Here is a 71,819-nt window from a genome sequence, read left to right as displayed (position 1 = left end):
CAGGTTTTATTCCCCAGGGGATTCACTCACAGGGCTGAAATCATCTCCTGCAGCTCACACTGGTGTCTTTGAGTATGTACACCCAGGCACAAAGGGTCTGCACTGGGGAAGATCTTTCCACTTGTTCTCTTGGCACTGAGATGTACCCCAGGAAGGAGCATTCAGAAAATTACTTTTTATCTATATGTTTGTTTGGTAGGGCTCCAGCTATGTCAGGCTAGAGCCAGTCTACCCTTACACAAAGGGCAAGAGTCTGACTGCTTTAAAACCAAGGAGGCCCAAGGTGGTCCAAGAGCCAGCATTCAGAAGGGAAGGGTAAATGTAGAGTTACTCTGTGTACTCTATTCTAGCCACTAAATTCTGTACTGTACAGTAAATCTGAGTACACAAAATATATTTATGTGATCCTTCAAATCTTTCTCGGATTTTCTGTCGCAAGGAGAAACACAGCCTGCTGTATTGCAGACCTGCTTTCTAGCAAACTTCCCCCATTTCTTCAAAATTTTCATTGGTAAATTAAGTAGCTGTGCTGCTGGCTGGCTGCCAAGCAGCTCTTTACATTCACAGTTACAAAACAGCATCCTCCTAAAAAGGAGCTGTCACTGACAGCCAAGAAATTACTTTTGTCTAGAAAACAGTACATTTGGCTTTTTGAAGAACCAACCCTTTTGCCCTGGTTTTCCAGGCCAGTGGAGCACAATTCCAGCATTCTCACACACATCTCTGTTGCTAGGTTTTGATTCCCAGCCTTCATCCTTTCAGCATCACATCAAAAATTCTTGGTCCCCATCTTCGGCCAGTTGGTGGGTCTCTCTCTTCCAGGTCCTCCCAGAACTGGAGTTTTACTGGGAGGGAGAAAAGCCACCACAGTTCCTCTCTGTCATTGTACATATTCCTCTGAGACAGACGTGGCCTGGCTGCTACTTCTATGAGCAAGGGGCCAATCCACATGCCTGCTCTCAGCCAGAAAACAGTGAAAAACCTCTCATATGAATTCCTCATACCACATATGACTTACAGCTTGTACAGTAATAAGGAAATATAAGGTTAAGAGCTTAAAAATGCTTCATTTTGCTATTTCCACTTTGCCTTTTCAGGGACAGAAGAACCTTTCAGCTCTTGGTGGATTAATTATTTGTTTGTGATCTCACAGAGAGCTTCAGAGATCGAAGCAGTGTGAGCTGTTCCCATATGGACAAGGCATGCCCTTCCCCATGCCCAGAGATCCTTCAGGAGTGGGGGTGGTAGAGGGACCTGGGAAGATTAAAATCCAAAGGGGATCCCACAAAGACCTTAAAGAAGGATTTGAACACTAGCCTATTTAATCTGTCGTGGAATTTGAAGTGTGAGCTGGACAAGCAAGCGCGGCCAAGTACAGAGCAAGAAGGAGACACAATTTTGGAATAAATCAGCAAAATTTAGTTTTCTCCTCTTTAAAATGTATTTTTATAAACCCATATGACAGATTTTTTGAGGTTAGGTCCACTAAATAGCTACTTTTATTTGCTTTAACTATAACCTGTCTTCACATTTAGGGAATTTCATTTTCCACCAGCAGAGAGATTGACATTTGGAGGGTGTTCCTGCAAAGCTCCTGAGGTCTCTCCCAGACATCCAAGGGCACAACATTAAATCTCACCTGGACAGATGATCTGCAGGGTTTATCCCTGCTCCAGGTATTTGGTGTTCCCTACTCCCAGTAAGTACCAGAGATGTCTCCAGTAAATGGATGGAGTTCACAATAAAACCAAAAAAAAAGCAGAGTCTCCCTATTAAAGACACTTAACAGCCCAAATAAGCTGCCAGGCACTGGTGGTTGCTGAAATCAAAGAGAAGCACTAAGTCTAATGCTGACAGTCTCTCATATCATGAATAGAGACAGACTTCTCTTAAGCACAGATTGAGAACAGGAGCCTTTTGGAAAACCCCAAAATGGGGCTGCTGCTCCCCTTGATCAAACTCAAATTCATCAACAGAACCAGGCACTGGCCTCCTGCTGCTGACATTAGATTTTAGCCTCTTGCTCATTCCAGTGTGGCATCTTGCAGGTACAGAGCTATATGCCTACAGCTGCTCTGTGCAAACAGCCCTCACATCTTGAAAGCAGACTTTCAAAATCTGTAATGAATATGTTTTAACTCAATAACTTAAATTGGCCCTCATCCTTTAGCATCACTCCAGTGTCAGCAGGCTCCTTCCAGTGGAGATCTACCCATAGCAATGCTTTGCTTTATGTATTTCAAGCCATTCTGTTTACAGGGTTATAACAGCACTGGCTTTCCCTAAAACTAATGATTGCTGCTTCTTTTAAAATTTGGAATTTTCATTTAGTTCCTTTTTCAGGAAGCTGGTGAGTATTCCTTCTCCTCACCAGTTCCACGGGAAGGTGAATAGCTCCCTCAAGTGCCCCATTCAGTCCCTCATCTGATGGAAAATCAGAGCTGACACTTCCTTGGGAATCCTTCTCTCTGTTCTGCAATTCAAGCTGCATCTTATACTGCATCAGACAGAATATGAATCAAAACCATAGCCCAGGAGAACAATTACCATCCAAGCTGCAGCCTTTCCTTCTCTCCTGTTTACATGCAATAAAAATAGGGAAAATGCTCATCCAAAAACCTGGAATTTTGAAGAAGGAGAGTTTGTCCCAAGGCAGGCAAAAAAGCCCAAAGCAAACCACTAAGGTATTATTTTAAATACTTTTTTCACTGTAAGTAATTTTTCTGTATCTCATTTTGCGAGCTTTCATCGTGTGAAAGCGGCATGACAGACATCAGTGGTATGCAAATCCCACGGTTTAGGCTGAACATTCTTGGTTCAGTAGGAAATAGTGGTAAAATAGATATGACAAAATATACTAGAAAAAAATTTATTTTTTTAAAACTCTTTGTTTCATTGGGAAAGTATTCTTCATTTCAAGATTAATTTACCAGGATGTCAATAACTTTTTTACACAAAGATTCCTTTCACCCAACAGTGTTATCACTCCCTGATTTACTGCATTTGCTCAGCGTGTGCATGTGAACCTCTCTATGGATCACATTTGGTATAATACCAAGGAAAGGCAGTTGCTGACAAAAATCTGACTCTGATCAGCAGCTCAGTCTTGAATTCAGTCAGGATTTCAGTTGTTTGAACAAGACAAAAAATGCAAAGGAGGCAAGTGTCAAAATTTCCTTCTGGCCTTAGTCAGTTTGAACACTCATATTTGCAAACATATTAAAAATTCATCTGAGCAGCGTTGTGTTCTGGGTCACTCAGCATCATGTCATCTCAGCTCCTGCCTTGGGGTCAGAGTCTCTCTCTTCACAGCTGTCATGGTTTCACCTCAAGGAAGCACCACACAGCTGCTCCCTCACTCACTCCCCCCATGTCAGGTTGGGGGAGAGAGCTGGAAGAGTAAAAGTGAGAAAGCTCATGGGTTGAGATCAAGGCAGTTTCATCACTAAAGCAAGGGCCATGCATGCAAGCGAACCCAAACAAGGAATCCACTCACCACTTCCCAAGGGCTGGCAGGTGTTCGGCCATCTTTAGGAGAGCAGGGCTCCACCATGTGCAATGGTGACTTTGGAAGGCAAGCACCATGATTCTGAATGTCCCCCCTTCCATCTTTCCCCAGCTTTATGTGCTGAGTATGATGGGATCCCTGTGCTCAGGTGGGATCAGCTGTGTCCCCTCCCAGCTCCTCGTGCACCCCAGCCCTGCTGCCAGGCATGCCCCTGGAACAAGGGAAAGCTGAGCCCAGCAGCTGCTCTGTCCAGAGGGCTGCACAGACAGAGAGAACTGGGGGCAGAGGCAGAGCCCCCAGGAAGAGCCAGCTGCCCTCAGACAGGGTCACAGCTTCCCACAATGAGGGACTAGGTGGGCTGGGAAAGCAGGGAAAGGTTCAGCAAAACATTTGGATAATACAAGCTGAATATGATGCAGTTAAACCCAAGGGTCATGCAGCTGTAGTTCCAGCCCTCTCACCTCAATTTTTTCTGCATTATTTTCTTTTTACATCGCAGTGGTTCTCTCTCCCTTTAAATCCTCTGTGATTGAGGAGTGCAGACGGGGTTTTTAAGAGCAGCAGTCTCAAGGGACTTGAAGGAATTTAATTTCTGCTGTCAAAGATGCTGAAAATTTGAGGAAGAAAATTAGCTTTCCTGCCTGCCAGAAATAAAGGAAGCAGAAGCATTTTTGAAGAAAAGGGGACGTGTGTCAAGGGAGAAGCAAGATCTAATGTGTATCTGTTCTGCTAAACCAAGCCAAGTTGAGGACTTCTCATTGCCCACCTTGATTACTTTTTAGATCACTGCCTTTCTATTTTGGGCTGCTCTGACCAGCTTTCTCCAAGATGTATCTGCCCTGGAGGAAAGTAGCCCTAAGAAGGGTCAGTGCAAAACTATCCCTGATTTTAATAATGAGCACAGACATAAACAGGGAGGCCAAGCTCCTCTTCAGCAATGTCCACTCTGGAAAACAAAGACAGTCTAGGATGAAATAAATGCAGTTTCATGAGGAGGTTGCTCAGAATCTCTCAGCCCTGAGCTGCAGGCATCATCTGGAGGATGGAGACAAATCCACCCCTATAGCTAAGAACATGCCATACTTCCCATTAGAAAAGGAGGTAAGGGATGGTTGTCTTATCAGCACCAGCAAGAAAACAGTTCCTCACTGCAGTTAAACATAGAAAAACAAGATTAAAGGAAATTTGGCAAGATCTAACTCACCTCCTCTCTACTTTTTTCTATAGGTCTCTGCAGGAAATACAGCGTCCCAATCAAGCTGTCCTTACCAGGAAAAGCTCTTCCCAGTATCTACTTACAGCCTGAGAGGTTAAGGTATAAGCTTGGTGCTCCTCATCCCATCTACCACAAACATGGAGAACAGATTATTCCTTAACCCTCTTTCTTCACAATCTGTGTTTGCTCTCAGTCACTTCTTCTCTAGCCTAAACAATTCCAGTGTTCTTCTCTCTCTCCTCCCAGGTCAGGTTGGCCAGACCTTAGATCACTCATGTTGGTCTCGTCTTCACTCTCACTGAACTACATCTTTCCAGGTAAGTTGCAAATTGTCTATGTTACTTCACTGAAAATACTGAGTAGAGCAATACTTCTCTTTATTCATCCCTTTAAAATGTATTCCTTTCCCACAATAATACACCTCAGCTGTCTAGCTGTCCTCCTTTTCTGCAGCTGCCATCTGGCCACTGGTTCCCTGGTGTTTGTTACCACTTCTCAGTTGAAACAGCTTGTTTTGCCTCTCAAATTTCACCCTTTAAATTAATTTTGAATTTTTCTCTCATCTTTAAGTGCACATGTGGCCCCTCCCAGCTTTGTGGCATGTATACATTTAATGTGAACATCCTCTCTTCACAAATGCAGCTAAAGTTAGACCCAGGACAGACCAGAGCATGACCTTGCTCCCTCTTCAGCAGGGATACACAGGATACACACCACAACTGTTTGGAGCAGTTACCCACCAGCAAGGGAGGCCAAGTGGGATTTTGGGTGAGACAGCACTTCAGAGCCAAAGATGAGTGACCTGGCTTTAGCTTTGCCTTTATGAAAGGACAATGAAGAGGTTGATAAACAAACAGAGGGTGGCTGGGAGATGCCTTGACTTGTGAAGATGAATTAAAAATTGAAGAAAAGCCATCTGCAATGAAATGTGAAGAGAGCAGAAACAGTTAAAAGAAAGTGGCTGGAAAGAAGGCACCATGTTCCTATTATTGTCCCCCATCACTCTGCAGCCTATGTATCTTTTGTTCCCCCTTCATTCTAGTTGAATTGGAAATAAATGAGCAGGACCTGTGCATTTCCATCTGTGTGCTATGGTTAAGTAATACAGAGCCCTGATTCCAAATAGGACACCCAAGCAACTTCATCACAAAGATATGAAATAAATAAATACGTGATGGTGAGGTCAAGCATGCAAGAAAGATGAGGGAAACACTCCTGACACCACAGCATCTAGCACAAAACTCAAGCACACACTGAGAAGGAGAGGTCATGTTCAAGTGTGGGTCAACTGCTATAGAAATAAGCAATTCAGATCTCAATGGCCCAGTCTGTGCCAAGTCTTAGGTCAGGGGAGTTAAGTAATCATTTTCCCTTGAAACACAGCCTGTGACTTCAAAATGAATAGACAGCACTAGTGTCTAGCAGCTTAACCACTTACAAAAAGCTAGGTGGGAACCAGACATCTTTCTTTTGACCTGAGGATCACACCAGCAGCTACTGTGTAATCTAACAATTAAAAAAAAAAAAAAAAAAGCCAAACTAGGAACCTAGGAACCTTTACCTTAAGGCACACCTGTACATATTTAAGAGAAAGCCTTTTTTAACTTAAATGGGACTTCACAACTAACCTGTTCAAAGTGAGCTTTGAATAAACAGTCTTTCTGATAAAGCAACACACTTCAAGCAGGATCTTTCCACAGCCACACAAGCATCCACACAGCCACTCAGACCCCCTCCCCTCTGGGAGGGGAGAAAGAGCAGGGTGAAGAAAAGCAAAAGATTCCATGAGTCAACACAGAGACAGTTTGATAAGTGCTGCAAAGGCAGGCACTCACCACCTCCCACAAGCAGACTGATGGCCAGTCATGGAACAACAGCCAGCTTGGAAGACAAACCTTGACAGACAGATGTGGGGGGAAAGCCATCAATCGACAAAGCAACACACAGGATGCATGAGGCAAGCTGCCAGAAAGCAGCAGGGAAGGCAAAGGAAAAGGACAAGTAAAGGAGAGTAGTGTGCTTTTAACACACAGAACATCCAGTGGAGCTTCTATAAATTCCTTCTATAAAGGAACTAAGACCAGAAAAAAATAGTATGGGAGGGCTTGGGGTTAGAGAGGTTTTTCCTGGCTTTCTTTTTTAAAGTAGAATAGTATCAAGCTGTCACAGTGTCTGACAGAGAGCTGTGCTGTAGTGGCATTAGTTTCCTTACAAGAACACTAAGAATGAGAGCTGCTTTAAATCCATTTTCTTTGAAATGGATTTGCTCCAAGTGATTTTGTTTCAAGGACCCAGTCTGATTGGAGGTCATGACTGCAATTCTCTTGGAGGAAAGGAAATGTCAGGTGTCAGAGGTAATCATGTGTGGTCTGCAGAAACTGCTCATGGGGCTGCTCCAAACTGCAACAGACCTGTCATGACAATGATGGGCTGAGGTCCTGCCAGGGAGACCAGGAGGGCAAAGGGTACATCAGTCTTGTGACAGTGATGAGGGCACCATTCAGTACCCCACAGTTGCATGTTTCACTACATTTAGCTCCTTTTATTTTTTTTTTCCTTATTTTTATTTCTATTTTATAGTTATTCCTTATAGTTATTTCTATTATTATCGTTTCTATTCCAAGGACACCACGGCAGCTCACTTACCTTTGGGATCACAGTAAATTAAAGGGAATATGAGGAAAATATTAAAAGCAGACATGCTATTTTCCTGAACAAGTTACATTATTAGTTCAGAGAAAATGGATAAGCAGCTAGTAAATACTGAAAATCGCTGCTGAAGTTTGGCAGCCAGGACACAGCTTTAGGCCTTCCATCATCAGCCAGCTTTGCAAGGACCATGAATGTTGCTCACCTGCTGAGCCATAGTGGGTAGACCCAGCCAAGCCAAGCAATCAGGTCACACCCCACACCTGGTGTGACTCCTTTAGTGGAAAGATTTGATGTTGTCTTGCTCAGAAAAAAGTCAAAAGTGTAGAAAAAGAAGATGAGAGCTCTCTTACTGCTAACTCATGGCACTGAGGACCCCCAAATCTATCTTTGTCTTTCACCTATGATGTTATTTTCCAGTGACCTCCATTCTCACTACAGCCTGAACTTCCCAAGTGCTGGGCACACTCAAAGCTACCAACACCTCTGCCAAGCCTCACCTGCTGCAAGCAGCACTTAATGGGGTAACAAAGTTAATAGGAGCAGAGAGAAAGATACAGCATGCAAACACATAAACTGTTCACAAATTCATATGCATTAATCTCAGCACATTTACACATGCACAGACACACATGCACATATATGCACACAGACACACACAGTTATGAAACTGTTGGCATGTTCTCACTCTCAGAATCTGGATGAAGTATAAAAACCCAGTACAAATACAAACAGTAGTTTCACATTATTTGCAGTGAAGTATTTTAATCAGGCTGTACCCACTCAGATCCCTTCTCATTTCCCTCAAATGTTGCAGAAACTGGTCACCACTGCAAAGAAAAGGACAGACTGGTGGAGATTTCAATCAGCAGAAGTTACAGCAGGAGAGAAACTGCAGGCAAACAGGAACACAGATAAGGCCCCACAGTGGTTTTGAACTTGGGCGCAGATGGAGACCAAACAAGATCATTTAAGTGCAGAGCATGACATAAGTCCAGAAGAAAGTGAGAGTAAGGGGGGAAAGAGGCCTGAACACACACACACACACACACACACACACACACAAAAAAAAAAAAAAAAAAAAAAAAAAAAAAAAAAAAAAAAAAAAACCAAAGCAAAAAAAAATCAGTGCAGTGTATTTCCCTTAAGGAAACTATATTATCAAAAATGTTAGAAAGTCCAGCACACAGTGCCTTAGGCTTTCTTCCTGCACTCTGAATTTCTATTTTCCTAGAGCCAAGGAGCCAATTACTGCCTGTGAAACCAAAGACACCGTCCTTAAATAACCTGCCCTGCAGACACATAAGACCACAACTCTTTATGAGGGCAAAACTATCCCCATTGCTGTGTATCTATTGCTTGCATATTTGCTCTGTCTCTTAGACAGCTGTAAAGTTTATTCTATTTTAACACATGAAATTTGGAGTCAGGTAGAAATAAATAAACCAAAAAACCTTTTGTCAGAAATTAATTCTCAGTAAGTTCTGCCCTTTAGATTTTATTCTTGTGGGTAAAATTTTCTACTGGCCTCATATCAGCCACCACATTTGAGCAACTTTACTCTTCTGTGCCCTATTCCTTATGGTAAAAACCACAATTGCCTCAGGATTTCCTGCTCATGAAAGTAAGTTGCTCATCTGTAAATGGAAGAGGGGGAAAATGTCACAAACTAAGCAATAGAACTATGTGCATGGGCCCTTCACCGGGTACTTGCGCTTTAATACATACTTGAAGAAAATCACTACATTTTAGGAGTTGCTTCATTATGATGTACCATATCTTACAAAACTAATGATCCCAATTGACTTTTAAAAATGTTAACTTGGTTTGCAGGGTGCTTCAGTTATTTGCCTGAAATTAAAATAAATGTGCCTGATGTGCTAAAGCTCGCCTTCAGAATTGAAACTTCAGGGTGCAGACACTGCGTTTTGAGTGATTTTTGCCTCATTTGTGTCTACCTCTAACAACACTCCAAACCCCAAATCACTGCTGACTAGGAGAGTGTATTTATGAGGTATCATTGTTACTCATCCAGATCAAACACCTTTCTGAGGTATCCCCTACTATGTCAGCATTTCATCTGACCCTTGAAGACAAGCCCTGTGATGCAGAACAGCAGTAACTGAATTGCAGGGATATTTACAGTTCACATTAAGTTTTGCAGTCAGTAGTCACCAAGGCTGCCAATGTCTATCCAGACAGGCTGGAACAGCCAGGCTTCAAATTAAATCTAGTGATGAACTCTTCCTTCCTCAGGTGTTTGGTACTCCAACTGCCAGGCAGCTTGCTGGGAAGAAGAGAACAGATGATGTCTCCTCCTCCTCCTCAGCCCCAGCTTCTGTTCACTAGGGAGGTCAAGCTGCACCTTTTTCTCTTCCCTATCTGCCCTCACAAGATGAAAACTGTATGACATATCTTTCTCCAGCCAGTACAGATATTTTGTTACACTGCAGCTTCCCTCAGCTGGGGTACAGCAGTTGAAGACACCACCTGCAGTGATAGCCTCTGTTAGGCAAAGAGGTTCATCAGGCAGACTGAAATCAGGATTTAGAAGCAAGCCTTGGTAGACTGAGGCACAGGTTCTTCACTACAAAATAGCAGTAATTCACTGCCTTCTGCCTGCAGCCCCAACAGCTCAAGCCTGAGCTGCTTCTTCATGCACATCTGACATTGACTTTCTCCTTTGCTTCTATCAGCTTGACATTTCAATTTAGGTATTTACCTTTCAATAGTGTAGTCCTAGCTTGCAATTATGCCTCCATTAAATCCAGGGCTGCTCTTTACTCTGCAAATGGTAAAGAGTAAACTTCAAGCTAGCTACTTGAAGTTTAGCAGTTTCACTTTCATGAAATCAGATTTTTCCTCCTTGCTGCAGGGAGGCTTTTTCAAGGTGTTAATATAAAGGCCTTCCCCCACATCAGATGCATTAGACCCATTAGTAGTTTGAAACACAGCTTTATTCCCAATTCCTCCTGAGCTTCATTTTTTTATACTTTTCTTCCCAGCTGTTCCACATTGGAATCTAGCATAAGAATATTTTTACCCAGCTTTGACTACATCCCCCAACAGTATCTATATTATCACTACTTAAAATCCTACTGTTTTTCCATGAAGGTCAACTATTTCACCAAAGTATCACAGCAGAAATCACAATACTACATAAAACAGAAATTGGTAGACACCATATTAAAAAAGTCTATTTAATATTTTAGGGGGTAATTTAATACTTAATATTTTGGAAGTAAGTTTGACCCTTAGCTTTCACCAGAGCTGTCTTCAAGCACATTGGCCACAAAAGTGCCCTGAGTCCAACACTTGGGGTTGCTGTGGAACATGAGACAGCTAATTTCTGAATTTCAAAACTGTGGTGCTACATTACTCTTACAAAAAGACATTTGCTTTCATGGTATTTCAAAAATAGTTACAAAAGTCTGTACTGGTAACAACTGTATCAAAAGACAGCAAATAATTAATATAAACTACTGTCATTAAAATTCCTGCTTCTCTGAAGCTCTCATCTCTAAGTTGTTTACACATTTTTCATGTTTTGATTACGTTGTTAGGAGTTTTGCTTCTGGCTGTACAGACTAATTTCAGTAAGTCTCCATTCCTACACACCTTTTGATTATCAACATTGCAGTACAGTGTGGGTAAGGAAGTTGTCTGTAAGGCTTTAAATAGATTCTGATACATCAGCTTTGGGCCTGTAAATTATCAACTACACAGCAAATAAACTAACATTCCTTGGTTGCAACACGTTTGATTTAGGCAAACCAGTCTGCAGAATGTTTAAAACATACACATAATTAAAAGGTCCCATAGCACTCTTATACCTTAATTAAAGCAGTCTCCATACTCTTACTTCAAGATACTTACTGGAAATCAGTCAGTCCCTAATTCTGTTTATTCACCATGTGAAATAAAAAAGAATGTTTCCAGACCCACCACTGGAAAGAGCCATGCCTGAGACCTATACATATACACCATATTTGCTGTCCTAGTCACAGTCCTTCCATATTACTGGTCACACACTTCCCATGTCTCCCATCCTGTCTGTAACAGCATCTACAGCCCCTTATCACCAATTCCAAAGGGAAATTCCAGTTTTCCAGTTAGGGAGTATTTGGACTAATTCAAATATCCCACACCTATTCCACATCCACTGTTACAGGAATACTATGGGCTTCAGAAATATCCTAATTGCAAAATACTGCTTTGACAAGTCTGCTACTTGTAAATACATTACTGAGAATGTCAGTATTTTACATTCCCCTCAAAGATGGACAAGACTTGGCCTTTCCTCCCTCTCCCCTACTCAACTACACTTAACAATTCAAACAGGGTTTAAGCAAATTCTGGAACAGCAGGATCTATTTTCGCCTCCATTCCACTACAGATTTGTGTGAAAAGATCATTTCCATTTAAAATCAGCAGCTCACAAAGATTTCAAAGTGAATAGAAAAAAAGCGAGAAGCAAACACACATGCTAAAAATTAATTATATTCTCTAAATTATTCAATGCTTAACAGATGTATTCAAACTACAATTTGAATTACAGTCATCTCTGCAATTCAATTCAAGGCTACTGAATAAAAGCAACCCCAAGCACATCCACATGCCAAATTTAGCATGCTGGATCAACAACACACAATATTCAGTGAGAGAACAGTGAGGATCAAAAATAATCCAGTTTAAATTTGGAGAGTTTAACTTCTGCTGATTTTCTTTACTACTGCCAAAAAGACTACTGAAATACACCATGCTAGTATAAAGTTTTTCATTTAATACCCCACTTCTTCATAACACCACACGATTGATTTTCCCACATTTCATATAATCCTTTTAAGTCCTTAGCTCATAACTGTATGATTTCCTATTCTGAATTCCCACCACAGACGTAGCTTCATTATTTCCAGATAAAACTACACTATCATTAGCCAGGAAAATAACATTTCAAACAAAGAAGCCTACAAAATACAAACAAAAAGTGAGTGCTCATTTGGAAACTAAACAGTAAATGGACCATCATCCAAGTTCAGTGTAATGTGAAAGTAAAGTGACAAAAATGAATGGTTATTCATTAGTAGAAGCAGTAGTTCCCCAAGAAGCAACAAAATCCTGCATATTTATTTGTGCAGAGATGAGTTATATTTTAGCAAGATATTACATGCATGATATCTGTCCAAGCTTTTCAACATGGGTTTAATGCATGATATCTGTCCAAGCTTTTCATGTGGGTTTAATCGCACAGTGTACTTCAGGGAGGAAAACAATTAACAAATGTGGCACTACAACTTGACTCCTAAAAAGGTTTTAGTTTGTCTTAAACAATGGCTTAATCCTTGGCTATATGCAATTAATCAAAATGGCAACATATAAAAGAAAGAGAGTAAAAGTTTTGGGAGATATTTTATTAATGTACAATTTTATTAGCGATGTACAATAGACATTTTAATTTTCTATTTATCCTGTCTCCTTGAAGCTTGGTAAATGCTTGTTTGTATACAAAACTACACAATGCTTTTTCGTGAGGACCAGAAACTCTGAAAATATAAGTGCTACAGTATATTTTGTAGTGATTTAACACGTTGTCCAGAAGAGTTACCAGCCACTTCAATGAAGGACTTCTAAAAATATTTCTGATCAAGTTCAAATGCATCTGTTCATAAATAATGATTGGTTTGCTCATGTCCATTATACTGCTAAGTACAAAGGTCTCCAACATAAAATACCGTTTCAATACATTTTTCCACATGGACAACTAGATAATCCAGCCATATTTACTTTTAAACAAGGCTAATACAAATTTACAAGTAAAGTAACTTCAAAATTTATTCAGAATAATTATTTTTTCAACCAGAAGCTTTACTTTGGACAACGCAGTATATTGCAAGTGACATTCTGCAGCAGAAGCTGGAGGCTTGAGAATAACAGCTAAGAAAGACTAAATATCAGCAATACACACTTTTACAAGAATTCTGACCATTCTGAATGTTAACATTAAAGATCAGATGCTTCAGTTTGTGCGCCTGTCAATCAAAACCTCCACACAAAAGAAAAATTAAGAATTTTCCACAGAACACAGTATTTCAGAGAACATGTTAGACACTGGCATGACATTTCCCAGATCAGATTGGCAACTGAAATTTAACATCCACATGAGCTTGTTTTGCTAAGCTTACTATTTCAGACAGCTTCACCACCTGAAAAACAGAAAAGAAAAACTTAATTTCAAAACAATCCTAACTTGACTGAGGGGATCAATCTTTTTAAACAAAATAATACCAGGGAATCATAAGTAAGATATCAGAGGGGGTTAGGGGTGGGATTACTATTTAGCTCAGTACTTTTAAATCACTTTTAATTTAAACATAATCAAGTCTTCTAGAAAACATCCCATGGAGTTAAAAAAGTCTGCTTCTCATTTATAACAAAAATGCTAAGTTATAAATTTTATGTGCCACTTTGTTATTTGAAGTGTTGAGGTGACAGCTCACAAGAAATTCTATATATCTAGAAGCTATTTCTCCTCTGAGTTTTTGTTGCAAGCACTTCTGGATCTTATTTTGATATCTTAAGGAGCCTTATCTTCTCCTGCATAACAACTCTAAATTTCTCTGAACTATTTTCTGCTTCAAATGAAATGTTATAACAGAGTAAGTGGTTCTTTGGGAAAAAAAATTAGTAAGTTTCCCCATGACACAAAATCCACCAGGTATCTTCTAATTTTTTTGCTGTACATTTCTAGTACAACTTTCTTCTCCACAAACAAAGTAAAGAAACACACACACAAATCAGTGCATCTGAATATCTGAATATCTAATTATCTTATGAGGCCACATCATGATCAACTATGGTTTTAATCATGCACACTGAATTGCAGTGGTTGATAAAAAGAAGTGTTACATTGCATTTTTCAGCCACCTCAATTTAAGTATTTTCCCCCAATTAATAAAGCTAAGCTCTTAGCCATTACCCCACCAAGGGGAGTGGCTGACCTGGTCATTGATTTGGTTTTGGGTTGCGGGGTTAAACAGCTTCTGACTGCACCTTTGCCCCCCAGACAAATTATGCACTTAGTAACTTGTAAAATATTTGCTTCAGGCACTGGTAGCAACTGACACTGGGATTTATCCTAAGCTACCTGTAGTTGATTGAATGGAGTTTGACTTTTCAGTACTCTGCAACAGATGCTATGTTCTGAAAAGAATATTCATAACCAGTTATCTTACCATTTTTGCAGCTTCATCCAAGTCATCGCACGCGAGGATTTTGAGGCCACTAGCTGTTATTAAAGCTTTGGCATCATCAACTCGTGTACCTTCAGAAACAGACAAATGCCACTCTTATTGAACAGGAGATTATTACTACTACTACTACCATCTACTAGTCTCATATTTCTAGGAAACCTGTTCCAGAAGTTAGTGAATAATTCTAGAAAACAACATTAGTAGTTAAAAAGCAGGAAGTCTCTTTTTATTAACTTTCCAATCCTCACCATCTAAATTCAAGGTTTGCTTTATTTCTCCATTGACTTCAATTCACAGGCAGCTTGCTACACAGTATATAAGCTCAATGACACCTGTCAATTAGAGAGAAATGTATTTAAATATATATGAAGCACACTCACCTTGCAACCGTACCACAATAGGAACTTTCAGCTCCAAATCCTTTACTGCCGTAACGATTCCTTGTGCTATGACATCACATCTCATAATGCCACCAAAAATATTTACCAGAATAGCCAGTACCTACAGAATCAATGACAATATTCACATTTAAAATGGCCAGATCAGATGAAAGCAGCACACAACCTTCAGTCTAAGGATAATTCAAGGGACTCTACAAGAGACAGAACATTTCTGTTCTACAGAATATCAGCAACCAAAGTACAGCTCTGTAGAGTCACAGGTAACAGAACAGTTACTTCAGAAAACGGTATTTGTCAACTATTAATCTTTCCATTGCTAACAGTACTCCATCAGAGGTACCCCCACACCAGTAACTCCACATACTGAAAACAGGAAATTTTAAAAACTCATACACAAGACCCTGTTTACACAGTTTACCTAAAAGCCAGCATGCTTAGAGATAAGCTATTGAAATACATTTTATTCAGGAGAATTAAGCCAACAATTAACGGAACTCAAGTGGTAGAAAGGAAGGGTAAAAAGAACCATGGTCAGAGATGAAAGATGAAACAAAGTAGGAATTGAAATGGGTAGACAGCCTTAGGTGACAAAACAAACTCAACAAGATAAAACATTCCTGTGCAACTGGCTCGTGAGCAGTAACTTGGTTCCCATGATCTTGCACTTAAGACTAGCTCATCTGTGTCACGCTGTTCTTCCTCCTCCTACTAATGGGCAACTCAGACTGGCACCTCAGAAGGCTGTTCCAAACGAGCCCTGAACTGAACCCTGAGTGCCATCTGTGACACCAGGGGGCTGCACTGCTCTTTGAGTTTCAGCAACAGGAATCCCAGCTATAGCCATTGCTTTTTGATAAAATAGTGAGCAACTGAAAGAAAGCAGAAAGGAAAAGCTGTCTTAACAAGTCTCTTTGGACATCCTCTGTCCACACATCAGCAGAGAATTTGCATTGCAAAAACTCTGCCCAAATCAGCAACCCTCAGATTCTTCCTTGTTTCTTCTCTTCTCTCCTCTCTGTAATTCAGGTGCTCTGTGACTGTGTCCCTCATTGTTCCCTCAATTTTCTGGAAAAATGTGCAGAAATGCTAATGAGGATGGGCTGATGGAGCTGAGGTGTTTAGCCTGGAGAAAAGGAGGCTCAAGGGGGACCTTATTACTCTTTACAACTGCCTGAAAGGATGTATCAAGGTGAGGTTCTCCCTCCTCCAAAGTAACAAGCAGTCAGATAAGAGGAAATGGTTTCAAGTTGCACCAGGGGAGTTTTAGATTGGATATTGGGAAAAATTTCTTCCCCATAAAGGTTGTTAATCATTGGCACAGGCTGCCAAGGAAGTGGCTGAGTCACCAACCCTGAAGGTATTTTAAGACTTGTAGATGTGGTGCTTAGAGACATGGTTTGAGTGCAGGACTGGGCAGTGTTAGATTTATGGTTGGACTCAATTTTAAATGTCTTTTCCAATCTAAATGATTAAATTATTCTGTAGCACTCTTGGAGCGTGTTACAGACCCTGCATTTGATAATAAGTCTTCCCAATAAGAAAGAGACTAAGCTCCTCTGAAATATCACTCACTATTTGTTTCTGGCCCTTTCCAAAGATGAGCAAGTGGTACATAAAATTGTGGTGCAAAAGTCTTGCAAGATCTTGCAAGTCATTCCCACCTTTTGTGGTTACCCCTTTTAAAACAGTTTTCTTTATTTTTAAAAAGCCCCAAACTGCCAAGTTCCCCCTGAGATAAGCATCTCATATAGACCATCAATCCGGCCTTCACACAATTTTTGTGGAAAACCTCTTCCTCCAGCTTCAACCAATATATTATTTTAATAATATTCAAGCACTTCTGATAAATTTCTAATAGGGTAAACATTAAAGCCCTTCCAAGCCCTTACAAAGTTATTTTATCTTACATTACATATAATCAGTACCTTAGAAACGTTTTTGTGCACAGCACAGCAAATATTCATCTCTACAACTCCACACAAAACACAGACCCAGCTGCAAAACTGGTCCAAAAGAAAAACAAAACTGGAAAACCAACTGAATACTGCTTTCTGTTTAAACAGCTGACAGTGGGAGTTTCTGACTCCAAGATTTCTGGAAAGATTCAAATACAGCTGTAACTTCAACCAGAAGACACAAAAATGCCTACTCAGTACCCAGCCAAAACCCCTATTATTTAAAAAGGTAAAAAGAAATCCATAGATTATTCAGCCTCCTTCATCTGCACCAAGACGAAGTTAAGATTTCCATCTTCTCTCTTTCTAGTTCTGTGCTTATAAAACAGTGCACTAAGCATTGTCTTCCAAATCATAGCCTGTTTTACCACTGTGTAGGACCTTGATATGCCAACTCTTCCCTCACCTTTTTATCAGAGGTAATAAGCTTAAAGGCTTCTGTCACTTGCTGCGCTGTAGCACCACCACCAACATCAAGGAAGTTTGCTGGAGTTCCGCCGTGAAGTTTAATTATATCCATTGTGGCCATAGCTAAACCAGCACCATTGACTACATGAGAATAAAGATAACATTTAGGAATTCAGTTTATGAATCCATTAGGTCCTTTAAAATTCATTAAATAGTACATACCTAAGCAGCCTATGTTTCCATCCAACCCTATATAGTTGAGATCTGCTTTTGCAGCATCCTTGTCTCTTTGGTCTTCCTGTGTCCAATCCTGCATATCAAAGATCTTCTTCTGACGATAGGCTGAATTGCTGTCAAAGTTTATCTTTGCATCCATACACAACACTGAAAGGGAAAACACCCACCATTACTTACCATCATTTAATATTATAGTAACAATTCAAGTGCTACATGAATGTGTTGAAGTACATCAAGTTAAACCTGGCAGCTAGGTCATGCAATCCAAACACAAAGTTTTGCTACAAAGACACATGTACTACTATCAATAAATATAAGATTCTCTCCTGTTCCCCCATATAATCAGTTATGCACAAAACGGGAAGATAACTATTTCTTGAGACACTCTAGACACTAAAAAGCTTACAAGAAGCTATTTGATAAATCTGAGCAAATTATTTTTTCTCTGATCACTCTGCAGCCTGGAAAAGAATGGGGGGAGTGTACCACAAGTAATTAGCATAAAACTAATCCTTAAAGAAAGTCTCTGATTTGAGGGTTTTTTTCATCCATCTTAGTTTTAGCTTTTAGAACAAACATATATAATGTGTGCATGACAATAATCACACAGAAACAAAATGAAAGAGTGCCTGAGTTGGAAGAGAAAATGCTAGGAAAAAAAACCACAGAAGTAAATTTACTTAAGATTTAGCAAGCAGAAAACCTACAGTATTCTTTACATCAGAACTAACATTGTATCACTTCATTTCTATCCCTCAGTGAAAATGATATAAAAATAACAAGGCATGAGAAACAGATGGAAAAGACTGCTCTATACTGATCACTTAAGCATTATTAAAAAAAACCACACAAAAAACCACCCCAGTGACAGTAATAACACACTTTGATGAAAGAGCTATATTCATATTTAAATTTCAAACTGTTGAATCTGAGTTCAAGCACAAATATTCTCTACAGGTTTATTTTTTGTAGAATGGAACTGGCTGTGATTTAACATTAAATAACTATTCTGCAACTGGATATGCTAAAAGCCTCATAAATATCAAGATATTACTTAAACCCCTACAGTCTTTCCATACATCACACTCCATCAGTTATTGTAATGCCACAAAGGCAGGAGATTTCTCATAGTTGCTACTATTCTGGTTAACATCACAGTACCAATTTGGGATACATGGGGTGGTTCAAGTTTCAATTTATGAATTTTGTAAAGACCTGATTTCCAGGAATGCCTTATCCTGGGTAGATGTGCTCTTTAGTAAAAAATTTTAAAAGGAAGTTACTTACACTTAAGAGCATACTTAGCAATTAAGAGCAGATTCCTACAATATTTAGATTCTCAAATTTATCTGCTTTATTTTTTTTCAACATACCATGTTAACTAACTCCTCTTGCTGTATACAGCTGAATTTTTTTCAGTGTGAAGCAACGCAGATTTGCAAAAAAGTCAAGGTGTTACATGAAGAGTATGAATAAGAAATATTACCAACTCCTGATGCATCTTCCACCATAGGATTTATTTCTATCATGGTAGCATCATATTTCAGAAAGAGATTATATAATTTGATCATATTTTCAGCTGCTTCATCCACCAGATTAGGAGGAAATCCCATTTTCTGGGCAAGCTGAAAGTAAAAGAATGGTTATTATTAACTCATGTTAGGGTGTCTCAGTTTAGCTATTATTTCAATGTCACTGGAATTTGTAAATGTAGAACCCGCCATGTCCACTGGGGGGAAAAAAACAAACTCACTCTTTGGTTTGAACAGATTGTTTTCAATATAGAACACTACACTTATCCTAAAAAAGAGCTATTTTATACATGCTATGCCTTTGCACAGCTGTATAAAAGCTAGATAAATTACTGCCATGCAGTTGGATTTACACTGATTCACCTGGAAATACTTAAATATCTAGTTCAAATCGGTTTCAAACAAGGATTTAAGACAACTCAGCAGGTTGAATGCACACACCCTTCATAAAAATTAGAAGCAACTTTCCCATCCTTACTAATGTGTACTTTCCCACGTTAACAATTACCCTAACAGCTTGTTCCTTTTTTATGCCTTCTACTATATCGATGGGTTCCTTAATTATCGCCTCAGGATTCTCTGCAGCAACATCTTCAATATTAACACCACCCTGAGAACTGCCTATCAGCACAGGACCCTAGAATAAAAAGGGAAAAAAATGCATAAGTAATTTGATAGCACACAATCAAAACTTAGTTCTTCCCATAAAATACTTCACAGCAATAAAACCTTTTTTGTTGAAAAATTTAGTGTATCTCCTCAATACCTCCATATAAAACCTTTTAATAATACTTTCCAAATGTTCAAGTGTATGTCAGGTCCACTTTCTTTTAATAAAGAAAAATTTCCTCTGTAAAGCAGCAGCAAAACAATTAACACTGAGATACTATTTTTAAATTTTGATAGAAAGATTCAACTTCATAATCATATACATTTTATCTTTTAGGTGTCACCAGACAAGTGTAACTACCGTCTCACCTCCACCTTCTCCACTCACTCCTACTTAAATACAGATCGAATGCCAGGCACTCATTTTTTCATTCTGCCATGCTCCAACTCCAAGGACAAATGGAGGGCTGCAGAACCTAGTGATAAATTACTGCCAAGCATACCTGCTCACTAGGAACACAGTGCTCAGTAACTAAAGCCTTCACTGAAAGTAAGCCATTGCAAAACAAAACAGCACTCAATTATTCATTAATAAAAGCAATTAAGAAAACAGAATTGACAGCATTTGCAGCTGAGTTTATTTTAAAAAAAGCCAAATCTCAGCAAAAACATGAGAGACTCACTACATGGAACCTAAAACTCTCTCCTCCAGTTCACAGTAAAGACATACCTTGATCCCTTCAACCAACCTTCCCTTATCACCACCCATGCATGGATTATGGCCACAGGTGTACTAAAGCAACATCTCCTATCAGCAGAACTCAAAGATTAAACAGCCTTATAACTGTTGACAATTAATTATAGAAAATGTGACCCTGGTTCAGAGAACATGTTTAATAACCACACCACTCCCCTCCCATTACCATCCTTCCAAATGTAAATACATAGCTTGCAAATTATCCTGCATCTAATAGCAAAATTCAGCTCAATGAACATTTTGGATATTCTTATCTTGAACTGTCAGTAAGCTACAAACTGATCATAAAATAACTCATCATTCCATAGAACTGACCAAAGTGAATAGTTTTGCTTAAAACACAAACCCCTGCTGGCAAATAATAACCAAGTCATAAAGTGCCAGTGTCAGCTGGCTATTTTAATCATTTTTCCCCTCCTTAAAGGAAGAGGTTTACAACAACATCAGGAATAAACACTGTGTGCTATTCAACCTTCACACTTCATTCTTTTCAAAGGCATTTCCTCATCCTAAGTGTCCTATACAAGTTACAGTAATCACAAACACATCTAAAAAGATGACTTATAAAGTAAGCAGTAAAAACCAAGCACATCCCTATCAAAAGTATGATCAGTATATGCTAGTAAGACTTATCTTTTATACAAGACCAAGAACAAGCCATGAAAATATGTTTCCCTTCTTTATCTAATTTGCTACTATCAGTTACAGTAAATTTTATTTCCATAAGTATCATTGCTTATTGCTTACACAAATTTAGGAGTCTGAAGTCTGTTCATTTACAGTATTTTAATGCCACCTTGTGGTGCATATGGTAACACTTGAATGTCCCTTGCTCTATTCCAGGAGCACATCTCAATGGAAGTGCCCAAGTCACATAATTCAACACAACTGATACTCTCCTATCAAAAAGAATACTACAGAGGAAGATAAAGGAACAAATACTTAATTCCTAATACGGCTATAAAAAAAAAAATTAGAGTAAGACCAGTTTTCTCATTCCTCCACAGAAAATTATTTCATTCATATTTAAATATCCCCTAATTACCAAAACCAGTGCCTCTGCAAACTTTAAGCATCTGAACGGACAAAACTCAGTTTTTCTAAGCTTTAGCAAATCAAGCTCCAAGATCTGTTCCAAATCCTGGCTTCATTAAAGTTACTTACCAATTCATGTTCTATGCTCCAAATAGAACACTTGTCTGTCAGAAAACACTGACACATTTCAGCATACTTCAGCACACTTGAATTGTAGCCTAAAAAACTACATACCCACTCATACAGCCCATACACCCAGAAAAAACTGGCTTTCATTTTCCTTAAAGATATGAAGACAGACCTCTAGGCCCAAATCTTCTTACCCATTTCCTGGAAAGCATTAGTATGAGAAAGCTACTAGCACTCTCAAAATCAAAAGACACACCAGTGCACCTCTGGGAACCTTCACACACCAGAGAAAAAGATGTTAGATTTATGCAGGACCATTTGCTCTTCCACAACACTGTCACTTATCTTGTTTCTGACACTTAAAAATAAGGTGTAAATGCACATGCACCCATATAGCTATGGTTTTAAACTAAATTGCATAATCCAGTAGGCAAATGCAAATTAAAACCAAAATGAAAATTACCCCCTTATTCTACCCATCTCCCCTTTGGCCATGTAACTCCGAACTTTAGTTGGGGCTACCAACACTCATTTATTATTCTGTAAATTCAAATTGTAGCATTACATCTTTACAGCATTTAAAAAGAAAGTCAATCATATAGTCAGATACACTGGAAAACAAAATTTAGCTTGTATACTTCTGATTTTCAAAAGCAAGTGAATAGCAAACACTTCCGTTGATTTTTTTTTTTTAATTCAGTTGTAACAAGCTAATTAGCTTACTTCTATTTCTAATATTACTCACTTGAAAAGACCTTTCCATTGTTATTGCAAAATAGTATTCTCTCCTGGGATATCTGCGTTCACAGACAAATACTTGATTGCATATCCTGCCCTTCTCTCCTGTCTGCTTGGTAAACAACTTCTTTCCAATCATTTGGGAGGAGACAGCTTTTGCCTCTTCTGGACTAGAATAAAAGAAGCTCAGAATGTGACAAAGAAACTGCTGTAAAAACAGAAGTGGCATTAAAAAAGTCTTATCTAATTTTTGTTATTTTAAGGTTAATAATTAAAACCCTGGTTTTAAAGAAAGCAATAGGTTTAATCCATAATGTGAAACCTTGAAGTTTTTCCACTTGGATGGATAATTTAGAAAGAACTTACGAAAAAACTATTTTCACTCCTCCTTTGAGGCCACCTTCAAATGTTCCTTTTCCTCTACCACCAGCTAAGACCTGTGCTTTTATCACAATATCCTTTGAACCTAGAACAAAAGAAAACACAAAAATGTCATCTATGACCATAAAACAAATTGCTTCAGGTAAAATAACAAAGGCTGCTTTAATTTTATCCCCCTTTCTCCATGCCCACCATTCAAAACACCAATGTGAATCGAAAACTACATTGCAATTCACACAGATAGTTCCAAAAATCTCAAATAATCCACAATTTGCAGATTTAGGCTGTTCTGTGAGCAAACTTTGGTGAGTTAGTACTCAGAATGCTGGTGTTCTGATCATCTTTAATACATGCTAGAGTCACATATGATTAAGCACCCAGTAAGAAATAGTTAGCACCTCACAGATTATTAACAAGAAGGAACTGAATCTCTGACACACCATATGCAAGGTTTTCCTCAAACAATTACAAATACCCTGTACCTGTAAACCATTCCCTTCCCAGCAATGATATGTAACTACAGCACTTACCCAAGTCAGCTTGCCAGGTGCACTCTGGCTTTCACCCAGCACAGCACTAAGGAATAAGCTTGAGTGCTTTGCAGAAGTCAGAGGCCTAAACAAACCCATTATTCTTCCAAGAGTAGGCAAAGTAAGCCCTTTAGTTGGCTTTAACTGTTTAAAAATCCTTTACAAAATATTCTTCTAGGAGGGGAAACTGGGTATTTGAGTTTAAAAAGCAAAGCATGAGAATGTAACAAAAATCAACTGGGATACTCTGAACTGTCATTGAGAGACTAAAAAGCAAAGAAAAGTAGTTAAAAAATATGAATGCTGAGAGGACATGAGGAGTAATGGACTGCAGAAAATAGGGAGGCTAAGAATTGCCCTAAATAGGGCAATGTTCTTTTGTTCTTAGGCAGAGTCGTGGGCTATATGCACCACTACCCTGATCCTGGAAGATATTTTCTTAAAAATGTTCTTACTGTGGTGCATTATAGTATTCTGTCAACATACAGATATCCAAAAGAATGTGAGAAAAACAACGTTTAATTTTTCACAATCAGTTTTGGCTGTAACATCATTGGACTGATCCTTATGCAACAACTGAGTCATTAAATGAGCAGATTACTAATGATCTGTAAATTGTTTTCCTCTAGCAATGCAAACTAGCTGCTTGATTGCATAAACAAGTTCAAGGTTTATTTGAGCAGCTCTGTCTACAAGCAATTAAGCTGCACAGATGTACCTGAAACAAACTTAAGACAGTACATCCCAAGAAAACCATAACCCATCATGCAGAAAGTTCACTGTTCAATAAACATTTTTCCCACAGCTCCTATTGAAAATTACTCTAAAACAAGAGGAAGTGCTTGGTCACACACCTCATCTGCAGTGTTCCAGCAGCAGCACTGTCACACAATCTGACACCGCAAAGAACTGCTGATACACAGTAACCCAAGGAAAAAATCTGGAAACCAGCAGCTACCATAGTTTTCTACTCAGTATCAACAGTTGTGCCCTTGTTTTTTTTTGCTTACATGGCTTTGAAATACTGCTAGGCTCGTGTTTCAATGAAAAATAGCAGTTTCTGCCCTGGAGCAGATAACCCAGCAGACACACCACCACACAAGTGCCATCCTGCCTCCAGCCCTCAGCTTTTCACTCCAGCCTCGCTTCTTGTGCCGGCAGAAGCACTTGTGCTATCATGCCTTGAAGCACATCAGAACAGCGATTCCCTGAAGGCAAAAGCTCATCCAGCAGACAGACAGTGCTTCAGTAGACTTGTGCACCATGTGACAGGCACACACACACAAGAACTTCAGAGAGCAGGACTTCAGCTTTAAGCAGCAGTAACAAATTGTAAAGCCTTAACACAGGGCACTGGAACACCAGTACAACTCATGTGGGCAAGCAAGCTAAAGGCCAATGCACGAATCTCTAAACAAACATTTGGTAAGCATCACATTTCCATGTTAATGGCAGTCAGATCTAAAAGCACATATAAGTACAATAGCCTGAAAAAAATAGGAAATGCTTAGAAAATTAAGAGTAGATACCAGTGAGAACAGGTGTCTGAAATCAGAACACAGATTTAGCATTCATCTGTTCAGGACAATAAAAATCTATAAATTTACTAACACTACAGTTATCACCTTCAACAATCAGTTATTAGCTAGACAGTGAAAGAGTTACACAGGCAGCAAACAAAACCATCTTCACTTCTATCAATACTAATACCTATTTTTTGGAAGGAATAATTTCTGATTCTACAATTTAACCTTTCAAACTGTGAGAAAGATCAATGCATGCAGGCAAGCAGAAAGATATCCATATAAAATGCAATCTTCTAATAAGCTTATTAAGAGGCAAGTAGGGTCATTGTTCCACTGTATCTCTGCAGTTTCCTGTGCAAATTGAAAGTCCAATGATTACAGCACACAGGCCTGATTAAAATGTTCTGCTTTACAAGTTTTCATTCTGACTTTTGTCAAATCACATTAATTGCCACTTCTCTGCCCAATACTATCTGTAGCAGAGGTACTGCTTTCCACATATTACAGGCACCTTCAGAACAACCATGCAAGCCTAATCTATTCTGACAAGGCAGACAACAGTAAAGGGCAGTGGCAGGTTAGTAACTCACATGTCAACCAAGTTCTCAACTACTATTCAACTGCAAACTTATCCTGGGAGAGACAAAGACCTGTAACTTCTGCTTCAGTCTGTTTTTCAAAGTTCTTGCACCAGAAAAAGTAACCCTCCATTTATAGCACAAGCTATTTTTTTCTTGTTGCACAGATACAAAAAACCTAAATTTAAACAAAATCTAAATTTAAATATTTACTGGCCTTAGGAAAAGATGGGTTTGTAACTAACAACAGGAGTGTCAATATAAATAAAATTCTGACCCTAATTCTGTCAACAGAGCAGAGAATCTCTTCAGACTACACTGCATTTCATTAGTAAGTATAGCCACTGGGAATTTTAACTTCAAAATCACATTTTTTCAGCATTTGAAACCTTTGGGTATTAGAATACTCATTGCATGCAAATCAAAAGTAAAACGATTGAAATAATTATGTGCCAGGAATCCTCATTCTTTCACTGAAAGGACTGTACCAATCGGGAGACTGAACAAGATGTTTTGCTATTATAAAATATCCTCTACACAAATACTTCCTGACATTAATCAACTGCATCAAATTCATTATCAGCTCACAAGACAGGTTTGGTTTTGTCAACAGCTAAAGTAGAGCAATTAAAATACAGAGGTAAAAATTTGAATGTGCTGGTTATACAATTCTATTTTAATTAGTGAATTATCATCAACAATGTCTTGATATTTTAACTTCAAAGGAGTGAAGTGCTACAGAAGAAAGCAAAGGCTGAAGCAAATGTAAGATTCAGATGCCAAAAAAAAATAACATCTGCCAGAATGTAAGTAAATGTTTGGTTTCTAAACTACAACTGCTGTTTATCTAGAGATTTTGACCAGGTAAGTAGGAACATAATTGCATGACTTTTTTAACACCTGAGGAACTTCTGCTTAAGTTTGCCACCTTAGATCATCATCTATATCCTAGAGCAACTGAATAAACACTCTGGAATTTCAGACAGCCTGAAAGACATCAGGAACATAGACAGAAAATTGACCAACAAGGAAAACTGATAATGGCAACCAAAAAAATACCATATATATAAGTATGACAAACATGAGTTCTCACTATGACATAGACTAGAAAACCCCAAAAACTTAAATCAGACAGCCAAGATGAGTGTGGCATACACTAAGGAGAAAACCATCTCAGCTTTTTCCCACAGTGCCTGGAATATGTTTTTTCATGAGCTAATAAAGAAAAAGCTAATACTTTACCTAGAAAATAATTGCACACATTGTACTAAGCTTTGACTTCTGACTAAATCAAGCTTGGGATCAAAAATTCTATTTTTAAATCTACCCAGGTTCACACATTACTTTTTAAAGATTTTTTAACAGATATAAGTTGTATGTTTAAGCAACAGATGGAAAAATAAATAACACTGATAAGTACTTAAAAGATGTTAGTAACATTGAAAAAAATCCAGAAGGTCTGAAAAAAACCATGTATTAATCACGTAACTGTCAGCAGGAATACAGCCAAAGCAATTACTGGAGCTATTCTGTAGAAAGCATACAAAAACAGAACATTCTTTATAAACCACACGGACATGGAGCTGCACTGGACCTCAAACTGCAACAGCAAAAGTAGCACACTCAATTCCAGGACCTTTCAGTCTCCTTTCAAGAACTCTGATGTAGAAAGGTGAAATGTTTTGCACTCACTCTCTCAACACCTCCTATTTTATACAGCTTTATATTTTACTAAAATTTGGGAGTCTGCCATGCACAAAAAGCTGTGGGATTCATTACCTGAAAACCCAACAAAATCACCAGCACACAAAAGTGGCTTCAAGATATTAATGTCTTAAGAAGTCTTACTTCTCAAATCATCATGAATCGACATACATGCTATTAAAAAACCCAGACAAGCACACAATATGTCACTGCCTTTAACTCCACTGTTACCAGAGGAAAGGGAACAGGAAGCATCAAAACTTGAGTTACAACAATACATTGCACCTATGGAAGTATCTCTTAACAAACAGCAATGTTCATTTCAAATAGTGTGTTCTGCTGAGCTACCTGCCATCACACTGATCAAGCTTCTGTTCACTAAACAGTCTTTAGGTCCATTAGTCATGTTCTTGATAACACACACATATCAGCTTCTCAGTCAGAACTGGTCACAGTGCTAGCTGGAATGCACACATGGCTAAGAGCAAACCATAAACTTCAAGGCAACCAAGTCATGCTGCAGTCTCTTATCAAAGCTGTGGAACAGAACTTACTCAGCTCATTTGTTTCTCAAAATTTAAGTGAGTGATTATGTAACACTGATTTAGCTACAGCCACAACTAACCTATGATAATCTCTGCTAACGAGAAGTTCTCATTTGCTATACATTGGGATAAAAATTTACCCATTTCTAAGTGAAGTATTTACAAAAGGGAAGAAATCCAATGCCAAACTCAACCTTTAGTCAGAAATCTGCTCTGTGTAAATTTACCAGGAATATGTGGATCAGCGCTAGGGAAACAGAGCAAAGAGTATTACCAACTGTCTTTGTAGTGGTCTAGATAAACATTTGATTAAACAGTTTAGCATATAAAAAGAAAAAAAATCCTATCTACTGGCAACTACTTCCACACAACAAAAATCAACAATGCGTGGGTGGACTAAAAAAAGTGGTGGACCAAAAAGTGTTTTCATTCTGATAGAGTTTGGTTTGTGTTTTGTTGATTTTTTTTTTTTTAAGTACTAAATGAAAGAAAGCAGCTAAATGCCTACAACAACAAACAAATCCAAAACACTGGAGCAAAGAATAATGTTACTACTCAGAATGAGTTCTGGACTTGTTTGAGCAATGCCTCAAAACCTCAAGCTCCTTCAGTGTGTCTTCTCCTTTCAGGAAGTTTTCCTGTCCTCATCTCAAGTACCAAAGAAAGTCACAGCATTGACTACACACCAACTCCAATAAATGTTTGGCTGACAACCAGAAGTCCTGAATTCCTGTACTAAAGGGATGCCAACTCACACACTTCACAACTTCATTGTTTTAATCCCCAAGAAATTGCCCAGAGTCCCACACTCAGATAACTGGCATGCCTATGATGTCACAGGGATGACACAGAGCTATAAAGCAGCAGCCAGATCCATACCCACACTGCTGGGGGAGCCCTCTCTGAGCAGGAACAAAACAAAGGAATCCTGACCTACGAGTTTCCAGGCTGCTGATTAAAGAGCCACAGACAAAGGTGCTCTCCTTTTCCTCCAGCAATATCTGTGCAAACATTAAAGTAGAGAAAAGGGGTATGCCTGATTTGGGAAGTTTTGATCCTGCTATAAACTCATCCTTAACAGACGGTAAGGTTTTGAAGTTTAAATCATTCTCAGAAGTATATCAGCAACTTCCTTTCATATTAATGAAATTATTATAATTTTGTATCACTCACTCTAATAACAGGAACAAGACAAAGAAGGTATCTGACAATACCTGAATTTCTGGGACATCATGCCTGAAGGAAAAGCAGCCTTTCAATTCTTTTCTACATTACAAAGCAGCATAACTCGCTCTAGAAGAAAAATTATCAGTTTTTTCAGATCTCATTTCTCACACTAAATCTCCATATGAAACTGAAATGAATCCAACAAAACCTATAACCTCAGGAATCACTATGAATATATCCCTTTGGAGGTGAATAGAGATTTGAGCATTTGCATAGGAGAAAGGAATATGACAACCAAAACTTCACTAAAACTTTGTGACAAGCCTAACATGTTTTTCCAGTGAGGAAAAAAAAATCCCAGACTTTAAACTAAGAAAATCCCCCAACAAACAAATCAATCAACCAAAAAAATCCCTATCTTCTAATATCTGACACAATAGAAGCTGACTTCCAAATTAAATTCAAATTACACAAGATTTTATGAGGACAGATTGCAATTAAAGTGTCAAATTAATAGGCAAAGTCAAGTCCAAAATTAAAGCTCAATTCTAAATTAAGTATTTAAGTACCCAGCAAACGAGACTGGATACTTTTTCATTAACAAGACAGGAATTTAGCATACAACTATAAGCCATCAAAGTCCTCCCCTCCTGTGTGAATTAGCTGCATTCTGCCAGAAAAGCACACTCACAAAGGAATAGGATTTTACTCTTTCCTTGTAGCCTAAAGAGAAATATGGTTTGCATCTTCTGTTCTACATGAGATCTTGTCACCTCCACTGAAACTCTTCACACAAGACTTCCTCTAACCTTGCTGAAAGTAGAAAGAAATCCAAGACTTGCACAAAGTAGAGTCTATTACTCATCTCAAAGAAGTTTAAGTAGTTATATTAGTCTAAGCTAATAAAATTTATATCTGACCTACTCCTTCTTAACAAGAAGGCTGCTTCACAGGGAAGGCTCTCCTAAAGGGAAGGTATATTCAGAACTCCAAGCAACATCTTACCAAGAAAGACAGAAAAAGTAGGTACACCTTGTATCAAACCCATGCCTATTAGTGTATGTTCTCTTTAATATTATACCTATTTCTTTTGCTATTTTGTAAGCTTCGTCTGGCGTATTGGCAACCACTCCATGTGGAACAGAAATGCCAGCCTCCTTCAACAGTCCCATGCTCAGGTATTCATGCAGTGATAGCCTCCTCTGTTGCTGTTGCTGCACTTGAAACCCATGATTGTTGAGTATTCCTGGACTTCCAGCAAGTACCTGAAGGAAAAGAATAAATGAAAAAAAAAGAAAACAAAAAGAAGAATGTGACTGTTGTGAAAGACTACCCTCTTTGTTTAGGTTTAAAAACCAGTCTACATATTAAACAAGTATATTTTAGTGTTCCAGTGCAAACACCTGAACATTTAATCCTACCCTTCCACATTAGTCATTCATATCAGGTCTCGTATTTGATTTTGTGAGGTTTTATTGGTCGGGGGAAAGAGCTGGTGAAACTACTAGCACTGACAAGGACTGTAACATAAAGATCAGCAACAACAAATGCAAAAAAACGTTTGTTGCATCTTTCGTATTTCACTATATGCAAATAAGACCTTAATTTTATACACAAACAAAGCAAGAAACCTACCGAATTCAGCTAATCCACGAATATGGATGATGACCAAAAGACTCAACGTAAAAAGATTACAAACCAAACTTACATACAAAACAAACCTTTGCTTTTATTTTTATTTTTTTAGTATGCACCACTGGCACAAGCACCGTAAAAACCAGCCTGAACTAGGAAGTTTCTAACAAGCTAGATTTTTTAGGCTCTATTTCACTTCAAATAAAGGAAACAAGCAGACGACACATGAGATTTACTACAGCATTCCAAGCTAGCGAAGCGACAGGGCCTACGTAGAGGTTCCTTCTCCAGGCAGGACGTCCTCTCCTTGGCACGACCCCAGCGGAGGGGCGGCCCGGGAGGCTGCGTGTAACTCGAGAGGGGCACTCAGGGCGACCTTCCCCAGACGTGGCAGAAGGAGAAAGCGGCAGCGAGCGTCACACACCGTGTCACACACCGTGTCACACACCGTGTCACACACCGCAGCCTGCCGAGCTCCTCCGTGTCACCGCTTCCCACGGGTGCTGCAGCCAAAAACAAGCCCGCACCCCTGAATGGCATCCAGAGGAGCCAAGAGCAGAGGCTGGGAGGGGGGAGCTGAAAGAAGAGTTGAACTGGCACAGCCCAACCCCTCCTAGCAGCAAGGTGACGGCGGAGATGGAAACACGGGGATTTCCAAGCAAGATAGGGGACGGGGGCGCTGAAAAGGAAGGGAAAAGCAGCCACGCAGGAAGACCTGCCACAAGCAAGAACAGCGGCTGCGGGGAGCCGTACACCAAAGCTGAGCGCCGGGCTGCCAGCCGCGCCGCAGGGCAGGGCAGGAGGGCGGCGGGAGCGCGCCGAGACGGACGCTGCTCTCGCCGTCGCTCCGCAACCCCAGCCGGCCCGACCCCGCTTCAGCCCCGGCCCGGCCCACCCCCGCCTCCGAGAGGCCGCTACCTTCCCCGCGGTGGAGCCCAGCGAGGCGCGGAGGCCACTGCCCCTCAGCCCGGCCGCCACCCGGCTGCAGATCATGGAGGCCGCCATGGCCGAGCCCCTTCGCCCTCGGGTGCCCCCGGCAGCGCGCACGCGCCGCTCGCGGGCCGGGGCGGGGCCAGGAAGCGCCAGGCGCGGCCCCGCCCCCGCAGTGACGCCCGCCCGGCGGCGGGGAGGAGCGGCGCTGAGGGGCGCGTCCCGGCCCCCTCGTTCTTTCCACCGTTCTGGTTTTAATAAAGGTTCTTTTTGCTTCGCAAGGATCCTAAATGGGTTGTAATCCACCCACAACCACGTCGGCCTCGGTTAGCACCGCCAGTGTTAAAAGGAAGGAAGGAAGCACAGCTCCCTTATGCCACGCCCACACTCCCTCCCGCTTCAGCTTCGCAATAGCAGAACTTATGTCTTTTCACTCCAGAGCATTACTATTTTTGGTTTCGTATTTCAGGGTGTGTCCGTGCAGCAACATAAACACAACCATTCTTGCTTAAGACAACCATTCTTACTTAAGACAAGGGGGAATGGTTTTAAAGTGAAAGAGGGCAGGTTTGGATTAGATGTAAAGAAGGAATTCCCTTTTGTAAGGATGGGCGGCACTGGCACAGGTTTCTCAGAGAAGCTGTGCATGCCCCATCCCTGAAAGCGTTCCAGGCCAGGCTGGATGGGGCTCTGAGCAACATGGTCTAGTGGAAGGTATCCTTGCCAATGGCAGGTAGGTTGGAATTAGATAATCTTTAAGGTCCTTTCCAACCCAAACCATTCAGTGGTTCTAGTATTTCTAGATATTTTGCAGCCCCTTCCCCATGCCACGATCCTCATTTCTGCCTCTCACAGCTCCATGCTGTGCCGCCCCCTCTGCAATTCAATGTCTGTACTTTTACTTGGGTGGCCTCGACTCAGGTCACTAAGGAACTGAAGCAGGGGACAGGTGTCCCTGCAGAAACTAGTGGCCAGACCTTGTGATTCACCAGCAGGCAAAGCTTTTTCCTTTAAAACAAAATGGTAATTGGGAAAATAGCATTGGCCTGGGAAATTGGAACAAGAATGCCCTCTACCCATAATAAGGAAAAATGCAGTTACTTCCATACATTATGAACATCAAAGCAAGATCTGATGTGAAATAAAGCCTTGTCAGAGTTGTGATTCTTCTTGAGTTTTGTAACTTGAATTATCCAATAAATAACTGGATGAGTTGCCTCTTTTTATTCTGGAACTGAAAATGCATTACCATAACTTCTCCTTGGGTGAGTATTGCAAAAGACGGAGTTCATTCTGGTTCAGTTCTTTTGCTCCTAGTCCTCTGCTGGCCTGGAGTTACTGTCACCTGTTAGCACGGCAGTGAGCTCTGCAGAGTGCTTAGCTCTGCACCTCTGTGTGCAGACACCAGCTAGGAGTATGTGTCACTGAACCTGGAAGCAGCTGCAAAATTTTGATAGATCATCCAAGATTTCTGCCACAGCTGATAAAATACTGCTTCTGGCCAAGGCAAGAAAGGGAGGAAGGGAAGAAAAAGCACTTGAACTCTGTGCTCTTTCTGCCCCCTGTACACACAGTGGCTCTTCAGTAGTCACAGGACCTGCTGCATGGATGCCATTTCCACCTACAAAGACATCTCCTAACTCCAGCAGACTCCCCAAAATTACCTCCCCCCCGGAAAGGATTTGCAACAATGTTTACAAGAGGATGTAATAGATCTTGGCAAAACTTTAACCTTAAAAACCCAAAGCTACTGTTCAGAGATAAGTACTGGCTGCAGGTCAGGAAACAAGACTTATATCCTTACTCAGTTGCTTGCTACAGGAAGGAAATTGGACAACTCTCTTTGTTGTGTAATTAATTAATTATAATTAATTAATTAATTAGAATTAATTCTTGCCCGAGCAAATGACTGTAAGACATTCAGATTACAACTACTACTGTATCTTCTCACTAGCAGTGACTTATCCTTCCAGTTTCAAAATGAAGATGGTTGTTACCTTATACATCAAAAGAAGAACTGTCACATGGCTGACAACATTGAAGGGCTTGTAGAAAGACTGAGGCAGCTGCAGCTGTTTTCTGGAGTCTGATACACAGCTGTATGGAGAACTTTAATTATCTGAATGTTTTATTGTCTGATTTCCTCTTGCCTGTGAAAACTTGTCTAACTGGGGTGGACTGTAAACCTGCTTGGATTTCTGTCTGATCACCAGTGCCACCACCCGGCTCTGACTGTCAGCACAAGGTGGTTGTAAACCCAACTCAAAATCTTAAAAACAATAGTTCTTGGAAATGACACGTGCACCTTTTCTTTATTTTGTTAGACACACAAGAAAAGATAACACTTGGCTACAACCAGACAAATTCCTAGTGAGCCCAATATAAACTCAGGTTTGTATAGGCTCAGCCTCATTCAATATCTGACTTACAATTGAAGAGACTGCACAAGGAATGCACTGTAGGATTCCAGCAGATATCCAGAGGTTTTGCTAAATCTCCAGAAACAGATTCCATCCTATTCAAAGTTTAAAATTAGGAGATTTCTTGCGAAAATCAGAATAAGACTTTTAACATAGGATCAAGGCCCTCTCTGAAAATCTGTGTTTAAAACTATAATGAAGCAAGGAAAAGGTACATAAGAAACGAGATAGAAGGAGCCAAGAAGTTTTAACAGATAAGCAGGACAAATAAATAATCCAGTTTGAGGCCAAATATAGCATCCTGGAAGAGTCAGGCCTTATGAATAGACATGAATTTGCTTTATTATAAATTTATCACATCCACGCAGTGACAATGGTACAATCTGATTTATTTCCCAGACCTTGTAAGCTCCACTGGTTGATACTTTGTAGTTGAAAAACATCAGGAGAGATGGTCTTGCCAAGAACGTCAGAGTCAGAAAATGAAAGCCTCTGCCAAGGCCAAGAGTTCAGAGGGTAGGAAATTTCCAAGATCAAATTTAGCAGGGGCTTAGAAAGCATCCCAGTACCTGTGGAGAAAATCACCCTGAGCTTTCCAGAATTCTTTTTGTTGAAGACTGGAAGAAAGAGCCCACTTTTTTTTTTTTTTTTTTTTTTTTTTTTTTTTTTTTTTTTTTTTTTTTTTATGGTAGATGAGTAAACAGGTTCAGCTGATGAATCAGAACAAAAAAACTGACTTTGGTCAGAACTTTTGGTCAGAACAAAAAAACTGACTTTGAAGCAGAGTGAGAATAATCCTTCAGTGGTGTCTATACTGCCTTACGTTGCATGTCTTACAGATGGTGAATTCTCTCTGCGTCACTTGTCTGCAGGAGTACCATCCTGGCTGTCTCTTGACAAACTACAGGTTGCTAAGGGGACCCTCAGGCTTATCTAACAACATAAAACTATTCACGGCACCCATTTGCAATATTAACAGGCTATTCCATCTCTTCTCCCAGTCATGCAGAAAAGACAATCCAGGGTCCTTCCCTGAAGGTGCTCTGGTGTATTTCCTGCAAGGATTCTGACATCTGTCCTAGCAAACAGGCCTTTGATGTGTGCACTCTCAGGTCTGGATAGGTGCAAGTTTTCTACAGAATACAGTATGAACATGAAAACACTAATGCATCATCTCTTCCTAACCAGTGAAGGCTGGTAGATGAAAGGCTCAATGAAAGCAAAAGGATTTGGTTTGCAAAAAATGATCTTTCACATAGCTAAGCTATAGAGCACCTTGCCACAGATGCTGCAAATAATGAAAATTTATATGGGCTCAAAAGGAGTTTTGGTAGGTTAAAGAAGAGAAACAAGAAGAAGGTTAGTTAGTAAATACACAGAAGCCACCTCTGCCTTGAGAAGTCACTGAGCTACAGATGGCTGTAGAATAGTATTCAAAAACCCTGTCATGATTTCTTGCCTACTGTATTCCAGACATCCATTCTGGACCTCCAGGTACTATCCTAGATGGATAAGGAACAGACGCTTTTTTATTCTTCTGATTCAGGGTCCCCTGGGATTGAGCACACACAGAAGTTTCATCAAAGCACAATCCCTCTTCACCTACCTATGAGTTGCCCAAGGTCACTTAGAATGTTGATGACAAAGCTACAAATAAAGCAGAATTGTCTCAGCACCTTGACTCATTCCAATGACTCAGTCCTGCCTGGACACAGAAAAGAAATAATTAACAAGCAATGAAGGCAGCACACCTGTAGTACAGCTCTAATTTGTCCTATTGCTCTTGCACACACCATTATTCTCTCCATATGTAAATGTGATCAGAAGTTATTTACATTTCAACATAAAAACTGCGTATCACATTTTGCCTAATTTCCACTAATAATGTTTATGAAGCCATAATATTACAGCAAGCAGTAATTTATGGTGAAAGACAGCCATTTAATAGAAACATGTGGTATCATGGAAATAATTCTGCTAAAATAAAACTGAGGAAACAGTTAACAATGTTACATTTTCAATATCAGGGTTCTGGATAACAACCAGCTGCTTGAATGCAAGAGAAGAAAAATATTTCAAGTTCAAGTTTCAGCCAGGTTGCTGGCAGGACTTTGGGGTCATGCACTGAGGTCACATTCCACCCAGCTTCTGAATGCCAGTTTTGCAATGTAAAATATTTAAATATAATCCTTATATCTCCTAGTTCATACTTCTGCTAAGAGAATGCAAATATATAGTAAATTCCACAGCCAGGGAGCCATGTGTATGAAATTCTCAGAAAGATGGACGTTTTCTGCTTGTGTAGCTGCTTTCCAATAAGCTGTTGTACGCTGTGTGTTTTACTAACCTGCTTTGCCTATGTGTGCTCTTCTTAGGGAACAGCTGTGTAGTCATTTTAATCTGACATAAATCTGGCCTGTCTCTAATACAGTTAGTCCCACCATTCTTGTTCCCAGCTGATCTGACTCACTGCCTCCCTCACTTATGTCCCTGAGCTGTAAATTGCATCAGGGATCACATCCTACTAAAAATGTAATCTCTCTCTCAGTTTGCTGAGTCAGGTTTAGCTTTGTGCTGTGTTTAATCTGATTGAACTCTGTCCTGTCCCTTCCCTGTGCCACCCACAGCATGCTAGAAAACAGATTAATTGTTTAAAAAATAGGTTTTTTTGATCCAGATCACCTCAGACATACAGTTCATTCAATAACACTTCAATCAATAAAAGCGTTAGCATAAAGAACAAGGGATTGGCCCTGAAAAATATCTGCCTCTTTTCCAGTAGCTGCTGGACACATGCTGGTTCAAATACACTGTTTTGGCACACAGAAGTACTTTCTCAGATGAAATATTAATAAACAAATTTACAAGTAGATATAAATCATAATCTTGCAAGCTTTTCAAATTGTGGCAGAGGATTTTGCTACTTTCTCATTCTTGGTTTATTCCCATATCTTTCTTCAGTGGACATCTGTTCACCATCAGACTCAGAAAACCAGCCTGTATTTACTTCATGATCTGCAATACCTGGCTACATAGGCATGTCCTAAATAAATCCTAGAATGAAACCAATCAGAACAGATTCAGTCAACAAAATGCTTCTTTTCATACAGTATTCTTTATATTAATGATCACAAATGTAAGATGAAAAAATTGAAACAGGTCTGAACATATGTATATGAGATTTCAAAACCTTAACAAAAAATTAGCCATTTTAAAGTTTTGTAGAAGGGTAATACTTCACATCTTTGTTGTGATCAAGAAGATGGTAGAGAGGAAGGGAAAATCTTAGCGTACTAACAAATAAAAATTTATTGCTTGTAAAAACATACTTTTTACATAATCATCATATAACATTTCTACATAATCATCTTTATATAACATTTTCATTTAATTGTATCCTGCTAATATAGTAAATAAGCATAATGAGCATATGGACTTTTTTTTTAAATTTAAAAATAAATCAATGGGTCACCTTCAAGACTTGTCACTAAACGCTGTTTGGTAAAAGGTACAGGAAAATGGTGTATATAGAAAGTAGAATGTTTTCACTGTTCAGGTAAAAAATTTTGTGTTGTTTTAAAGTATTGGACCAAAATGAGCTTCATGGGTGAGAAGGAATCCTTGATATGGCTTTTGTAAGATTGTTGTCTTAAAATGTAAATACAGACATGATATAACTCATATGTCTGGTGTTTCATCTGGAGATTAGGATACTCCTAATGGATGTCCTCATGCATTAGGATACTTAGGATACTCAGCTGTACTGGGGAGACAGATACAAATGAATGAACTTGGTTTACAAAAAGTCTTGTTCGCTTGGCAATTTGCTCAAGATTATTTATTATTATTGCTGTTATTTACCAATGTCAGTAATTCAGGGTATTATCACTGAAGGGGTATCAGGGAGAGCCAAAGGTGATACAGAGACTCCATCATCAGAAGGCATGAAAAGGCACTTTATTATTAGAAATCCACAGTTCTTATAGAAACAATGGGGGGGCCTAAGACCTGATTGGCCTTTAGTAATCTTCTCTCACCTATTGGTCAAGAAGGGACAACTCCTTGTAAACATCTTTGACAAACGGAGATTGCCTGCCAGGTGCAGAGGTTGAGATAATTGTTTTGATTCTTTCTCTGAGCTTTCTCGCAGCTTCTCAGGAAAATCCTGGGAGAGCTGTGTCTCTCTCTGTTCAGAGGATATGTGATTACCACAGGGTATGGGCTGACGTCACAGTTAAGCAGCAGGGCCAAATACTGGCAAAGGGCAGCCTTGCTTCTAGCACACCCAGACATTTGCTCCCGACATGCCCTTCATGCCAACAGTGGGACACATCTGATGCTGCATTGAGCCACTTCGGGCAGTTAAACCCCAGAAAACTGATCCCCGAAAATGTGATTAAGCTTCAGCCTGTTTGGCCCTGTGACTTTCATATGTAAATAAAAACACCTGTTCACAGATATTTTAAAGCCTTACCAAAATAATCCCCAAAACCAACCAAACAAAAACCCAAAACCAATTTGAAAGGTCTGCAAATAAAAAACTTCTTTCTCTGTTGTGATCAATAGGCTGAAGAACGGGAAAATCTGATGAACTTTACAGTTGCTTATAAAGAAAATGAAAGCTGAATTGTATTCTACATATCTCTGTAATTCATAAAAATGTGAGAATGAAGGTGTGAAAAATGTGTATTTTATTATTAGCTTTTTGAAAATATTAAAATGAATATTATATGTGTTGTGTTAGAAAGTAATGCTGTATTAGTTCTCTTAAGTAGTGTGTTAAATAGTTTTGGGTTATAAAAAATGTTAAAATAGAAACTATGCTGTGTAGGATACTTTTTTTAAAGAAAGGACTTGCAGTGAGATAGCAGCCACAGGACAACTAAATCTTTCAGAGAAAAAGAATTTATTGCTCTCTTATCAGAAGAAACGAACTTCTTCCCGCCTTGAAGGCGCTGTTTGGATTCAGAGGAAGAAGTTGACACTGACCAGACAGAATCCTGTGTTTGAATGGAATTTATGCATCATGTATGAAGTGTATGAATATGCAACAGGCTATTGCTTTTAAAGGTTAATCCTTTGTTAACGGGGGTCCTTTTTTCGGGCTCGTGTTGCCCAGAAAAGGTAAACGAACGTCCATAACTCTTTGTCTCTATTGTCTCACATTGTCCTAATTCAAATTGTCCAAATTATTATTACTCTAATTGTATTACTATTTTTATAACCATTTTATTTCTATTAAACTTTTAAAATTTTAAAAACAAGTGATTGGCGTTTTTTCACAAAGGTAAGTATTTGCCAGCAGAAATTTTTATTGTTTCTTTATCAGTCAGGAACTGTTATTCTGCCTGTGGAGTTCTGCTCAGCTAAGTTTGTAGCTTCCTTTTTAAAAAGTTCACGTGACACTTCAGAGTCAGACTCTTCGCAGGCCAGAAACAGTGGGCTAACCAAAGAAGGGCTACTTTTTAAATCCTGAACAAATCTGCAGTCAGAGACCGACTGGCTCCTTGACCTTCAAAAATCGAGTCGCATCTTGCTTGTTTTCAGCTGCCCCTCGTTTGCACAAAGGCCTTTTCTATTCCCGGTGCGCTCACAAGTCCCTGCGGGCTGAGAGGCCAGGATCCCAGGCACACAGCAGCACAGGGCACCGCTCCCTGTCGATCCTGCCTTGGAACCTCGCCCGCTTCCTCACCAGCGACGTCACCACCAGGCGCGCTCGCGCTCTCCGGTCACACCCCCGCCAAGGGCCTGCCAAAACCCGGCATCCCGAACCGCGATTGGCGGATCCGCTCCCGCCTGCCCCGGGGAGCCTCGCCGAGCGCCGGGGCTGCCATGGGCGAGCAGGCGGCTCAGCCGCGGCGGCCGGGGGTCGGCGTGGGGGTGGTGGTCACCAGCGCCGCGCACCCCGGCTGCGTCCTCCTGGGCAGGCGGAAAGGCGCGCTGGGCGCCGGCACCTACCAGCTCCCCGGAGGCCACCTGGAGTTCGGGTAGGAGCCCCGCGCCCTCCCTCCCTCTCCGCCCTGCCCTTGCCCGCCATGCCCTGAGGCGGCCGTGCGGTGCCGTGCCGTGCCTTCCCTTGCCTGCCGCCCGCAGGGAGAGCCTGGCGGAGTGCGCGGCGCGGGAGACGCTGGAGGAGGCGGCGCTGCCGCTGCGCCACGTGCGGTTCGCGTCGGCCGTGAACGCGGCGTGCCCGGCCCAGCGCTACCACTATGTCACCGTGCTCATGAAGGGCGAGGCCGAGCCGGGCGCCGAGCCGCGCAACCAGGAGCCCGACAAGAACGAGGGTGAGTAAGCATCTAGTTCCAAGCGCCGTGCCGCGGGCAGGGACACCTGCCACTAGGTCAGGTGGCTCCCAGATTCATCCGGCCTGGCCTTGAACGCTCCCAGGGATGCGGCATCCGCAGCTTCTCTGGTAAATGAAAAAGCTGCTCAGGCAAAATGACTCTGTCACCTGTCTTTGTATTGGTAGTTTCTATATGATCCATCTAGACTTGAAGAGGAAGAATTGTTATATCACAGAAAGAAAGAATATCCTGAGTTGGAAGGGACCTCCAAGCATCATTAAATCCCATTCCTGGCCCTGCACAGGGCAGCCTCAGCAATCCCGCCTTGTGCCTGAGTTGTCCAAACACTCCTTGAGCTCTGTCAGGCTGCACTATGGAGCCTATTCCAGTGCCCCACCACCTTTTCCAAACATCCGGCCTAAACCTCTCCTGCCACAGGGTCCTGTCTTAACTCTTTACTCAGATTTTTCTTCCTTTTTCTTTTTTTTTTTTTTTTTTTCCCTACAGGCTGGGAATGGGTCAGATGGGATGAATTTCCTCCAGCAGATCAACTGTTCTGGGCCTTACGCTGTTTAAGAGAGCAAGGCTACAATCCTTTTACAGAGGAGCTCGATCATCTAAAGGGGTACACGGGAAGTCACCAATTAGAGTAAAAACAAATTGTATGTTATGTAACAAACAAAAGGACAGACCTGCTATTTTGGTGTAAAAGAAAAAAAGATACGAAGTGCTCACCCTGCCCATGTGAAAATATTATCTTTTTCCCAAAGAAGAATATGCCAACTGTTTCAGTGCTTTTCCCATATTTCACATGACAGTTGTCTCTCATTCCAGACCCATTTCTAGGTTTAGTAGTTAATAATTAACTTTTTCTTTTACAGAAAACTCAGTGTTTTACCTAGTTAGTCTATTGATGACCAGCCATTTGGAAATCAGCACTAGCCCAGGAAGCTTACTCACTTAAAAGCAGTTGCAGCAAAACTTACTCATTCAAACCTGCTTTCCTGTAATTATTAGACCAATTTTAAAACTTGGCCTTGTCTCGTAGCTTCACTTATGAAGCTACTGTCATGAGCAAAGTTACATTTAATAGACAATGCCTTTTTGCCCTGCAGACAGCAGTATACACTTGAAAATCAAAAGAGTATTATAAATGTGAGAAGATTGTCATGACTTATTGCATGGAATGAAAATTCCCTGACCTTTCTTGCCAGCTATTTTCATAACAGAGTTCTGTTTAGAGCCTCATTTACATTGAATTTATCTGCAGAAATGTCTCGGATCTCTGCAATTTATCGGAGTTTGTTACTGAACTCTTGGAATGGAGAGGTGCCTGCTCTACTAGGCTGACACAAATCTCATTTATAAGTGTAGCTCCATGGCAAAAGTCATACTTAGTGGCTAAAAAGAGTTGTGAGTATTAAACTGCACACATGGGTGTAGTTCTGTATGGCTGACTATTGAGATTTGGTAAAATTGTGCATTTTCAGTTTGACTGATTAAATGACTGTGTTGTTAGTGAATGAAATTACAGTACCCAACAGTACATACAAAACCAAGAAGTTAATATTTTTAATTTTTCTAGAATCTGTAACTAATTTTGATTCTTTTCCAGCTGTTGTCACTAAGACATCAGTGATTAATTTTAAGATATAACTTTCAAATCACTGGTTGGCTCATTTTTTTTCTTGTCAGGCTTCTTTTATAGCATACCTCTTGTCTATTCCCTTTAGATATATTCATTGTACAAAAATGTTGTAAGGTTTCTTTAATTTCTTTTGAATAAAGTACAGGCACAATACTGAGAGATTAAAATTGCCTGGAATTATGAATTGACTCTCAGTTCTTAAAAGAAATCAGCTTGAGGGATTTAAGGCTCTTCCTTACTTTGAACATACATTTTTTTAAATGAAGATGGCTCTTCTTGCTGAGAAACAGAGTGATGAGGCATAAGGATGCTACTGCCCCTGGCAATCCTCCTAATTAGAGTTTGAAGTATTAATTATGTGCAACTTCCCTTAGGACAGACACCCGTTCTCTGAAGTGAAGAAAGAAGCAACGTTACACAGCAGTCTTGAAATGGGAAATTTCACCAAAAATTCCTTTGCTACTATAACTTTGTAAAAATCTTATTTTTCTATTCAAAAGTGGAGATTTGCTTCCTGCAAGCAACCTTATGTACACTGAAAATTATTCCATTCAGCTGTCAACAAAGAAGCTGTGGGAAGAGTTGACAGATGTCCTGCCCATCTGTCACAAAGAATAATGAAGAAAAAAAATTAAATTATTTAGTACAATTTTTTATTTTAGAAAACATCTAGGTCCTGATGAGAGAACAGGGACCAGTGTAAAATGGTCTGTCATGCAATAAATACTTTCTTGGCATATTTTGTTAATGGATATATACATTCTATTTCTTGTAAATACACAAATAGACACTGAAATGAGGACACAACAGTATCTCCATATGTCAGCATTTCTGTATCTTTTCAAAATGGACAGATTAAAAGACTACAGTGCATTACTGCAACCAGCTGTCAGCATTCCCCAACTTAAATAACTTTGTATGTATCACACATTTATATTTCCCACCCCTCCAGAAAACGTGGTTCTCAGTCAATTTTAGCTGCCGAGACTCAGTCCTTTCAACTAAGTCTTTACTTTGATTTTTGGTACTTTTGCTAAATAGGAAAATCTATTATGTTCATATCTAAGCCACCATATCATATCATGGTTCACTAAACTGCTTGTAACTTGACAGAATTCACCTAAAATGGCATTACAGTTAGCCAGCACTGAGAAGCATACTCCTGAACTGCACATAGTTTGAAGCACTGATGCAAAGGAACTGATTAGAATGCATCTAACAATACCCAGAGTTTGATTTTATGCTAAGTTACCAGGAATAGGTAAGGCAACAGCACTGCCCACTGTTTATTAGATGTAATATATTGGTTACATTGAATCCCATAACAGAGTAACTAAAAAGCCAGAAAAAGAAGCGGTCATTGCTTCAGTTCCCTCTTATGTCTGAAAACAATCACCCACCTCCACAATGTTTCAGTTGGTGAATTACATAGATACAGCCATGGAAGAGTTTTGAGTAGACTGTAACACTACACTTCCCATGAGCTTTAATTACATACGTTTGTATTTTGTTTCAAGAATGTCCTTGTAAGTTAGAAGATAAAAGAGGCTAGTGAACTGTGTGTGCTGTGTTAAGAGAGGGGCATTTAGAAAGAAAATACCAATCCCATTATCCAAAGCATTAAGAAACTCCATTTTGTAATATTGTGTATGATTCTGATCACTAATGTGAGCTAGAAAAGGGGTAGGCAAGGTTAACTAGAATGACTGGGACAGGGCACATGTATTTGGATTAATGTGAATTAAAGAGGAAAGACATTGGAGATAAGCACCCGAGAGGAGAACATGATACTGAATAAAGGTTACAGTATGTACATATATTAATAACTTAAAGCTGTGAAAGAGGTGACAGTTTAATAACTCTGAAAATACTTCTAAAAGGAAAGCTGAGACAAAACCAAATTCCCAATTTCTCTGAAAACAAAACCCACTGCCCCATAATATGTGATTGAACGTGACTGAAGTCCTTCTTTCTACAGCCTGAAGGGATTTGTACAGGTTGGTCACAGGTGGCAGCATTACTGGCAGCAATGTTTGAAATATTACTTGAGCAAAGGAGGAATTACCTGATTCATCAGATACTTCCTGTGAGGAATCTACAAAATGGAAAAGAGAAGAGAATTGTGATCTCTGCTGCAGGAAGCTGTGCTGCAGGACAGAAACCTTTAACTGCCAGGAGCAACAGTTCACATGAGTTTTGAAATTCTATCAGAGGGTTACATAAGAGAAAAGCAGCTGTCATAAAATGACTCCTTAAGCAAAACAGAACAAGGAAAGGAAAGCCAAGGGAAGTGCCTTTGGAAAGACAAAATAATATTGCAGCTGATGGAGGAAATGCAGTTGTGAAAGTAAACAAATTAGCAGGTTCAAAGAACTGAAAAAAATTATAGATGACAAGGACAAAAAAATCCTTGAGCACTTTGATCTGAAAGGAACTAAACCTGCAGCATGCCCCACAGTGTGTCACCTCCAGGGTCCCAGGACACTTAACCAAGTATTAGGGGCAGCCTTGTGGGTGGGCACGCGCTGCTTCAGGGTCTGGCCAGCTTTGTGTGCGCCTGGAAGGGCTCACCTGAAAAGGAAGGACAGGCTTTCCACCTCTGACTCCTCAGCTGCTTCTAATGCTCACTGGGCATTTTTTTGCATGGGGGAAAAGGGAGTACAACCTTCTGAAACTCAGTCAGAATTCAGCCACAACTGGGATAAAATGTGCTGAGTATTGAAGTTACATGACAACTCATCTAAGATTCAAGTTTGGAAAATTGAAGTTAGATCAAAGCTGAGTTTATTTATGACAAATCATTCATTATATATTACAATAATTACAAACTCTTTTATTACACCTTATTGCCATATTTTTGTCCTTGATACACAGATGATCAAGAACACAGATTTAGGCAGTAACAAAAAAAAGATACATTACAAACTTCATGTTTCATTTCTGTGGCATAGAAAAGGCTATCATCAAAAAAGTAAAGTTACTAACAAACATACAAGGGGATTCCCCTTACACATTTTTTTCCCAGGAACTTATGTCATCTAATGTATAGTAAATACATATATATAAATATATATTTACACATCTCTTGCAAACATACATTTACATAATCACTGAAAATCTGACATCGCTCTCCCAGCAGACAGCTCCCAGATATTTCTCCCAGCTCCCAGAACATCTAACAGGAAAAAAACAAGTCTCTAGTCCATGGTTTTAAATTGGTCACCCTATTTCTGAGCCAGCTGTTTTCTTCTCCCTACACAGGGCTGCTGGTGTAACAGAAGGATATTGCAGTTTGTGACAAACAGCATCTAACCTACCTTCACCACAGGAAAGGTCTACTAGGGATACTGTCCCCCTTGTACCTAGTCTGAGTCACTGCTGCTGCTTGAGGAGTCTGTTGACATAACTTCTACATCATCTTCATTCTCTTTATTGTGTCCTGGAGGCTCCAGCATGAAGTCATTACTATGATTAGGAGGTAGCATGTTCATTGACATATCACTTGACTGCCAAGGATACTGAGGAGCAAGCACATCTGGAAAAACAGGCATCATCAAGAAAACTTTCAGTTTTGTATATTGACAAATTCAACATGACAGCTCAACCAGAATTCAATATAAAATCAAAACAAATCTTGAAATCCTTTCGAAATTTTGGACAGATTAAACCCTCCAGAAAGAGCTGGAAAACATCTCATGATGGAGCAATTCTATAATTGTAAAAGTCTGCTCTGCCAGACAGGCCCATTTATGTGAGTGGCTCTTGATAACTCATATTCAATACAGAGCTTTTCATCTTCAAAGCACAGTTTGAACTGATTCAGCATTCACAACTACTGGGAGTAATGAAAATTATCACAGTCTGTCAGTATGCAAAAATAGATTAAAATATTAGATTTTAAAAAAATCAGGCAGAACATAAAAATTCAGAGAAAAAGGCTTTATCCAAATATGCCTGAAAAGCAGCTCAGAATGGAATGTAGTGTTTTGCATTGTGTGGCCATGCTTCAATGCTAGAAGCAGTCTGCTATTAAACCAGGCTGAATGGGTGTGCTAAGCAGCCTCAAAGTTTGGAGGCTACTGAGCAGTCCAGAAACTGGTCTGCACATTCACCAAGGACTCAGTAACTGGACATCTCTGCAGGAATCTCCAAAAGGACTAGATCCCATAATTAGCATTCTCAGGACATGCCTCCACACACCAACAGATTCAGCATCCCTACACAAAATGCCCAGTCAGCTTCAACTTTCTTGTAAATCAATGTTTCCCTCTTACCTTGACAGTCTGTGTGAGTGTTTAATCTGACAGAGGAGCCCAAGACTCAATTAAGAATTCTACTGGAGGAGTTTAAATCCCACATTTTCCAGCTTCTCAAGGAAAATTCCTAAAATTCCTGGAAATCCCTTTCAGTTCTTATAGAGACAGCACTCAAAAGTAAATGGATCAAGTCTGCATCCTCTGAGGCAAAGGAGCCAGCCAGAATGGGCTCTACTAAAACATACACAAAAAATATGCAACTTCTAGTTACCTTTCTTTACTAGGTATTCACTGCTAAGGAACATTAACCACAATTTTCATTGCTTTACCAATGATTTACCTTTGCTAAGGGAAATGTATAACTGCTATGAATCTACAAGCAATAAAGAAAAAACAAAAGTGAGTTTCACTTACCTGGCAGCCTGCCTGCTGCAAGTGCATCCCCTGGTAAGTGTCCATTGACTCCATTGGTGGGTGGGTTGTTCATCTGACCCAAGAGACCACTTCTCATTTCCAGATCTGTAGGATATGGCCTACGTGGGTCCCCTTTAAGAAAAAAAGGAAAAAGATTGCCTTGAAATATTTAACAATTGTCTTGCAGACAGCTTTAGCTTCAGAACCTAGCTGAATGACCAAAAAACCCCATACTCTGGTTGCTTGGATGAGTAATGACCATCACACCTGTTTATTAAAATTCAAATCTGTCTTTCACTCAGACTTTGTTTGTTCACTCAAACTTGGCAGAAAAAGCATATTAAAAAAACCCCTAACAACACAAAGCAACTCAAAACAAAACAAAAAAACCCCCATCATGTTTAAAAGATATCTTTGCTCACCCTGCTACTTCACAGCTAAACAGCAAAGACAGGAATTGGATCAAACACATTTTCATTTTGGACAAATAAGGTTGTACCCAAAATTGAAACATGTCATAGTAAAAGTTTTGCTTCTGGCTCCACTGTTTACTAACACTCTCTGAAAGAATATTGTACGGGGCAAGAGGGAACACAACCAAACACACAGAAAAGCCCTTTGCATACTTGGCTTTGACTTATTATCAGGGTAAACATTCAGGGGAAAAAGGTCAACAAGGAAGAACAGAGGCCAGTCTGTTAATGAAAGCAGACAGTTTCATAACCTTTTGGAGATGTATGTGAAGTCCACAGGATTTTGGATATTCATTTTAGATAAAACTAAACATTTAGAATTAAATATTAGATATAACAGCTGAAAACAATTCTAGTCTAATAAACCCTGGTGTTTATCGCTGTATAAAAACATTTTAAGAGCAGATATTAACCATGACTTATTATAAAAAAAAATCTACTGTCATAAACACAACAGTTACCTGGTACCCACGTCAGAGGGGCACAAACAGCATTGCTAGCACTGATCCTATGGGCATATTTAATTATTTCTTCAGAGGAAATGGCACCTGGAAGAGTGGAAAAAAATGTTGCTGCATTCTCAAGAGATTGTGTCATTTAATTATTTCAGAATATTGACCACCAATATCTAAAAGACTGGGAATGTGATTTTGCCAAACATTAAGGGCCTGGTTCAAAAGCAATGACTGTTTAGAAGATTCTCAATCTATGCAAAGATGAGCTTTGCAGTGAACTGATTTTACACACACAAGTACAAAAGACCTTCAATATCAATGGTTCTTCAACCTCATGAAAACCACAATCTCTTAAACAAGACTACTTGACAAGCACAAAAAAAGTCTAAAACTTCACCTCCTGCTTACTATAGAATTTTCTGTAGCAAAGAAGTTTAATTTGTTTGTTTAGTAACTATAGACTGTAGCCAGAAGAGTCCTTCCAAATATGTGCTTGTATTAGATTAATAGAAACTTTATTCAATTCCTTGATTTTCTAGATGAAAGAGGCATTACAGAATGACAGAAGACACCATAAAAAAAAAAAAAAAAAAGGAAAAAACAAAAAACAACCAGAAAAAACCCAAGCAAAACAACCTGAAGAAGATGCCTTCCCTCCTCCAAAAAAAGTTAGTTTGGGAAATGCCACAGAATGGCAGGAATTGCTACAATTATAGTCTAGTATCACCTATCACCAGCTAGTCAGTGTGTGCATATACACATAAACATTCTCTTCCTTTCCTTAGCAAACCTCCTGAGGAAATCTGGTAAGGTACTTAAATAATCAGACATACTATTTTCAGTTCAAGAAGACTGCTGAGACACTTCCATATTAAAATATGTTTGCCACAAAAAAAAAAATAATTCAATGCTGTCTTTATTCTGAGAAAATGGTTACAGTTTCATAATGAAATGGAAATTTGTTTACACACAAAGCATCTGAAATCTGTGATGGAAGAATTTAAAAAAATTTAAAAGGCCCAATTTGAGCTCACTAACAACTTTCTTTAGAATTGCATTTACTTAGTATGTACAATTATGGATACTCACCTTTTCGTGCTTTTTCAATTGATTTCAGTTTTTCCTTTGCTTGATAAACAGCTGTTGCCTAGTTGTAAAAAATAAAAACCCACAAAGGAAACCAAACCTTCAATGCATCTTTCATTTATAAACATCTACATAAAGTCAGCTTTGTGAATAAACCCTTCCATTTAATTGCATTTTAGAAGAGAAACTTCTGTGAGCATTTTCCAAACACACTGAAATAAAGCAGACTTAGACGCAAATTAGCATTATTTTAAAAAAAAAAACCTTAATACCATGATAACTAAACAGTGTTTAACTACTGAGAAAAAACCCAAACCAATAAGCTCTTATGAAGTTTTAAATATTTAAATCTTCTCAAACTAACACAACACCACTTTGCCCAGAACCACCTTTTCTACAAGAAGATGCTCAAAAGCAAACACATCATAATGAACTTACCAGTATGTGCTCTGCTTCTTTAAGCTGTTTCTGCAGCTGCTGAATATCATTATCCCGCTTTTCTACTACCTTTTCTAAGAGCTGCATTTCATGATGGATTTTTCCCTGATCCACTGCCAACTTCATCAGCTCTTGAAACTCTCCATCTCTCTGAATCAGCAGTTCCAGGATCTATTGAACAACAGTTTTGTGCAACTTTTAATTTGGCTACAGTAACAACACACCCTCAGTCATGCTAGGAAGAGCAAATGGCATCCATAGGAGTATTTTTGTTTGAATGAAAAATGAAACAGAATTTCCTCCTGTTTGCAGAAACAGCCTATGAAGCACATAAAAAATGAATAAAAAAACAGGAGAACCAAAAATGCCTTTGCAGCAGGGCCAAAGCCCCATTGTGACCATTAACTCGAATATAGGCATCATTAACTTGAATATAGGCATGGACAAAGGGAAAAAGAATGGAAAAAAGTTAGAAGTAAAGCATTATGCTTACCCAAAGAAACACAATTCAGAAAGTCAGCTTACCTGGCTCTCCTCTCCTGGTTGTGGAAGTTTTTGGTTTCTTGAAATTGCCAAAATTTCAATTAGCTCCCTGAAAGGAGAACTCAGTTTGAACAATTTTCCAAGGCATTCTCACATCAAGTCATCCCAAAATTACCCAGAGGACTGGTATCATTACGAAAGCATTCATGGACCTGAGTATTTTATATTTTATAGTACAGTGTGGACAGGGATTTTTCAACCAAGAAAACATATTTTTTTCTTTGTTATTTGAGCTATTATTTGTTATTTGAGCTATATTTGTTACTTATCATGAAGCCCCCATGTATTTGAACTCAAGAAATGTGCTAAGTTCCTGTTAAACCATAAAAGACATAAACAGAAGATGAGAGAAGAAACGGCATAAGGGAGTGCCCTCAGACCCTTCTTCTACTACCTTTATTTGTTGCAAGAGGGTCTTCACTGTTTTACCTCTCTACTTTTCTCCATTTTTTCCCCAATATACTTGTTATTTAGAGCAACTAAGTCTACACTTTCAAATACCAACAGAGTCTGTTATGGAACCACTTTTACAAGTATTTCCACAAGAATATATTAGCTGTGCATCAAGCACACAAAAAATAAAAAAGAACCCTGGTAATATTCTGGTGCTAGAAGTGCTTCTCAAACCGACCTCTTGATCACTCTCCCAGATATCCAGATACTCTGCCACTGTTCTGAAGAACCTCTGGGTATCACAATGCAAAAAGGCATTTTCTGTAAACTGAGCAAAGTTATTTGGCTTCTAAGACTCTGAATGGCAGTTCAACCCTAAGCACGGAGACACTGCCCTTGCAAGCACTGGTTATTTGCTTGGTCCAGCTCAGTGGGGTGTGTAATACAGCAGTGGAGCCAGAAATGTCTCCAAAAAAAAACCCAGTAAAGTTCTGATCTTGGTCTATGTCTCTTGCTCACTCCTGAACACTACTGTGATTTGAAACAATTAGAGAATAAAGAAACTTGTCACTGTTACTAAAGCTTTATTCCATCTGACCAACACTGAGCAGCAGCAAATCCATTTTAAGTAGGTCAGCTACCACCATCGAGGGTGATGTCACAGGGTGCTGTAATTCTGCCCCGTGTCAGCCACTTAATGCACAGATGTAGATTCAAAACTACAGAAAGGCGACAGATTAGACATGTGGCTTAATTTTTGCCCCTACCACCAAACGAGTACTGTGACAGAGAAAGGCCTACCCCCAGGGTGCTGCAACACTTTGCTGATCAATAGGAAGATTCTCTAAATGCCACTGAGCGTTGCTGTGGCTTCATTGTGGTAGAACACTAGCGTTCCAAAAAAAGTAAGTAATTTAGATAAGGAACAGGTTTGCTTTCATTTTTCCATAAACACATGCTCTCCAGCAACTCTTATGTCACAATAAAATCTGTGACTGAGGAGAAAGCTTAACCAGATACAAGCAGAGCAACTCACCAATAGCTTATCCTCCTCTTGGTAATCACTGAGCAAGCAAGCCATACACATGGATAGCACAGGTTATTTCCTCTGAAAATGCTTTCCTAAGCTCCTGCTGTCCCTGAGGTGTGGAAAATAATTAGGAACTATCTGAACTTCACTGCCAGCTGTGCCTCCACGACATGGTTGACAAGGGGGATGGGGATTACCAGCCAGGACTCAAGACCCTGGATTACGTATCTGAGCATTTCTATCACTCTGAAGAGGAGCTCTGCAGCCTACTTGGAGTGAACGTAGCACTAATACAGGCAGTGACCAGGAGAGCTGATGTCATGCAACACCATCTACGCATTTCTGACTTAAGCATATTTTTTAGTGAGTAATAGAATGCCTAAAATCGGCGTGTGAGTGTGCACTTCACAGAAAACGCAGGTGTCAACCAAGTGACAAAGGCAAGTGGGAGGAAAAGGGAGCTGCTCCTTCTCTCTGCAAACCACCGATGCTTTCCCACAGGGACGAGCGCCGGGCAGCGCTGCGCAGGGCCGGGCCGAGCCCCGCTGCAGCTCCAGCCCCTCACCCGCAGACGCGGCCTGGGGACGGCCAGAGAGCAGGAAAAGGCGAACCCGAGCGGCTCGGGCCAGCGCCGGCTCCAGTCGCGCCGGGCCCCTCCCATCCCACCCTCGGGGGCTGCCGCTCCGCCCGCCGCGCACGCACCGCGCCGGGAGCCCTCACCCCGCCCCCGGTGCCCTGCCGCCACCCGGGGCCGACGGGGGCCCGAGCGCGGTACCTGGCCAAGAGCTCGAGATCCTCCAGCGCCGCCAGGAGCCGGTCCCGGGTGCTGCTCCGCTCCCCGCCTCCCCCGCCCGCCGCCGCCCCGGCCCCGGCTCCTGCCGCCGCCGCCGCCATCGCCATCCGGGCGCGGACCCGAGCGGGAACCGCCCCCGGCCGGCGCGGGCGGGCGCGCGGCAGCGCCCCCGGCGGCGGACGGACGGGCTGCAGCCGCGAGGCGGCGCGCGCATGCGCGGGGCGGGGCCGGATCCCTCCCCGGGGGACGGGCGGGGCTCGTCCCGGGGACCGGGGCGTGAGGGGAAGGGAGGGGAGGGCGGTTCTGCCTCGTCGAGGCCACATGCGAGTCTGTCAGAGGCCTGTCTGACAGACAGGCGGGGTTGCTGCGCAAGGATCTGCGCTTGTTGCTCTTTGAATCACAGGGTCATTTAGGATGGAAAAGAGCTCTGGGATCATGGAGTCTGGACAGCATCATGTCAATCAGACCGCCACGCTAAGGGCCACGTCCAGTCTCTCCTTAAGCACCTCCATGGGTGGTGACACCACCACCTCCCTGGGCAGTCCGTTCCAATGTTTAACTACCCTTTCTGTGAGGAAAGTCTTCCAATGTGCAACTTAAACCTTGCCTGGTGCAGCTGAAGACTGTGATCTCTCCTTGTTCTGTTGGTAGTCACTGGGGAGGAGAGGTCAGGCCCCACCTGGCTGCAACCATTCCAACTGGAATGGATTTGTGGAGTCCCCAGGTCTCCACAAAGAGCCTCCAGATGACACTGATGTATGCTAAAGACACAGAAAACAGGTGAAGTGTGTGCAATTGAATTACATCTTCAGGGGTTTGGCTCCATTTTTGTGAGTCTTGCTGTCCAAAAATCTCTCAGGTGCCTTTGATCAGACGGAGGATGAAATCACAGAATCACTGAAAGGGTCAGGTTGGAACCACAGAGGGTCTTCTGGCCCAACCTCCCAGCTCAAGCAGGGTTTTCCTAGAGCACACTGCACAGGATTGCATCCAGAGGGTTCTTGATATCTCCAGTGAGGGAGACTCCACAACCTCTCTAGGCAATCTGTTCTAGCACATGGTCACCCACACAGTAAAGAAGTTCTTCCTCATGTTCAGGTGGAGCTTCCTGTGCATCAGTTCCTGCCCGTTGCCTCTTGTCCTATTGCTTGACACCAGTGAGAAGCACCAGGCTCCGTCCTGGCATGTCTCCTTAAAACATTTATACATCTGGTGTTTTACTGACAATCAAAGAAGGTTAAGTGCCTGCTAGGGAAAGCACAACAAAAACCTGAGCTTTAAATCAGACCAAGGCCAGGATTTTACCTGGGCTGCCTGTCCCATACATGACCAGAGACAACACTGCCTGTGCACACCTGCGTGTCCATGAAGGCAGCTTGGTGTCCATCATGAACCTCTGCACACAATGGTCGGGGCAGGTAATAGGCACAAATCCTGCCCAAAGCCCTAAAAGAAGTTGAAATAATTAAAAAGTACTGCTGTGTTGTGGGGTTTTCTAATTATAGCTGCTCTATATGGGCTGGTCAAATGGGCTGCTCGATCTGGGTGGAGTCGCAGTGAAGCCAGTGGAATTTTTTTTATATTAATGAAATTTTCAGTAATGTGGAAAGACCCTGAGAGGGCAGGGTGGAGGGAAGGTGAAGGAGCACAGAGTGAGAGCTAATCTGGGGCCAGGGTTTATTATCCGGGCAAGCACTGCCACAGAACAATAGGGAGCCCCAGCAGACACCGTGTCCTTCTGCTGTCAGCAGGCAGCTGCCTGTAAACAGCAATTTTCTTCTCCCTTGATTAGAGAAAGGCCTGAAAGGCCTACATGAACAATACTACCCTACATGAACAATAACATCTCTGACTGCTCTGGTATTTACTCTGATTATCTGTTACCTTCTGCAATAAGTGTGTTCCTGAGAAATTTACATTTATTTAAAGAAGAAAAAAAAGGCAAGAAACTCATTAGTCAGTAATTCTTTGGATTGTGATTTAAATAAGCAATTCAACATTACAAGATTTGTGATAAAGCAATGAGATTTGGCAACTCTGAGAAAAAAACTTTGCCAACAGGAGTTATTTAAAATTCCTTCGCAATGCCCAACAACCCTCAACATTCTGATTGTAAATCGTTTGGGAATTCTGTTTAAACTGCATAGCAGATAAAATCTCATCAAATAGTTCTGCCTTTTAAATAAGTTTTGCTTGCTTTTTTTCCCCCCTCCTCTATTTCCTTGCTTTTGTTCAGGGAAAGATGTAATCAGTGATGGTGTCTGCTTGTGCATCCAGTTCACTGATTTGTTAATGTCTGTATGGGTGCATAAATAGAAATAGCGACATCAAAAACAAAGCAGTCCTTCCGCTAAATCATTTTCTTCCTCATACTCATTTTGACATCTGAATTATTTAGACTTGAAGCACTTGTGCTATATTTCAGGGCAATAATGCTGCTTTCACTTGAGTTAAAAGCTTGCAGCATTAACAGGACTCCCAAAGTTGACAGGTGTGAATATCTGTTATAGGTGATTTCTGTAGCCTGATCTTTCATTCTCCTTGTGCCTGGGAGCTTGTTCCCTCCCTTTCTCTTCACAGCAGCACTACTCCCATCCAACTAGGCCAATGCCACCCATCTTTCCCTGGAGTAGCTACCTTTCTCTCCCTACTTCTCAAATTTCTGTCCCTCTTCCAGGCAACATGGACAACTGTCTGCTTTCTGCTGCCCAGTGCTTTCCTTCTCCTTGCCCTGGCCATGCAGCCGTGGCTGGGGAGTGCAGTGGAATAGGCAGGGACTTTGTTGTGCTCGTGACTCTGTGTGGGAGCACAGGGTGAGACCAGTGGTATCAGGGAATGCCTGCCTGTGCCAAGACACAGAAAGTCATTCAGAATATGCCAGAGGGGTCATCTCCTTCAGGACAAAGGGAAAGGCTGGGTGAAATGGGCTTGTGCCCCAAACTTGTCCCTTGGGGCTGATTAAGACTGAGTGAATAATTTGCTGAATAGACTTCTGAAATATTTGCCTTTAAAAACAACAGAGCCTCTGTTCCCCCAGTGTTGGTTCCTCTGTTACCTCAGTTCTTCAGTGCTTTTCTCCCACTTTCCCCTGGGTAAACTTCTTTCATAGTTGTGTTGGTTTTGTGCCAGACCTGCTTCTTTAAAGATCACACCCTGCCTGAATAACTCAGTATTGTTCCCAAATTTTTCCAGTAGTCTGAGAAAATTTTAGTTTGTGTGGCCATACATGGATCTTTGCACAGTGAGTATATTAGACATTTCAGAGCTCTTTCAGATTGTCTATTCAATGGCATACTGAATATATTGTTAGCAACCTGCTTGCACAAGCAAAAATAGCTTATTTTATCTTGTTTGGTTGAGTCTTTTCTCTTCCAGAATGGGCCTTGAAGTGATGATCTGCAGAGCAAACTGATTCCTCTAGACAGGTCTAGGAGCAGCTGATCTGATCTAATAATTCACCAAGGGCAAGAAGCTGAGATGTTGCTAACTTCTCATGTCCCAAGTGCAGATTTTCACCCACCCTTAGCTCCTCCTTGGTGTTTGCCATATGGTCCATGAGCCACTTCAACTCAATAACCAGACTGAAGAATATTTAATTTGGGAGAGGGTGTTAATTTCCTTCTGTTTTAGAGAGTGAACTCTAACCTTATCATATGGAGCCATGCCTTCAGAGCGTGGCTGTAGTTACAACTAATTTCTTGGGACTATGGGCTACTGCTGAAAAGTGATGTTTTCCCCTTCTCTTATTCATAATTCAGTGCAATTCAGACCTAGGATTCCTCTAGTGCAAAGCCTTTTCTTCCAACACAATACTGTGATTTCTTAACTCCAGAAATTCCTTCCTTTTTTTTTTTTTCATGAACTAGAGGATCACTTTAGAAGATGGAAGCTGAGCTGTAGAGAATCTCACCTAAGAAGCCCAAACCAGGTCTGTGCTTCAGTTAAAATCTGTTTTTTACTGGGCTACAGTGTTTTTCAGCTATCTTCTAATTTATACTTTCCAGACACTAGACATCAAGTGTTCAGTTGGCAACAGCTGGGTTTACCACACCTTAAAATAATAGGGAAAAATACTGACTACAGAAGATACATAACTCCTGATGGCTCTCAGGACCATGTGTAATAAAGCAAAAAATTGCAATCACTACAAATAAAAGGGCAGGAGGATAAGCAAGGAGAGCAAGAAGGAAAAAGGACAGAACAAATACTCATTCCCACTTCCCCTAAATAATGTAAAAATAAAATCTTTTCTGTCAAATATGAACTAAAATAGAAATCAAACATCTCAAGCACTGTTTGGAAGGATTTCACAGCTGTACTTTGGTCTGGGAAGATGAGAATAATCGTTCCTCATTTGTCAAGATGTCTTTACACCATTAATATTTTGAAATGTGTCTGATAAATCATCCATTTCTTATTTCTATTTAAAAAGAAATCTATGTTTTTCTGCTCACTTATGTTGGATAGCAATTTTAGACCAATAAGACAGGAAATTACAAAGGTGGCTTTGCTTAACTGGTGTAATTTTAGAATAGGTCATAGATGAGATAAAAATAGATAATACTATGAGCCAAAACTTATTTTTTTGGGGGGAAGGAGTGTGAAACACTAGTACATATGGCCAAAACCAGAGTTTGGTATGCCATTCCAGACTGTTTCATCACAGAATTAGCTCTGCTTTGAGCTATATTAAACTTGAGTTACACTGATTTCTTCTGGTGTAAATTTGGGCACAGAGCCCCTCAAGACAGGAAGTCACCCAGGCAGAAAGCAGTCCTTGCTTTCAGTCTGCTGGAGGGCTGTGGGGACCAGTGCTGCCTATGAAGTAGGAGGTGTTGAGTGGGAAAGAGAACCAAAATTGGCCCTGGATAGTGACGGGAGGGAAAATAAAGAAAGAAAGAAAGGAAAAAGAATGTCCTTTGAAAAGCAAAAGCTTGTTTGACAGCTTGGCCACTAGGGATATTTACAATCCTGCCAAGTCTTCCCAGGAATAAAGGAAAATTTTGAGGCAATTAAATATGAGATTTTTTCCTCACCAAGCTAAAAGTTAATGCTGACTACTTCATGAAATAAAACATCCAATTAGAGATAATGAGACTCCTGGGGTAACCCCCAACACATAGTAATTTTGAGCCTTCATTAAGTTAAACTTGTTTATTTGGAAAAAAAAAATCTCATTTTCCTGGTGGCTCTTGCTGTAAACTGTTTACCAAAAACTACTGGGACACCCACACAAGCTTCTGTAGAAGCCAGGCTGAAATTTAGAGTTATTTACTTCCCCTCACAAAAAATCCAAGGGCAATGATGACAGCTGCAGTCCCTGCTCTCCCACATGCTGAATTCCAGCTAGGCTGATAGGAGTTGTAATTTACTTAGAATGAATCTCTTCCCACATCTCCCTCATCCTTTTATTGTGCCCCATTGCCTGCTAAAGATAAAGCTGTCATCTCTTCACATTTAGACTAGGTCACCTGTCTTTTAACTGGGTGAGTTCATCTTCTAATCTCCAAGATGCTACTCAGATTTTCACCTGCTTAAGGCAACTTCCACACAGTTTTCAAATACCTGCAGCTGACATCAGCATCAGCTTCTGTCCTGAGATTCATAAAGAGCAGAACACCCACCAGAAATAGACGTACCTGGCTTAAATTAGTTGTGAGGACTGAGTTCTAGGGTAAAGATAAAATGGAAGATTTATTTAGAAACTTACATGAGCAAAAAATAAAAAAGTGGTTTCTCTCCAATCAGTTGGAGATGGACAGAGGTAAAACTCCTTATGAAAGAAAAGTCTTGGGATAACTGAGGAAAGTTTTTACTGGCAGCTGAGAAAACAGTATGATGCACTATTCCAAAAGCAATTACAGAATTACTTATGCTCAGCAGCCAAATAAGATCCCACGGGACATTCTGAAATCTAACAAACTACTAACAGTGCTGGTTCCATGTGAATTGAGGGGAGAATTCATAGCTATTAAGCCTGGGAAAGAATACAATCAGTAGTGGTCTGTCCTTTGTGAAACAGGCCTTGCATGGATCTCTACTTCAGGGCTCTGCCATTTATTTGGATATTAACATATCATATTAACATTAGCAGAAGGAAATTCTGCTGCCATTTAAGTGCTGGCAGAGTTACTGTGTCTGTAGATGAGTTGTTTAAGGGTAGGTGGTAAGCCAAGTGAAGAGTTGTTTCTGAAGTTTTGTTCATCCACCAGCACAGATACTTAAAGCCCATTGAAAAGACATTCCTCATGAGTAACTCATGTGGATGCTTTCAGGTGGAGCTCTTTAGAGAGCTGCCTTATCTGCTTCCAAAAAGGATGAAGCCACTCAACAGCCTTGTCATTGAAGAACCAGAGACAATGTCTCAGAGGCCAGGTTGGGTGGGGCCCCTGAGCCACCTGATCCAGTTGAGCATATCCCTGCCCATAGCAGGGGGTTGGAACTGGATGGTCTCTAAGGTCCTCACCAACCCAAACTATTCTGATTTCTAAGGTGATTTCTATGTTAAATTCACACCAAAGTCCCCTCTAGTGGGAAAACCTTAACTACAGTTCATATCATGTCTCCTTTTTATATCATGTCTCCTTCTAACTCAAACTGCAACATAGTACTGACATGAGATCATCAAAAGTGACGCAGTCTTACCATGCCACCTTATGCTAGATAGGTGGCAGTCAGTGAAAGTAATCTGACAAGAGTTCATGATTTAGATAAATGTATCCCTGATATCCAGGGTATTTTGAAATTATTCTGGGATTTTTACCTGTTTAATATAAACTTCTTGTCCTAGAACTTGTTTCTTGGGCCTTGTAAAGGCACAGAACCTTGCCCAGCTCCACGCTGCCTGTCAAAATTTCATATGTTATGCAAATGACAATTGGCATTGCTTCGTTGAAAGCCGCTCTGTAGGCATGAACTTGAGCACATAAGGCATATATGCTAAAAGCACATTGGAATGCAGAATATGAAAAGCAACCAGTACAATCTGTCGCATCTTTACAGACCTCACAAAGTGTCCTGACAGGAGAATAATTTACATGTTTTCATTTCTCTCAGCCTCACCAAATTCGTTTCATACTGCCTGCCTCGCCCTGCCCCATCCCAGGAAGAGCTGTGTAGTCACTACAGGAGAAGGGAATGTGTCCAGGTTGGGATTGCACGTATTTCTTGTCCCCAGGTGCTTCGTAAATGACACTTAGGTTATCTGGTAATAAAGGTGGCAATGAAAAGAATGCCACAGGAGTGAGTTATAATCATTTGCAGGTAGTGTGGCAAGGAGTTCACCTCAGGGAACCCTCTTACTCAGTCACTCGCTTCTTCCCCCACAGTATCCCTTGTGCTTCTAATTCTCACTTGTCTCTGATTTTGTTCTGGTTACTCAGGGCCTGAGTCATACACCCTGAAATAACAGTCACCCTCATTTCCAAATTCGAGGCTCAAAGACACATGAACAATTATGGTACTTCAAGAAATCAAGGTCCAATTTTGCTAAGGGTTGACCTTGTGAAGTGCTGGGGGTTCTTTCCCTCAGTTCAATAGCATGGCTCTCCCTATGTTTAACTTTGGGCTTTGGGCTTGTTGCTTGCAATTAAAAACATATTTAAGTTGTTTGGTACATTATGGCCTGAGTATACAGAACCTGGCAGATTCTTCTGTCTTGCAGGACAGAGTACCCGAGAACGCATTTGTGCTAGGAATGCTCAAATACATTTCTTCTAGATGCTGATAACTCTGCCAAGTGCTTCTGCCTTCCAAGCTGTGACATTTTGTCCTTTAAAACACAGTGTAGTTCTACTGTTCTTTGAGTATTTTCACAAGAATGGAAGTGCATTCAGCATGGATGCAGGCAGGATGTTTATAGAATTGTAGGCAGTTGTATGCGCTATTTGGGTTGCTTCTGGTATGACCATTCCCCTAGCACTGTAGGGTGTCCTTCTGCAGTCACCCAACAGCTCCAACTCCCCCCCTGGCCAGTGTAGGTGACAAGTTATTGTGGAGAGGGCGCTGTGCTGTGCTTTTCCTCACAGGACTAGCTGTACCTTTCTGTTACATGCCAGCAAAATCAAGCAATCTCACAGGGTAAACACCAGAATGCAGGAGTGCCTCTGCAGCAGTCCCATGTCCGAACATATATCTGGTATGTCAGGGTGAGCCTTGGGTGCGCACCAGTCTGTCCTTCTGCCTCACCCACTTCTTCGCACCTTTGATTCCTGGGAAATATACTCAGGCCAGAAGACAACCATGACACATTCCTCCAGACCCCCAAGCAAAGAACATAATGTTAGTGTTCCAGACATGCATTCTGCATGTAGTCACATGTCTTGTGTTGGTTTAGTTATGTTAGGTCTTCTTTCTCTGTTAACTCACAGTACCTGTCTTTATATATTGTATAAATATCTATAATACAAGTTTTAAAATGTATTTTTTTCAGGAAACGTATTTCATAAACAGGCTTGCTTTTGTGTCTGTGAAAAGGCTATCCTATCTCTATGAGATTTCTACTTCTCTCAGGCTATCAGATGCCTCCAAAATTGTCCCTTTCCTATGAGAGACCCACACAAAGCTCCTGGCTTGTGAATTCACATGTACTATTGGTTCTGTCGTCTTCCTAGACAAAAAGTTGCCTCTCTCTCACCAAAACAGACAATCCAGGTACTAAAGTGCAGTCTCAAAACAAAAGACCATACCAGACTCTGCAGAGATAAAATCCTAAATCCATAATCCTCCATCCAAAATCCTCCCTTCTCACCAAGTTCCTCTTCCTCACCTGAACACAGGTGCTGAGAAAAAAAAAGACATGACAAATTAAATTGTGCTTACAGAACTTTATTATACATTAAATAATGCTACAGAACTTTGTGAACAAGAGAAGGACTCAATGCAGATTTTTAAGATTGTTCATGCAAGGAAATGATATTGAAATTCTGTTCCAACACAAGCAGCTAGAAAAGGTTTCAGAGTTTGATAAATTCTGCCATTAAAACTTAGAAATCTTAAACTTTAAATTTCTCACAGAGACTGTAGTTTTGTCCTTTTTAAACTATGATTTTAGTGTCTCTTTGTTGCAGTCCTTATTACAGTGTTTGCTGTTAATCTCATGTGCCTGATTACCTCAAGGCTTGTTTCTGTGAATAAAAAATGCTATGGTTTGTTTCAACATCTGAACACCAGCAGTAGGTTAGCTGGAGAAGCCATGCAATGTCCCTAGTTTCAGACTGACCTCTGGCAATCCTATCTCCTGCTGGAACAACCTCACGTGTTCCCTTCCAGACACTAGATTTTCCAGAAGTTACAGTATGTTGGAAGGGAATCTAACTCTCAGTCACACCCCATTTCCTCTATCTTTTGAATAGATGACAAGCTTCCATTAAGAGAAGGAGAATTGAAACAAGTCCTTTCCAATTTGAAATTTCACACATGTAGGAAAAATATGCTAACTAAAGTTTTCTGAAAATAAAATGGAAAGTGATGTGGAAGCTGAAGTAACTGCACGTGCTATATTCAAAGCCAGACTGTGAATGGATTTCTTGAAATACCAAATTTTAACTGTAGAAAAGCTGTCAGAATGCATCACATATGAACATAGAAAGACATTACAGTCTGTAGACAGATGAATATCTGTGATGAGAAAAACAACCCAACTGGCATGCAGAGAAATGCTTGAAGCTTCCTTTGTTATGACTACAGAAAAAATACACATCCATTTTCCTAGAATAACATAGCATTCATTCTCTCTCCTGCTTGGAGCTGTTGGGCGTTTGCAGCATGTTATTAACAACTGTACAAATGCCCTGTGCTTTAAAAAATCAAATAATTTAGTAAGTAAGGAGAATTAATACCTTGCCTATAGCCCTGCCACTGGAATTGTGTGTTTTGCTTTAAGGAGTCAATAGATTAAAAAACTGTAATCTATGCTGAAAGCAAGGACTGGTACCAAAGACCTCCATTTCTCAGGGGAGCACCTCTATAATTAAGATACAAAGTTTGGCTTCCTATTATTGCTTGTGCTTTTCCTGGCTTTGCGATTCTTCATTGTTTTGGGGTTTTTTTCCTAGAAGTCTCTGCTGAGGTGGGGATGGTCATGCACCTTAGCCTCCTGGCTCTGGCTTAAGAGGTCTCCTTTCGGGAAAGGAACTGCAGGGTTGAGGAAAACCCTCCTTTTTCTTTGACTGGGTTATTGGGTCTGACTGAGATAGCGTTCATGTTTTCCTCAGCAGCCCTCACAGTGCTGTGCTTTGCATTGTAGCTGGGCAGGTGTTGATACCTCACCAGTGTTTTGGCCACTGCTGAGCTGCGCTCTCCCTCTAACGTTCCTTCCCCGATCAAGGGGCTGGGAGTGGGAAAGATCCTGGGAGGGGACACAACCAGGCCAGCTGACCCAAATTAACCAAAGGGATATTCCATACCACAGAGCAGCAACTCAGGTAAAAAAGCTAAGGGAGAGAGGAAGAAGTGGGTCCGTTTATTGCTTCAGAATGTTTGCCTTCCAGAAAAACCACTCTATGTGCTGAAGCAAAAACTTTCACTTGTTTCGTTTTCCTTTGCTTGAGTAAATTGCCTTATCTCAACCTATGAGATGTTTTCCATCTTTTTCTCTCTTTTGTCTCAGTAGGAAGGGGAGTGATAGAGCAGTTTCACGGGTGCCTGCCACCCAGCCAAGACCTAAACACTACATCATTATATTTCCTTTCCTATCTATTCCTTTACCTTCATATCTTGATGTCTTATTTGATTTCCTTTCCTTTCCTTTTTTTCATGAAAGGAAATGAAATCTTAAGATTTCAGTGAAAATCATGTAATGAAGTTTCCACTCATTTCAATGCACTTCCTTTCTTTCAATACCTTTTAATTAGTTTTGCTTCCTTTTTTTCCATTCTTGAAATCAGAGAAGAAAGTGAAACAAACAAAAAAGAAAGGTTATATGATGAAATTAAAATCAAGTGTAAAAAAGAAGAAACTGAGTGAATACAACGGATGGGTTGGGAATGAAATGAGGGGTAGTGAAAAGGACAGAACCTTGCCAAAATCATACACATTGAACTCTTGAAATCAGAGAACAAATTGAAATTAAGAGACTGGAGAAGAAATTGACGAAATGAAATGCTAAAAAAAAATTCTGAAAGTGAAAACTTCTAAAGCAAAGGAGATGACATTAACTGTGATGAAATGGTCCCAAACTTGCTGAATTGATCCTCATTGAAGTCATGAGACGTTATTTCCCTTCATGAATGAATGAAGAATTTCATGTCATGAAGGGAAATGAAATCTTGGAATCAGAGAATGAAGTGAAACGGAAATACAGGGAAGGAAATACAATGACATGAAATGAAATTGGAAAACATGAAAATTCTGAATGGAAATGAAATCTTGAGGTTTCTTTGACAATCACTTATTGAAGTTTCAGATTAATTCATCTTCCTTTCTCTTCAGTTTCATTTTGTTGTTTTGACTTTACTTCAGAATTTTCAATGTTTGACATTTCATTTAATGTCATTTGTATTGGTTTTGCATGGCAGAGTTTTTGGTATTGAGGGGCCACATTGGTGGCTTTTGTGAGAAGTTGCTAGAAGCTCTAACCATGTCCTGAAGATCCAATCCCTGCTGTCTCCAAAGATGGACTGGTGTTCAAATCTGGGCCAATTAGAAATGGGGATAACACCTCTGTGATAACATATTTAAGAAGAAATCTAAACAAAGGTCGTTGCACAGTTTTGGTTGTGACTAGAGAAGAGTGGAATAAGAACACGTGAGAGGACAACTCTGCAGGCACCAGCATCAGTGAGGGAGCGGCAGGACGTGCTCCAGGAGCCAGTGGAGATTCTCCTGCAGCCCCTGGTGCAGCCCATGGTGAGGCAGCTGCACCCCTGTAGCCCCTGGAGGGTCCATGGGGGGATACAGAGATGCACCTACAGCCTGTGGAGGAGCCCACCCCGGAGCAGGTGGCTGCCTGGGAGGAGGCTGTGGTCCAGTGGGAGACCTGGTGGAGAGAGACACCCCAGCTCCATGCTGCAGCAGCCTGTCCTTGGGGGACTGCACCCCCTGGAAGAGAGACCCATGCCACAGCAGGTTGAGGGGGACTGGTGCATGCAGGAAGGACTCACATTGCAGCAGATCACAGGGAGCTGCTGCTGGTGAGATGGAGTCATGTCAGAGAAGTTCACGGAGAAATGGCTCCTGTGGGAGGGACCCCACAATGCAGCAGGGAACAACTCTGCCTGAGAGGTGAGAGAAAAACCACAGGTGATGAACTGACCAAACCCCCATTCCCTATCTCCCTGCACAGTTGGTGGGAAAGAGAGAGGGACTGGGGCAGCTAAGGTGTTTTGTACCTGTCATTATCCTGCTCTGATTTTATTAGTAACAAATTTACCTTATACTTCTAAGTCAAGCCTGTCTATAGCCTGTTTACCTTATATCTCTAAGTCAAGCCCATTTTGCCTTTGATGGGTGACATCTCATGGTCCTTATCTCAACTAATGAACCCTTGGCTAAATTTTCTCCCCTCTATCCAGCTGCAGAGGGCAGTAAGTGAGCAGCATCCAGCCAGTGTCAACCCACAAAAACTGGATATTTAAGCCATTGCCTATTTTTCATTGGAGGCCACTTTTCAGCAGGGCACATTTATTTCCCAGGGCAGAGCTAGTTACCTAAAACTAGAAACAAATGAAATGAAGGAGAGATCAAAAAATGTTCCAATGTTACACACAGAGAATTCTAAATATGAGAAGAAGAATCTCAGCTCTTCACTGCCTTGTCTTTCCCTCTAGCTGGTTTTAAAAGATGCTGCTCTCTCACATTCAGAGGTTTTGTTGGTAGACAAAGGATGCATCACTACCTAACTTCCTCAGTTCCTGGAAGGGGAGAGAGACCTAAATCACTCTCATGGACTAAGGTCTTTGAGATTAAAGATATTTTATCTTTAGTCCTTTGAGATCTTCCCTGTTTGTTCTTAGTGCCTAAGTTTTAAAACTCACCTAAGTTTTAAAACATGCATGTTAAAAAACTAACAGACTGTTAAAAATACAGAGTAGCTTTCTTGCTTTGTTTACATCATCAGCTAAATATTTGTACCCCATCCCTTTAATGAGATGGACTTGTACAGTGGTCTGATTCAGAAAACTGATTCCCAAGGGAAAAACTCTCAGGACAGGTTTAGATTTTAGTTAGGTCAGCTCCCTGAACATAGTTTGTCTTCTGGTTCTACTGGCACCAGTGCTATGGAAAACATAAGACCAAAACATGTAGGAAAAGAAGAAATGTGTGAGTAAGGAGGGAGGGGAATCAGGCAGCAGTAGCCCAAATTTAGAGCAGCTTCTGCTGTGCTGGAATCATCCTCCAAAGTACAGTTTGGCCTGTTATCTGCCCAGTGGGTTGCCATCATCCATACCTCCTGTAAAATAAATCTGTTTGAAATGCACACTGAGTCCCAAAATAAATTAGTTATCACCCACTGTAGGGTTTTGGAATTTAAAAAAAAAAAAAAAAAAAAAAGGACTTGGCAATGAGCAAGGCCCAAAGGTGGGGGTTCATGTGATGCTGAATGCAATGTAACAGGTTGCTGCTGCTGGAAGGGGGCTGCTCCTCTTTTTTTGTCCTTTATTCCCTCCCACACAGGCACATGCCATTAACACTTGCCTTGCGCCAATGCCAGCGTTTGTCCAGCACTCAGTTTTAAGAGTGGGTCAGTTTACCTCACTATTCACATCAGAAAACAAAGCCAGCAAAAAAGTGAGTGATCTCCTGAGCTCAGGAGCTGAGTCAGCTTTCTTGGTCACCTGGCATGTTCGGCCGAGTTCCACACCCAGCAATTCCACGGAAGGTGCAGGAGGCTCTGATGGGAGCAGAAGGGTGAGGGGGAAGATGGGAATAGGATCACAGCCTGTTGGCAGCACCAAGCTGCTAGATTGGTCCAGTTTCCTGCCCATTTGCAGCCCAGATCTTTTTGGGCTCTGCTATCCAAAACATATTATTAAATACATGCAAGTCCTATGTCAGAGCCTTGCCAGACTTTTCCTGCTATGCAGTCTGGGCCAGCTGAGTTTGCAGATCCTTGTGGATTCAAGAACCAGCCATCTCCTTGGCTCTTGCTGGCAGCCTGGGCAAGTCATGGAACAATGCTGCAATGTGCTTCCCCTCCAGGAAATTCTGCTTACTAAGGGAGCAATCTAATTATGTGCTTGAAACTTCTGGAGAAGTATCACCAGCCCTTGGAAGGGAGCAGCAGGAATCCAAATGCTAGGCAACAATAGTAGGAAATGCTGCACTGAAGCCTGCATTCAGTAGGGAAGAGTGTCACTTAAATGATAAAATACCTACTTGAGAACTTCCTCTCTTTGAGCAGCAGTCTGGTGATTCCTTTGTTAAGAGGACTTGACATTTTGTTCACTGTCAGGTCACAGGTTTTAGAGGCAGCTGTCATAAAGGACCAGCCTCTCTGTGCTGGGATTTATAAACCAAGAGATTTACAGATCTGTTTCATAGGTCACAGCTCTGGCCTTTTCCTGTTCCCCAAACCACAGTGATTTCAGTTGGCCAATAGTCAAGCAGAGGGGAGAGGTCTTTCTCCCCTGAGGAGCAGCAGTTTGAGTAATTATAATCTACAAAGTCATACACAGTCTTTTGAGAGAAAAACAACTAACTCTGTCCCTGAACCCCAGACAGCCAGTTAATAGTATTCACTCAGAGCAGCTGAGACCCACTGGGAATTTGTGGAAGCTGTGGTGGAGACATAGGAACCTTTCCTCTCCTCCCACACATGAGCTTTCCAACATCCTTCACAGCGAAGGCGATTCTCTTCAGTGAAAATTCCTGTGTGCAGTACATACACCGAGTTCCTACCAGCAGCATCTGTTGCTGAGCTATTGTGGAGTATGTAACGGAGCCATAGGAAGCTGAGACCCAAGATCATTCCTCACAGAATCATTCGATTTATGCTGCCAAGACTTTGAAAGAGTATGTGTGCGCTTTCTGACAGAATTTGGAAGGTGCAGGTATTTCAGTAACATGGCCAGGGATTTCTAAAGAGGACGTGTCCTGAATTTCTTGGCAGGGGTGAAAGAAGCAGGTCTGAGTCACCGATGGTGCAGCAGAGCTTCCCTATTTTCATTTGTGAGGGCGGTTTTATTTTCTTCTTCCCACACTTATGCCGCAGTGTGCATGGTCTTTTACACCCTGTTTCAGGATCTAGATGTGCAAAGGAAGATGATTTGTTGTGGCTGCATACAGTGCCTGGTGTGGAGCCTACTTTCTGAGAGCACACTTGCCTTAGGCTTGCAGCATGAGTCTTCAGATATGCTTAACATTAAAATGTGGTTATCTTGGTTTCTAGCCCAGCTGAACTTTGACAATTAAGAAAGACATTGTGCAGCAAAATCCGACTGCTGTGTTTATTTCTTTTTAGCCCGTATGGAAATTATGATGATGCAGTCTCGCTCTGAGCATATGTGTGCTCTTGTGTGTTTGTCTGTCCTCTCTCTGCAAATGACTTCTGGCCACTCTGGGCCCAGCTTTATTCAGAAACAGCAGTTTCAAACATAGTGGGTCCATAGATCTATCAGGAAAGCAGTTGAAGATAGCAGAGGGAAAGCCTGCTGCCTTATATGGAAGAAAAGTATACCATCAACCCAAGCCATATCTACACAGCAGAGCCATATTATAGATCCCAACCTCATAAAGAGTTTTAATCAGAGGTCACACCATTATCAGATGGTGGAAGATCCACCATAGATGAAAATTAGTTGGAAACCTAGTTTCAATTGCTGCATGGCATATGGAAATACTTGATTACTTAGGTGAGTAAAAAATAAATACTAATTTTGTCTTCCACTCTTTCCTGCTCTGTTGCTTTGCTTCTTTTGCTGCAGGCCTGTAATCTAGAACCAGATCCTGTGTGATGGAAGTGGAGGTTGATAACTATGCATACAAGGTTTACTTTAAGAGAGTGTTCATGAAGCTTATAAATTTGAACAAGGAATATTTTACTTCCTATTGTCTTGTACATCTCACCTTTTATCCTGTATTGGCTAGGTCTGAGCAAGTCACTGCATGTGTGGTATGTCCTTTGCCAAAACTATAAAATATATTATCCACATATTATTTCCTATAGGTGAATCCAAAGGCTCTGTTGGAGAAAAACACAATAAAACTCTGCTAGCTTTGAAATTCTGATAGGATTCTAACTACTTTCAACTATTCATACATCTCCTGTCTTGTGGTGAGGGCCCTGCCTTCCCCAAATCAAATCATTTACAGTACCAATTTTCTGAATCACGACATAGTGAAGAACTAACAGAAGTGTGATATAGATTTCAGTTGCCAAGAGAAATAAATTGAACATTGTAAAGTGTGTTCACAGTGGGTTTTACTGTCTCTGTCTTGACCATAGTGTGTCAAATCCTGAAGTATTCAAGTAACTCTGGGCATATAAATAGCCACCAAATCTTCAGAGGTCTGTGGCTTCACAGAATAAATGCATATGATAATTCCTAATCATATTGTAGTTTTACATCAATAGTACAACATACTAGATCTATGATTTCATCAGTATGAGTTATTCTGATGACTTCAGCACATTTATTCATGTTATTAGCCAAATGCACTGCTCTCCCTGTAGTGGTGAAGGAGATAGTAAATGTCCCTTGGAACTAGAATTTGAGCATCCAGACTATTAAGCTGGAAGAGGGATCCCAGCAAGAGCTGCTGTGAGAAGGCTCTCCTGACACTTGTGCCAGGATGTGCAGTCCTTCCCCAGGCAGCCCCTGGATGCTGTGTGGCAATCAGTCATGGACCATTCCGTTTGCATGCAGCCACCCTGTTTGGGGAGATAAGAGACTTTAACACAATGGCTAGGCACAGTGGCCCTCAGAGGGGTCATAAGCATATTTAATTTGCTAGCATAGGCATAGCCTTAACATCCTTCAATTGATAAAATGGATACAGCTAATGTAAATTAGTGAGTATAGAAAGAAGCTCTTTTTAAGCCTGGTTATTTGCTACCCTCGCTTATCCATTTTGTTCTTTGAAAGATGATTTTAACATCAGCTCTTTCTTCACCTTTGAGGCCCAGCCATCAGCATTTCCCATTTCTACAGCTCACCCTCAAATTAAGGGAGACTCCTTATGCTCCCCTAAGCAGCAGTGGTGTCAGCAAGTACTGCAGAAGCAATGCAGAGCCAGAAAGAGAGTTCTCATCTTTGGCAGATTTAAAAGCCTGTCATCCTTCAGTGCAGGAACAAGCCTCTGTAAGTGAGGATTATCTCAGAATGCATTTTACATTAAAATTCAAACACTGTCATAGGAGGAATATGCTTTTCTTCTTTTCTTTTTTTTCTTTTCTGAAAGGAAAACATTCTAGTGCATATTTTGATTGCTGCTCATTCTGCTTCTGATAAAAATCTGTGGAGGAAGACTCAAAATAACAAAATACTGTTTAAATGGGGCAAAACTTGAGTAATTTAGAAGTGAAAAGATGCTTTCTATTAGTCAAGGATGTATTAACAACCACTTTAAACATGTTAAAACCTGTTGTTTAGTCCTCAATTATTTTTCACTCCCTTTTCTTGTTGCTTTTGTTATGTTGTCAAAGCCTGACTCATTTTGTTATATTGTCTCAGTCCTGACGGAGGACTAGGGTCCTCATTGGGCTCATACATGGAACTTATGGTTAATGAGTTTATCTTTCTTTCAAAATGTTTGCTCAACTATGGTTATTACTCAAATCATGCAAAACTATGACTATATACTTAGGATTATCCTGGACAGATGGTCTTGAATCAGTTCACTGTGTTTTGTTGTTTTAATAAATTACATGTTTTAATTACCTAAAATGTCATACAGAGGTTTCCCTATCAATTTTCCATAGGCTTCCTCAGCCTTTTTAATTGTGACAGCAGCCATTTCACATTCAGACATTCAGAATATATATATTAACAGCACTTTTCATGAATAATTTTTAGCCACATGCAAATCAAGTACTAATAGACAAATAATTATTCTCCTGGTGCACTTATCTGATTATGGAAAAAAAAAGCTGACTTGGGCAGCATTCCTTGCTTTGCTGTACAATATTATTACTGTTTTAGAGTGGAAGGCAGTAAGAAACACAGTTTAATTTTTGAAATCTGATATCAGGCAACTTGTGCCTTCCAGGTGTGTCTAAAACTGTGGGACCAGAGGCATCAGTTGCCAAAATGTATCCTGGCCACATTTTAAATACATATGAGGATGAGGTTTGGATGTACAATTTTCTCCCCCTTTCTGCATCCTGGTTTTCACTGGAAAAAAAATTCAGGTGTATGGAAAAAGAAGGCTCTACAGTGTGCTCCAGTTGGTCTCCATCTGAACAGGCACAGGATCACAGCGGCAGCAAGGACAGTGATGGGGAAGGACAGAGGAGGGACACACTCTGAAACCCTGCACATTGCCTCTTACGAGTGACAGTAAAGACATACCCAGAGTGAAAAACTTCCATTGGCACTGGGGTCTAGATAGAGGAATTTGCTGGCAAGTATGGGACTAGGGAATTTTTCTGTTTTTATTCAGGGTTATGGTCTTACTCCAGCATCATTCTTTGCCTCATTGCAGTTTGATTGCTGCTACAGAACCGCCCTGGATACTGTGATACTACATATTTATATTACAGTTGCAAAATAATACTCTGTGTAATTTCAACTTTCATTTTTAGAAAGAACCTTGTGATAGATATTAAATGTGAGAAACCAACAAATTTCCTTCCTATGATCAGTTCATCTGTAACCTTTCCCTACAGCCACATTTTCACTGTACCTGATACTCACCTATAGATTACCTTTTTTTCAGATTGCATTTTCATTATTAATCTTCCTGTCTGAGAAATATTTCAGTTTCTCTGCAGCAGACTGGCATTTTTTTCTGGGATCTTTCAAGGGAAGCTAATTTACATGAGGAAATTGCTTCAAGGTGATCTGTCTGGGACAGTCATAAAGTCTGCATACTCTGCATTTGTTTTGTAGACATATTTTGTACTTTAATTCATCACCTCTGGCTTACAAGTGTGTCACCTCCATGACCAGTCTTTGCCTTTTTCCTTGAAAGTGGGCAATAAATTTGTGATTGCCAATTGTGGCATCCAAGAAAACTGAGAGGGAAAAGCCTGTGCAAACAACAGCTGGAGACTAAAGGGGACTGCCATGGGCCAAGGCTGGCTTACAGCTCTGAAGGAAGAAGTGCTAAGGGACAAAACCAGATCCCTTCTTTGCCTGCAGATACTGCAAAATGACTGCTCAGAATGTCCTTTCCTGAACAAGGTCAGTCTTTTACTAAGTAGAAAACCTGTTTATTATCTGCCATGTCCCAGGCTGGACATGCAAAATACTTCATTTACCTCAGCATCAATTCAAGGGGCACCATGCAAAACTTGAAGTGGATTGAACAAAAGCAGTTGCAGCAAGGAATTTACTGACACATCCTACTGAGACATCCTACTTTGTTGACTGACACTCAGATCCAGACCTACATATGTGCCTGGTCACAAGACAGGCAAAACTGCATTTCTGCAAAAGTCCACTTCTCCCTTCCCATCCAGCCTTCCTTTCAGGCAGAGATTTAAAAAATAGGATTTCATAAAAGTGGGGAGTAGCATGTGCTTGAAATGCTGCCACGTTTCCACTCAGTCTATGGCATGTCTCTCAATACACAGTAGATGTATTCTTTCTTCTCTTTCCTCTTTCCTCTCTCTTCCCTCTATCCAATGACTTTTTTGATCATTTGGACAGATTAGGCCAACAAACAGGCAGTTCAAGTGTTCTATACAGCCATGTCATTTGCACTGAATCTGCTAATGCTGTAGCTCAGTTAAAGATCCCCAAACTTCATTCCCCCACATCTCTCTCACAGGAAGGGTTTCTCCATAAACATCAGTTAGCTTATCATTTTACACTGTCCCTCAAGTACTTCATTACATTCCTCAGAACTATGCTTTTTGGAGAAGAGCTGACAACAGTGACAAGCTGCCATGCAGGTCTGTTGGGATCCCTGAGTTGTTATCCTGTCTTGATTTGCCTGTTTTGGTCTGTTGTCTTTGATTTTAAACTTAACTGCTGGGTCTCAAGAGGTGGAGACCGTGTGTCCTATGTCTGTACAGCACACAGCACTTCGGTGCCCTGGGTCCATTGTTTCAAGTTTCCAAAA

The 71,819-nt window shown here is 40.7% G+C and overlaps 3 protein-coding genes across 3 annotated transcripts; 1 reads left to right on the top strand and 2 right to left on the bottom strand.

Annotated features, from left to right (window-relative positions):
• Positions 1 to 12,769: 12,769 nt before the first annotated feature.
• On the bottom strand, positions 12,770 to 31,591 carry SUCLA2 (succinate-CoA ligase ADP-forming subunit beta). Its single transcript, XM_059493735.1, has 11 exons — positions 31,409 to 31,591; positions 29,937 to 30,120; positions 22,791 to 22,890; positions 22,432 to 22,594; positions 19,665 to 19,793; positions 19,111 to 19,249; positions 17,610 to 17,771; positions 17,386 to 17,528; positions 15,004 to 15,124; positions 14,606 to 14,694; positions 12,770 to 13,576 (listed from the first exon to the last, which is right to left on the bottom strand). Exons 1-11 carry the CDS (start codon positions 31,493 to 31,495, stop codon positions 13,502 to 13,504), a joined length of 1,392 nt encoding a protein of 463 aa, XP_059349718.1. The 5' UTR covers positions 31,496 to 31,591; the 3' UTR covers positions 12,770 to 13,501.
• An 8,049-nt stretch (positions 31,592 to 39,640) lies between these two features.
• NUDT15 (nudix hydrolase 15) lies at positions 39,641 to 42,509 on the top strand. The gene is made up of 3 exons (XM_059466876.1): positions 39,641 to 39,827; positions 39,934 to 40,124; positions 40,632 to 42,509. Exons 1-3 carry the CDS (start codon positions 39,673 to 39,675, stop codon positions 40,775 to 40,777), a joined length of 492 nt encoding a protein of 163 aa, XP_059322859.1. The 5' UTR covers positions 39,641 to 39,672; the 3' UTR covers positions 40,778 to 42,509.
• Positions 42,510 to 44,539: 2,030 nt separating this feature from the next.
• MED4 (mediator complex subunit 4) lies at positions 44,540 to 51,761 on the bottom strand. The gene is made up of 7 exons (XM_059494083.1): positions 51,636 to 51,761; positions 49,420 to 49,486; positions 48,895 to 49,065; positions 48,460 to 48,517; positions 47,377 to 47,463; positions 46,443 to 46,574; positions 44,540 to 45,307 (listed from the first exon to the last, which is right to left on the bottom strand). The coding sequence occupies exons 1-7, from the start codon at positions 51,758 to 51,760 to the stop codon at positions 45,135 to 45,137; spliced, it is 813 nt and encodes a 270-aa protein (XP_059350066.1). The 5' UTR covers position 51,761; the 3' UTR covers positions 44,540 to 45,134.
• Positions 51,762 to 71,819: the final 20,058 nt, after the last annotated feature.

Source organism: Ammospiza nelsoni, chromosome 2 (genome assembly GCF_027579445.1).
Source record: "Ammospiza nelsoni isolate bAmmNel1 chromosome 2, bAmmNel1.pri, whole genome shotgun sequence".
Classification (NCBI taxonomy): domain Eukaryota; kingdom Metazoa; phylum Chordata; class Aves; order Passeriformes; family Passerellidae; genus Ammospiza; species Ammospiza nelsoni.
This window is presented reverse-complemented; position numbering and strand designations above follow the sequence as displayed.

Coding starts and splice junctions, on each gene's coding strand:
- SUCLA2 (XM_059493735.1), bottom strand. CDS start 31,495: ATGGCGGCCTCCATGATCTGCAGCCGGGTGGCGGCCGGGCTGAGGGGC. Junction 19,794..22,431: donor CAATGGAAAGGTCTTTTCAA/GTGAGTAATATT, acceptor TTTTTATTCTAG/GGTCCTGTGCTGATAGGCAG. Junction 17,529..17,609: donor TGGAAACATAGGCTGCTTAG/GTATGTACTATT, acceptor ATTCTCATGTAG/TCAATGGTGCTGGTTTAGCT.
- MED4 (XM_059494083.1), bottom strand. CDS start 51,760: ATGGCGATGGCGGCGGCGGCGGCAGGAGCCGGGGCCGGGGCGGCGGCG. Junction 48,518..48,894: donor AAGAAGCAGAGCACATACTG/GTAAGTTCATTA, acceptor TTTTACAACTAG/GCAACAGCTGTTTATCAAGC. Junction 46,575..47,376: donor CCCTCTGACGTGGGTACCAG/GTAACTGTTGTG, acceptor TTTTTCTTAAAG/GGGACCCACGTAGGCCATAT.
- NUDT15 (XM_059466876.1), top strand. CDS start 39,673: ATGGGCGAGCAGGCGGCTCAGCCGCGGCGGCCGGGGGTCGGCGTGGGG. Junction 39,828..39,933: donor GGAGGCCACCTGGAGTTCGG/GTAGGAGCCCCG, acceptor TGCCGCCCGCAG/GGAGAGCCTGGCGGAGTGCG. Junction 40,125..40,631: donor GGAGCCCGACAAGAACGAGG/GTGAGTAAGCAT, acceptor TTTTCCCTACAG/GCTGGGAATGGGTCAGATGG.